This window comes from Cornus florida, unplaced genomic scaffold (genome assembly GCF_030987335.1).
Source record: "Cornus florida cultivar Cherokee Brave unplaced genomic scaffold, ASM3098733v1 CherokeeBrave_3.0.0_Hap2_Chr10, whole genome shotgun sequence".
Lineage (NCBI taxonomy): Eukaryota > Viridiplantae > Streptophyta > Magnoliopsida > Cornales > Cornaceae > Cornus > Cornus florida.
In genome coordinates, this window is record NW_026775580.1 from 90,285,861 (window position 1) to 90,357,949 (window position 72,089).

General features: G+C 34.3%; 5 protein-coding genes across 5 annotated transcripts; 4 read left to right on the forward strand and 1 right to left on the reverse strand.

The window, feature by feature from the left end:
- The first annotated feature begins 12,284 nt into the window (after positions 1 to 12,284).
- Positions 12,285 to 12,965, forward strand: LOC132278114 (uncharacterized). The gene is made up of 2 exons (XM_059779934.1): positions 12,285 to 12,597; positions 12,688 to 12,965. The coding sequence occupies exons 1-2, from the start codon at positions 12,285 to 12,287 to the stop codon at positions 12,963 to 12,965; spliced, it is 591 nt and encodes a 196-aa protein (XP_059635917.1).
- A 3,240-nt stretch (positions 12,966 to 16,205) lies between these two features.
- Positions 16,206 to 21,958, forward strand: LOC132278115 (uncharacterized). The gene is made up of 7 exons (XM_059779935.1): positions 16,206 to 16,457; positions 17,180 to 17,248; positions 18,610 to 19,515; positions 19,617 to 19,747; positions 20,876 to 21,224; positions 21,615 to 21,841; positions 21,901 to 21,958. The coding sequence occupies exons 1-7, from the start codon at positions 16,206 to 16,208 to the stop codon at positions 21,956 to 21,958; spliced, it is 1,992 nt and encodes a 663-aa protein (XP_059635918.1).
- A 42-nt stretch (positions 21,959 to 22,000) lies between these two features.
- On the reverse strand, positions 22,001 to 22,241 carry LOC132280086 (uncharacterized). The gene is given in 2 exon segments (XM_059782204.1): positions 22,001 to 22,117; positions 22,119 to 22,241. Coding segments are annotated over 2 exon segments (240 nt in total).
- A 1,832-nt stretch (positions 22,242 to 24,073) lies between these two features.
- Positions 24,074 to 31,261, forward strand: LOC132280087 (uncharacterized). The gene is made up of 11 exons (XM_059782205.1): positions 24,074 to 24,149; positions 24,352 to 24,428; positions 25,623 to 25,684; positions 26,028 to 26,160; positions 26,340 to 26,595; positions 27,033 to 27,137; positions 27,242 to 27,370; positions 28,491 to 28,540; positions 28,626 to 28,723; positions 28,898 to 29,182; positions 30,562 to 31,261. The coding sequence occupies exons 3-11, from the start codon at positions 25,625 to 25,627 to the stop codon at positions 31,078 to 31,080; spliced, it is 1,635 nt and encodes a 544-aa protein (XP_059638188.1). The 5' UTR covers positions 24,074 to 24,149; positions 24,352 to 24,428; positions 25,623 to 25,624; the 3' UTR covers positions 31,081 to 31,261.
- Positions 31,262 to 36,479: 5,218 nt separating this feature from the next.
- On the forward strand, positions 36,480 to 37,754 carry LOC132280088 (dehydration-responsive element-binding protein 3-like). The gene has a single exon (XM_059782206.1). The coding sequence runs from the start codon at positions 36,753 to 36,755 to the stop codon at positions 37,479 to 37,481; it is 729 nt and encodes a 242-aa protein (XP_059638189.1). The 5' UTR covers positions 36,480 to 36,752; the 3' UTR covers positions 37,482 to 37,754.
- The last annotated feature ends 34,335 nt before the right edge of the window (positions 37,755 to 72,089 follow it).

Here is a 72,089-nt window from a genome sequence, read left to right on the forward strand (position 1 = left end):
GAAATGGCAATTGCTATTTCTGACCGGCTCCTATTTTGCTCCCATGTCTCTAAGGCAACAGAGAGAGAGAAGAGAACGGCGGCAACAGACGGCGACCAGCGACAGAGAGAGAGAAGAGAACGGCTGTTATTTCTCGATCAAACCTCACTACCAGCATCCCGATCAAAGCTCGACTCAACCCTGCCCTCCTCTCTCCCCTATACCACACACTCTCTCCTCAAACCATAGAGAACTCGCCTACACCATAGCCACTCCTCCGTCGCTTTGAAACTCTAGAAGAAAGCAACAGGTATGAAACCTATATATTTCCAGATTTCTCTCTCTGTGCATATGTTTTGTGTTGATTTAATTTTCATGTGTGTGTATATGTATTTTGCAGTCTTCAATTCAATTTTAGTGTTGATTTGTTAATTGGCTTCCTTTAGGTATTCTTTCTGTGATTTTCCAATTGGATCTTTGTAACACCCCCACATTTTCCACGCATAAGTTGATCAGGCTTATACACGAAAAACGAGGGATATCAAAAACAATTGGCAATATACAAGCATGGAATACAAAATGATGGAAATAAAAGAATTTAGACAGGAAAGAAACATTAAATAATACAACATCCATCCATCCTTTATTTGATACAGTACTTCATTACAACTTGGAAATCCTACATCAGGGATCCCTAAATATAACCCTGAGAGTTCAACGTCAAAAGTAAATAAAAACTGAAACTGAAGTACTACATAAAACTTCTACCCTGCACTGGATCGTAGGAGTAGATGAGTTCGGATGATGGTCCCACACTGCTAACCTCAGCCTTGAAACGGATACTGACCGTATCCTGAAATAACAACAATGGTGGGTCAACCCCACGAGCAAGTCCTCTCTACTATGACCCAAATCAGAGAATCAAATAAATTAATCATTATGAATCGGATGAGTGCTATATCTGTATACATCCTACGGGAACTATCCGATGTATAACATGACCTCAACCAGAATAGACGGTGATCACTTAGACTCACACTAGGTGGTCAAGTGTCGCCTTTCCCTACCCGGGAAATCAGCTATTATACATGGTGTACGGTACTGACAACACAGACTATAACGAACTACACAGTGATAACACCTCGCAAAGTACTGATGAATATACTGAGCATATAAATTAGGCAACACATGCCAACAATATTAATAAATGTACCGAGAATGTCAATTTAGGCAACACATGCCAATAATATTAATAAATATACCGAGTATGTCAATTAGGCAACACATGCCAATAATATTAAACCACATACCCCGACAGCCACACATCTGTCTATCGCAACGAATGCATAAGGTATAAATGAGTCTAAACTTATTAGTCAGCTCACATGGTTCTATATGGCAACACATCCATATAATATAAATGCGACATAATAAACAGTCCATTTATTCCCTGAAATGCACACAGCATAATAATCATGGTTTATATACGATTAACAGTATAAATATTCCATAATATATAATGGGTTATTTATATGAAGAAAACCAAGCACTAATTAATTTAACATTAATGGTTATTACAGTTTAATAAAATAATACCATTAATAGTCGTTAAATCAATTACATATGTTTACTAGCGATTCGCACTTTAACTGATACAATTAATATTTAGAAATATTAATCGGACATTTATAATAATTAACGAGAAATAAAATAATAATATAATGTCCCGTTAATTCCAAAAATGCCAACCCGAGGCCCCAAAATGTATAGTGAAGGTCCTGGTAATGACAAAACAGTCCCTAGGGGTATTCTGGACTTTTCCAGCAGCCGTAGAGGCCCTTCACGCGCCCCCACGCGCCTCCCAGAGTTCCCCACACGCGCCGCCAAGCTTTCCCACTCTCCCACGCGCCTCCACGCGCGTCTGGCGTCAGCCACGCGCGCACACGCGCTCCCACGCGCGTTTGGAGAGTCCCACGCGCGCGCACGCGCTGCCACGCGCGCGTTGATGGCTTCCTGCTGACGTGGCGTTCTCCGGTTGGTTGGCTGCATCATCCTTCCTACATGCGCGCCACACCGGATCATCTCACCCTATCTTCCCTCCATCCAACGCCCACAGATCCGGGTGTACCGCGGTATCATGGACCGCGATGCACCGGATCAATCAGACTCCACTAATGGCCAAGATGCGCGCGTACACCCTCCTATGGTGCGCCGCGTTGCACCGGATCACTCCGGTCGTCTCCCCCGCTGCCGGCGACCGGAAAACTCGCCGGAAGGTCGCCGGAAATTGCAGAAAATGCCCGGAAAAATCTAGAAAATTCTAGAAAAATCCCTAAAGTCTTATTTAATTATTTTTAGCCATTATTAATTTCATAGGACATTAAATAAATATATACCATCCTATATAATTAAAATTCCATTAATTTGAATAAAATAAAATTAAAATTTATTCACCTCTAAACCTTGGCTCTATGCATAAAACTAAACTAAACAATTAATTTATTAATTCAAAGGGGAAAAGTAGATAATAACTTGCCTTTTTGGATTTAAAATAAATCCGCCGGTCTGCGCGTAGTCGGGTAAAATTGCCTACACCGGTCCAAGCTTCTTTCTCTTTCTCTTTTCCTTTCACTCTTATAAAATAGCTCTCTAGAATTTATACTTTGCTTCTAACTCCCTTTTATTTTTTTCTAAGGCAAGCTAGTTAATTTATACACAAAATATATAATATAAATATTACAAATATCTAATTTATAATAACTTCTCACCCATTTCTCATATTCCTACCTATATGGCTTTAATTCCAACCATAACCATTGATGCAATCCTATCCTAATCTCTAATTTCATCATGACTTTGGTTTAATACTATTATTATTATTATAATAAATATTATTATTATTATTACTAATATTATTATTAATAAACTTTTATAATTATTATTATTATATTATTATTATTATTATTATTATTAAACTAATATAATTATTATTATTACAAAATAATACATTATATCATCATAATACTATATAACACAAATATAATACTTTAATTAACTAATAATGATTAATATAAGCATAACCAACAAATAAAATTATTATTAATAATACATGCATAATTAAATGAATAAATTTACTATTTTAACATACACAATCACTTTACATGCACAATTAAATGAACATAATATAATAATGTAGTATGCACAAATAAATAAAATTAATTAACCTAACACAAAATTAATTTAAATACATTCTTTAAAATTACGGGGTATTACATTCTCCCCCCCTAATAAAGGAATTTCGTCCCCGAAATTCACTACATACCTGTAGTAAAAAGTTCTGGATACTTGGCACGGATAATATCTTCCCGTTCCCAAGTAGACTCTGTAGCACTATGATGACTCCACTGTACACGTACTAATGGAATAGTCTTCGTGCGCAGTATCTGATTCCTACGATCGAGAATACAGTAAGGTTGTTCCAAATAGGTTGCATCAGGTTGCAACTCAATCTCACCCACATCAATGTGTTGATATCGATCTTCGTCCCGTAGAAATTTTCGCAGCATAGATACATGAAAAACATTATGTACCCTATGAAGATTATCTGGTAGAGCCAGACGATAAGCTACTGCCCCAATCCGATCTGTAATCATAAAAGGACCCACAAAACGAGGCGATAACTTACCCTTTGACCCAAACCGCATTACTCCCTTCATAGGAGAAACCTTAAGCAAAACCTGATCACCAACCTTAAACTCCAAAGCACGAGTTCGACGGTCAGCATAACTTTTCTGTCTGCTTTGAGCTGTACGCATCCGATCCCTAATGATAGCGATCTTTTCTGACGTGTCCTTAATAAATTCAGGACCCAGAAAGTTATTCTCACCAACTCCAAGCCAACAGACAGGAGACCTACACGGTCTGCCGTACAAAGCCTCAAATGGTGCCATACCAATAGTTTTCTGATAACTATTGTTATAAGCAAACTCTGAAAGCGGCAAATATTCCTCCCAATTGCCCTTAAAATCAAGAACACATGCCCGCAACATGTCTTCTAAAATCTGATTAACTCGCTCAGTCTGTCCATCTGTTTGAGGATGATAAGCAGTGCTAAGATATAGTTCTGTACCCAAAGCCTGCTGAAAGCTCCTCCAAAATCCTGATACAAACTTCGGATCTCTATCTGATACGATGGACAATGGTACACCGTGAAGTTTCACCATCTCTGCAATATACAGCTTAGCATACTGTTCTGACGTAAAGTTTGAACGAACAGGCAGAAAGTGAGCGGACTTGGTCAATCTATCAACAATGACCCAAATAGAGTTGTGATTATGCTGTGAAGTAGGTAATCCCTCTATAAAGTCCATGGAAATACTTTCCCATTTCCACTCTGGTATGGGAAGTGGCTGTAACGATCCTGGCGGTCTCTGATGATCAATCTTAATCATCTGACAGGTGCTACATTTAGAGACAAAGATAGCTATATCTCTTTTCATGCCGGCCCACCAAAACTGGCGTTTCATGTCCTGATACATCTTGTCTCCCCCTGGATGTACAGAGAACTGAGAAGTGTGTGTCTCTCTCATCACAACATTTCTCAAATTATCAGCTGAAGGCACAATTAAACGTCCCTTGTACCTCAATCCTCCATCAGTCCCTATAGAATAAAAAGGAACATCTCCGGAGGCTAACTCCGAAACCCGATCAATACACTGTTGATCTGAGAGTTGCGCTTCAATGACCTGATGAATGATAGAAGGAGTTACTACCACACATGCCATAAAAGCGTCTGCTAACTCATCAACCGTCTTCAAAGCATCCCACTCTGTTGTAAACAAAGCTGAAAGGCTGACATAGGGTCGGCGGCTGAGTGCGTCTGCTACAACATTCGCTTTCCCTGGATGATACTGAATAGAGAAGTGATAGTCTTTCACGAATTCCAACCATCTGCGCTGTCTCATATTCAGTTCCCTCTGTGTGAACAAATACTGTAGACTCTTATGATCGCTAAACAATCGAAAAGTCTCCCCCAAAAGATAATGTCTCCAAATACGCAAGGCAAAAACCACTGCGGCGAGCTCTAGGTCGTGAGTCGGGTAATTAAGCTCATGAGGCTTAAGCTTCCTAGACCCATAAGAAACTGGTCGCTCTTCTTGCATCAACACACAACCCAAACCCTTCAGAGAAGCGTCGGTAAATACTAAATACTCGATTCCACTCTGAGGTGTGGCTAAGACAGGTGCAGAAGTTAACTTACTCTTTAATTCAGCAAAAGCAGTCTGACAAGAATCATCCCATACAAATGGTACATTCTTCTTAGTCAGATGAGTAAGTGGACCCGCAATTTTGGAAAATCCCTGGATGAACCGGCGATAATACCCCGCTAATCCCAGAAAACTGCGAATCTCTGTCGGTGAGGTAGGCTGTCCCCACTCCATAACGGCCGCAACCTTGGCTGGATCTACTGCTAATCCTTCTTCTGACACTACATGTCCCAGAAATTTGACCTCTTTCTGCCAAAATTCACACTTCTCAAACTTCGCAAACAACTGATGTTCTCGAAGTGTCTGCAATACTGTGCGTAAATGTCTGGCATGGTCCTTCTCCGACTTAGAGTAAACCAGAATATCATCAATGAAAACAATGACAAACTGATCTAAGTATTCTCTGAATACTCTATTCATCAAGTCCATAAAGACAGCTGGAGCGTTCGTTAAACCGAAAGGCATAACACGAAACTCATAAGATCCGTACCTCGTGAGAAATGCTGTCTTTGGAACATCTTGTTCTCTGACTCGTAGCTGATGATAACCAGACCTCAAATCGATCTTTGAGAAGTAAGTAGCTCCCTTCAACTGATCAAACAGGTCATCAATTCTGGGCAACGGGTACTTGTTGCGAATAGTGACCTTGTTCAGTTCTCTGTAATCAATACAAAGACGAAGAGATCCATCCTTCTTCTTTACAAACAGTACTGGTGCTCCCCATGGTGAAGTACTCCTGCGAATAAATCCCTGGCTGAGCAACTGTTGAATTTGATCTTTCAACTCTCGCATCTCCACTGGTGCCATTCGGTACGGCGCCTTAGCAATAGGCGTAGTGCCTGGAGCTAAATCAATAACGAAGTCTATCTCTCGACTCGGTGGCAAGCCTGGAATTTCCTGGAATACATCCTGGAATTCCTGTACTACCGGGATGCTGTCAAGAGATACCACAGTCGCTTCCTGTGAGTCCTCCTCAAGAACGAAAAAATAAGTGCTAGGCCCTCTATCAGGTTGTGGTACAACAAGAAGATACATCTCCTGTCCTGGTATGGAAAATACAATAGACTTTTCGTAACAGTTAACCTGAGCATGGTACTGAGATAACCAGTCCATCCCAAGTATAACATCATACGAATGCATATCTAACACTAACAAATTTGCAAGAAATCGAAGCCGGCCCATATCTATAAGGATATCACCGCTATACTCTCGTAAAATTGCGCCAACTCCCAATGGTGTATAAATATTAAGAGGTTGGTCACATAACTGAGTCGTCATACCAGATAAGATAACAAAAGATCTAGACACAAAAGAATGTGATGCACCAGTGTCAAACAGTATACGAGCAGTTCTACCATGTATAGTTTCTGCACTTCGGTACAGATTACCATCCGAAGATGACGCTCGCTCTCCTGTTTCCACTGATATGCTAACAAGACATCTGTGGACCCCGCAAATGTCGGTGGATTTCCCCGGATGAACGAGTGACGAACTTTGTCCCATGACATTGGCTGTGCCACTGGTTCAGGAACAGGTACTATCGGAGGAGGTTGTTGGTTTCGTAGAGCAGATGCTACTCCTGCTGCCACAGCTCGTGCAATGATGTCAGCAACTTGAGGAGAAAATTCCTGATTCTCATTTTGAGTTGGGGAAATACTGCGATGACGGTTCGCATTCCTTGTCCCACGCCGAGACATCCTTCTTTTAAATTCAGAAAAATCTAACGTCAGTACATTATAATGGACCGACTAAAAGAATACAAAGAACCCTAATACTTAGGCTCTAATTATCAGAATACACAACGCGGAAGTATAGTAATCACAGATCCCTAAGACACTCGAACCTGGAATGCTCTGATACCAACTGTAACACCCCCACATTTTCCACGCATAAGTTGATCAGGCTTATACACGAAAAACGAGGGATATCAAAAACAATTGGCAATATACAAGCATGGAATACAAAATGATGGAAATAAAAGAATTTAGACAGGAAAGAAACATTAAATAATACAACATCCATCCATCCTTTATTTGATACAGTACTTCATTACAACTTGGAAATCCTACATCAGGGATCCCTAAATATAACCCTGAGAGTTCAACGTCAAAAGTAAATAAAAACTGAAACTGAAGTACTACATAAAACTTCTACCCTGCACTGGATCGTAGGAGTAGATGAGTTCGGATGATGGTCCCACACTGCTAACCTCAGCCTTGAAACGGATACTGACCGTATCCTGAAATAACAACAATGGTGGGTCAACCCCACGAGCAAGTCCTCTCTACTATGACCCAAATCAGAGAATCAAATAAATTAATCATTATGAATCGGATGAGTGCTATATCTGTATACATCCTACGGGAACTATCCGATGTATAACATGACCTCAACCAGAATAGACGGTGATCACTTAGACTCACACTAGGTGGTCAAGTGTCGCCTTTCCCTACCCGGGAAATCAGCTATTATACATGGTGTACGGTACTGACAACACAGACTATAACGAACTACACAGTGATAACACCTCGCAAAGTACTGATGAATATACTGAGCATATAAATTAGGCAACACATGCCAACAATATTAATAAATGTACCGAGAATGTCAATTTAGGCAACACATGCCAATAATATTAATAAATATACCGAGTATGTCAATTAGGCAACACATGCCAATAATATTAAACCACATACCCCGACAGCCACACATCTGTCTATCGCAACGAATGCATAAGGTATAAATGAGTCTAAACTTATTAGTCAGCTCACATGGTTCTATATGGCAACACATCCATATAATATAAATGCGACATAATAAACAGTCCATTTATTCCCTGAAATGCACACAGCATAATAATCATGGTTTATATACGATTAACAGTATAAATATTCCATAATATATAATGGGTTATTTATATGAAGAAAACCAAGCACTAATTAATTTAACATTAATGGTTATTACAGTTTAATAAAATAATACCATTAATAGTCGTTAAATCAATTACATATGTTTACTAGCGATTCGCACTTTAACTGATACAATTAATATTTAGAAATATTAATCGGACATTTATAATAATTAACGAGAAATAAAATAATAATATAATGTCCCGTTAATTCCAAAAATGCCAACCCGAGGCCCCAAAATGTATAGTGAAGGTCCTGGTAATGACAAAACAGTCCCTAGGGGTATTCTGGACTTTTCCAGCAGCCGTAGAGGCCCTTCACGCGCCCCCACGCGCCTCCCAGAGTTCCCCACACGCGCCGCCAAGCTTTCCCACTCTCCCACGCGCCTCCACGCGCGTCTGGCGTCAGCCACGCGCGCACACGCGCTCCCACGCGCGTTTGGAGAGTCCCACGCGCGCGCACGCGCTGCCACGCGCGCGTTGATGGCTTCCTGCTGACGTGGCGTTCTCCGGTTGGTTGGCTGCATCATCCTTCCTACATGCGCGCCACACCGGATCATCTCACCCTATCTTCCCTCCATCCAACGCCCACAGATCCGGGTGTACCGCGGTATCATGGACCGCGATGCACCGGATCAATCAGACTCCACTAATGGCCAAGATGCGCGCGTACACCCTCCTATGGTGCGCCGCGTTGCACCGGATCACTCCGGTCGTCTCCCCCGCTGCCGGCGACCGGAAAACTCGCCGGAAGGTCGCCGGAAATTGCAGAAAATGCCCGGAAAAATCTAGAAAATTCTAGAAAAATCCCTAAAGTCTTATTTAATTATTTTTAGCCATTATTAATTTCATAGGACATTAAATAAATATATACCATCCTATATAATTAAAATTCCATTAATTTGAATAAAATAAAATTAAAATTTATTCACCTCTAAACCTTGGCTCTATGCATAAAACTAAACTAAACAATTAATTTATTAATTCAAAGGGGAAAAGTAGATAATAACTTGCCTTTTTGGATTTAAAATAAATCCGCCGGTCTGCGCGTAGTCGGGTAAAATTGCCTACACCGGTCCAAGCTTCTTTCTCTTTCTCTTTTCCTTTCACTCTTATAAAATAGCTCTCTAGAATTTATACTTTGCTTCTAACTCCCTTTTATTTTTTTCTAAGGCAAGCTAGTTAATTTATACACAAAATATATAATATAAATATTACAAATATCTAATTTATAATAACTTCTCACCCATTTCTCATATTCCTACCTATATGGCTTTAATTCCAACCATAACCATTGATGCAATCCTATCCTAATCTCTAATTTCATCATGACTTTGGTTTAATACTATTATTATTATTATAATAAATATTATTATTATTATTACTAATATTATTATTAATAAACTTTTATAATTATTATTATTATATTATTATTATTATTATTATTATTAAACTAATATAATTATTATTATTACAAAATAATACATTATATCATCATAATACTATATAACACAAATATAATACTTTAATTAACTAATAATGATTAATATAAGCATAACCAACAAATAAAATTATTATTAATAATACATGCATAATTAAATGAATAAATTTACTATTTTAACATACACAATCACTTTACATGCACAATTAAATGAACATAATATAATAATGTAGTATGCACAAATAAATAAAATTAATTAACCTAACACAAAATTAATTTAAATACATTCTTTAAAATTACGGGGTATTACAATCTTGATTCTTAATGATCTGTTTTACAAGTATGTTTAATGGGTAATTGCTAATTTAAGCTCCAGCCTCCTAATATGAAGTGAATTTTGAATTAATTTCCATTATGTGTATTAATACAAAGTTCTGCTAGCTGTTGACAATTTCTGAAACTTCATACATCTTTTTTTTTCCCCATCAAATAAATGGAATTTTTTATTATCACAGTTAATTTTAAGATTTAGTAGTTTAATTTTGGTCCTTAGTCTCTCACTCATCCCTGAGATGTATACCTCTATCTGTTTCTGTCTCTGTACACACACATGGCTGATTTATTGTTTCATCTTTGGTTGTGTTGTTAATGCTGCTCTGTTAATGAATTGGGTCTGTATTTTCTCTTCCTCTCTCATCCTCAATTCCACCTAGGATGCGTAATCTACCTCTCCAGATGCATCAGTATGTTCTAATAATAACATAAAAAAATTGATTTTTTTTATTTATATGCACTACATGAACTGGCATGGGCAATCCTGTCATATTAGAATACATAGATGCTTCTTTTCTGAAATAGCATTTTGCATGAAATGCACCATTGGAGCAGAATTGCTAAAATATAGCATTTTGACACTGTAGCATCTGTCAAAATATAGATTTTGCATGTGAAAATAGCTTTTAGCATTGGAGATGCTCTTATGATGTTAAGGCGATTTTTTTATTTTTTATTATTGTGTTTTCTAATGACTTTTCATATTGGAACCACAAACGTGAACATAATTCAAAATATATATATGGTGATATTCATGCTACAACATACTCCACTTTATCAGTAACATAAAATAACAAAAAGGCCCTTTTATGTTTTAATAGGATTTTATTTTCTTGTTTCCATCTTTATCTTCACCTCTTTGTAGCAACCCTATGCAACCTTTTTTTTTTTTTTTTTTTTCGTCCTGCTTAGTAGTAATTTCGGATTCTTCCTTAACTCTTTATCTTTTTAAAATTTAAGATTAGAAATTTAGGTTCTTTTTTCGGAAAATATTTTACTTTTTTTATTTTTTAGGTGTTTGTTGAAGGTGTAAGTCGTGGTTGAGGCTAAGTCCATCAAATAGGGGCATGTAAAACTATTTATCAAAAATTAATGGGTAAGTTATTTTTATTAAATTTTAATATTTTTTTGTTTGTATAATATTTACGATAACCAAACACCAAAAAATTAAAAAATATTTTACATCCAAATAAACAGAGTCTAATGTAAAATCAACTTTATTTTTATTCATATGATTTGTTAATATTTTTTCAATTGTTAATACTTATACGAAAGACAAATACGAAGTCACCAATCACATAAAAATAAAAAGATTCGAGTTTGTTATGAAATTGGCATCATCCCCATAAAATAAAATAAAATAAAATAAAAAAACTATCAGTCTTAAAACTTTGAGAGAAAAATAAATTGATTTGTTTGGATTGACAATAACATTTGATCAATGGTTGTATCTACATGGAAAATCTTCCATTTGAAATCAAAGGATATAAATCTCTTTGTTTGGCCTTTAGCCTCGCGTTTTTTTCTTTGTTTTCCATTTTCTGATTAATAAAGTTTATTTACCCAAAAAAAAAAAAAGGAAATTTGAAAACAATGTTAGGGTTTGGTGAAAAATAGAAAATGCGAGGAGTTATGAAAGAAAGGAAGCTTTAGGGTGAGAAATTGAAAGAATGATTTTTTAGGAAAAAGAGAGATATAGTCTAAGGGCATCTCCGATGGACTCTCCGAATTCAGGCTCTCCAAATTTGCCACATCAGCATTTTCCCATAACCACGTCAACATTTCCCTTAGCCACATCAGTGTTTTAGAATCTCCAAATTTTGGCTATCAGATGTACTCCAATGGTGTATTTTCGCTCTCCAAAAATATTAATATTTTAATATTTTTAAAATTTAAAATAAAATTTATTTTTTAACTTTTCCTAACGGCTATATTTTTCATGTTATATAAACAACTATTTGTTCATCCTATCATTATTACATTCATCTCAACTTATTCTAACAAAATATCAATTTACATCTCTTTCAATCTCAAAATTCCAATGGCTTCCTCATCACGATTTTTTCCTTTGTTAGGCTCTAATTCTTCATCATCTTCTTTATCATCCTCTTCATCAGATAACGTTATTGACTCGATGATTCAACGTAATCAAGACGTCTTTCGTGAGATTTTGAATTCAATGAAGCCAGAGATAGTAGAGCAAGTTTTTAAACCACGTAAGAGGCAATAAATTCATCGTGATCGAGAGAGAAGTCACCGTCAACTAATGAAAGACTACTTTGATGAGAATTGCATATATCAACCGGAGTACTTTCACAGACGATTCAGGATGCGACGAGAACTATTTCTTTGTATAATGAATGATGTTAAAGCTTATGACAACTCCTTTATCCAAAAAAGGGATGCAACAGGTCGTTTGGGGTTGTCTTCTATACAAAAGATGACAATTGCAATATGCAAACTCGTATATGGTTGTGCAGTCGATCATTGTGACAAGTATATTAAAATCGGTGAGAGTACTACTATTAAAGCCCTGATGACATTTTGTAAGGCTGTTATTGGTGTGTATGGGGAAGAGTACATGCGCCCACCCAACGAAGCTAACATAGCACGACTACTTCACGAAGGGGAGGAGAGAGGATTCCCGGGTATGCTTGGTTCTATCGACTGTATGCACTTGGAGTGGAAGAATTGTTTGGTGGTATGACATGGCACGTACAAAGGACACTCTCATACGCCTACGCTCATATTGGAGGCAGTTACCTCAAAAGATTTGTGGATCTGGCATGCATTCTTTGGAATGCCTGGTTCAAACAATGATATTAATGTGCCGGATTATTCTCCGGTATTCTACAGTATCGTTACTGGCCAAATTCTTCCGGTCAATTTCATTGTGAATGGCCATTACCATACAATGGGGTATTACTTATCTAATGGTATATACCCTAAGTGGGCAAATTTTTTTGCTCAGAGACAGGAGCCTGTAGGAATGATGTGGAACGAGCTTTTGGGATCTTGCAGAACAAGTGGGCAATAACGCACGGACCGATGTATTTTTGGGATAAAGGGGACTTATGTCTTATAATGAAAACGTGCATCATCCTTCACAACATTATCATTGAAAATGAGCGCCATGCCAATGTTGGAAGATAGACTCCGCCACCGGAGGAGACAATCTCGATTCCCACTTTAATTCAAAATCTATCAGTCTTAGCGGCACACATCTACTCTCGCCAAGTCCAAATTCGCAATAAAGAGACAAATATGCGGTTAAAGAAAGATTTAATTGAAAATTTATGGAACCGCTTTAGTGAAGCACGTGTTTAATTTATGTTTTATTATTTTATTTTTAAATTGTTATGAAGTTTATGTAATGCAATATTTATTGTGTAATGTTTTATTTTGAAATAAATAATTAAATTGTTTGTTGATTAAATTATTTAGCCAATATGTATGACATCTTAATTAATATAATTTTATTTATTAATTTATAGTGAAAACAAAGACATATTTTTTTGTAATAAAAAAATCATATTTGAACTAAACAACGAAAGGTTTTTTTTTTTTTTTTTAATATGTATATAATTATTTTTTAAAATTTTTTTTTTCAAAAAATAGGTTTTTGTGTTAAGGCACTGTTTGGGTCAGCCAAAAAGTGCCTAAAACAGCTATATGTTAGTAGGAATATTTAAAAAGCAATTTAAAAAAAAAAAAAAAAACGCTTTTATCTATTTTTTTTTAAAACTTTTTTTCCCCAAAAAAACTCTTAAGGCATTGTTTGTATCAGCCAAACAGTGCCTTAACGGCTCTTTGATTCAATTATTTTGAGGAAAAAAAAAAAACAGACCAAAATCAGCCAAAAAACTGATTTTTTCCTCTTTTTTTTTTTCAGCCAAACATGCCTTACCAAACACTATTCTGGGCTAAAACACTGTTTTGGCCATAAATTAAAAAAGAAAAAGAAAATTGACGCGGCCCGCATGGCAGGCCCGCAAATCGCCAACCCAATCTTGGTTTTTGGCGACCGGGAACAAGAGCCTCTTTATGGGACTCACTTTTCCCATATGTCATTGGAGCATTGCATCTTCAAAAATTGGGCCACTTTTGCCAAAAAAGTGACTGAAGGAGTTGCTCTAAAAAAGTTTGATTAGGATTTATTTTGTCATTTTAATTTAATAAAATAATGAATGGAGTTTTATAATACATTTTTGGAGTGCAAATATCACCCCTTTTCAGAATTTAAATCCTCAAATAAAAATATTTAATGCTAGAACCTATAAATAATCATATTTAAATGTGGTTAATTTCATTTACACCCTATCAAGTTTAGTCAAATATCTCATTAAAATAACTTTAAAAATTACTATCATTTAGGTCCAATTTTGTTTTTCGGTCACTAACGCGATTAAAAACTTGTGAAAAGTCATTTTTACCCTTATTTTTTAAATTTAGTTTAATTCAAAATATCAACAAAATTAAAAGACATAATTGCCCTTATTTGTTTTTCTCTCTAAAATTCACTCTCCCCCTCTGTAGTCCGTAGATTTGATGATAATAATAATAATAATAATATATTAAGTATAGATTGATAACAAAGTTGCGGGTTAAGAGGTGGAAGTGGTGCTTCGCCGGAGAAGAGAGGTTCGCCGGTGAGCGGTGATTGAGGTGTGGTGGTGGTGATGGATTTGAACTTTGAACAATTGATTTACAAACTCTCTCTCTCTCTCTCTCTCTCTCTCTCTCTCTCTATATATATATATATATATATATATATATATCTCCTCTCCAAATATATACACATATATGGGTCTCTCCTTCTTAAAGACTTCAACTTTGCTATTGTTACACTTATCATCTGCAAGGTAATTATGCACTTGGTGGAGATTAAATTTGGGAATTAATTGCACAAGTTATTTAGGGCACAGACAACCCCGCTGTAATTGTGCACTTGGTGGAGATAAAATTTGATTCCAGTCCTTGGCTTATGAAGCCAAGCTCACTTCACAGACCTGACCTCTCTTCTCTCAATCAAAGAAGTCTCACTGAAAGTTATTTTGTAATCAAAGCACTATATCTATCATATTCATATACATGATATAGAGAATAGTATCTATATATATATATATATATATAAGCTTTGATCTATATACATATACACATTACTGTATATTTATATTCATATATAAATATATAATTGTAAATTTGTAAAGTATGTAGGGTTATTTTAGTCTTTTCAGATTTTTTTAAGGTTTGAGAACTCTTCTGACAAAGTCAAATGGTATTTAAGTCATTTTATATAACATCAAAGTTCTGAAAGACGAAACAAACGTTTGCAGGTTGAGTGATAGTTATTTTCAAAAATTATTTCAATGTGACATTTGGCTAAATCTGAGGATGTGTCGGTAAAATTAACTAGATATAGTTTGAAAAATATATTAGGACAAATTTATTAAAACCTCCAATACTATCAAAAAATGATCATAAAACCCTAACGAGTTTTAAAAATCCCAAACAAACATAACAACGTTAATAATTGCTTTGCCAAATTGACTTTTGTGACAAAAATACCTTTGGTGTCACATGTGCCAAATAAGTGATATATATATTTAAATGTGTTATTTCGAAAATACCCGACCATAATTGTACTTATTTTTTGCACGTAAGCTGCCTTACTTAATTGTATTTATTTTTGGCACGTGTCCTTGTATTTTTGATACATTGCTAATTATAAAAAATGGATTATTCCTAAAAAATGGGATAATGGAGGTCAAAGCACAAATTCATGGAGTCCAAATCAATTCTTCCAACTTTACTAATTCACCACCTTCCGTTTCCCCACTGTCAACTATCATCACCGTTCTACCTTGCTCGTCGATTGGGTCTCAATCGCTGGCATCGATCTCAATTCAGTCTTTTCTCGGTCCGATGTCGGTTGTCGAAGTCTTAGGCTCTGATCGCCGGCATTCTGTTTTCCTCTGTCGGTTTAGTTCTTGCGCACCGGAGTTCTCTCTATTTCTCTAGACCGCCGACCACCAACCGCCGGCGGCGAGACCCATTATTGTTTCGACTCCGGCGGTTCCTTTTCTTGATTCGCCACTGACTATTCTCTCTCTCAAACCTCCTCTTTCTCTCTTGATTGAGTCGATTCAGAGGGGATTGTCTCTACATTTGTGATTGGCCTGGTTGTGTGCACACTGAAGAGAAGCAAAATTATATGTTTTTTAGGGGAATTTTCAAACGAGCCGGTGGATAACCGGAACTAGTATGCACGTTATTCATGTGTGTGGATCAGTTGATCTTGAAACTGCGTCGTGAGGAGGAGGAAAATGCATGGGGAGAGAGTGTAGGATTTTGGGGAGTCTCGATTTGGAAAGAAAATTGGATTTTGGAGGAGAGAGAAGAGGTGACGAAGGATTTGGGGGGAGTCATAGAAGGAGGAGGTGGTGGATTGGTCGGCGACGGTGGCGGGGTCGTTGGAGAAGGAGGAGGGAGTGATGTGGGTGACGCGGCCGAGGAGGAAGCCATCCACGTCACCTGGAGAGGAAAAGATATGTTGGATTAAAGAGGCTAACGTGGGGCCCAATATTTATATCTTCTGTAATGTAAGGTTATCCATGGTTGCCGTGCTAGAGAGAGAGAGGAGTGAAATTTGTGCAGGCTAATTGTAATTTCAAAAATATGATTTTTGTACTAAAGATAATATTGTAATTTTAAAAATATAATTTTTTGATTTTTTAAATAAAAAGTAATATAATAAGAGTAATTTAGTCATTTTACATAGCTTTAACACTGGTTGGAGTTTTATGATCATTTTTTGATAGTATTGGAGGTTTTGAAAAATTTGTTCAATATATTAAATAAGAAAAGTGATAGGTCTTTCGACTTCAATTGTTGACTCATTCTCCGAATACAACTTGATTGGGAATGAATTGAAAAGAAAGAAATATTTACGAGATTATGTTTTAAGAGTTTCAATGTAATCTAACTAAGTTGTATTTAAAAGATAATAACATATTATTTTTTATTAAATAATTAATAATTTATCAGAAGACTTCATAGTTATTGTACTGAGTGAACCGTGATAGTGCGTTACTCCGTATTTAAAATGGTCTTCGGGTTTGGCCCTTTGGGATGCATGTTGTCGGTGGAGTCACACCAAACTAAGCATGAGCTTCTTCATAGACGATCCAAAACATTAGTATAAAGTCTTGCTGGAACCTATATTCTGACACAATAATTGCTGTTTTTTAGATATGCGTGAGACACAGTGGCAGTACAGTGAATTCCTCGAGTTTCAGGGGTATTCGACGAGGACAATCAGTAAACGACGACGTGTAGCACCTTACGACTACGACGCAGGGTGGTGGTTCTCTTGTCCTTTCCTCTTCGGAGCAGAATAGCAACAGTGAAACAGACATATATTGAAGAAGCCTTTGGCATTCAAACACAGAAATTAATTAAATTAAGTAAACAATTATTTTCTATATTTTAGTAATACAGTACTCCTTTTATTTATATTATTCGAATTAAAAATCCGATTGGTATGAGATTTTCTTATTTATTTAAGAAAAATGAAAATAAATTAATCTTGTATCATTCCAATATCAAATCATTTCATTTTTTGTTACTGAATCTGAAAATGATGGAGTGCTTAGAACTCACCCAGTTCCAGTAATTGATAGTTCATCCTTGCATCTGCTTCATCTTGTTTCTGCAAGGTAGCTTTTGCTCACTCTCTCTCTCTCTCTCTCTATATATATATAATTTACAGAGAAATGTATGTATTTATATATGCGTATAAGCCTCAATTTTGTTGTGAAGAAGATTTGGATCATCTAGAATTTTCTGTATCTTAAAATTGTTGTGATTTGGAATGGTTTTGTTAGTTTGAAGATCAAGAATAGTAGGCTGTGCTTCAATTAAGTACCGATTCAGTAAGTTTTGTTTCACCAATTGAAGATTAAGCTGTTGTAAAAATTACCTTTCATTTTTTGTATTTTCATTTTCTTTTCTGTACATAATATTGCTCATAGCATGTTTCTCTCTATATATACACACACACATGCACAGGCTTTTATAAGTCAATAATCACACACTGAAATACATCTGGAGTGATCGGATGCTTCTCTGTTTCCACTATCACTTCTTATGTAGTTGAATTAGGGTTCTTTAAGCTGAAATTTGGTGTTGAGTGCTAAATCCAAGTATCATCTGCTTAGCACTACAAGTACTCTTTCTTTGAATTTTTGCTCTAAAAACCAAATAAACAACTACCAAACACAATTGCAATTGCATACTGTACCTAATGAGAACACTTTATGATGTTCTCTCTTGAATTTGGGGAGCTTGAACTGACCTCAGAACCGATGCCTCAGTTTGTTTTTAGTTTAAAATGTCTCCGCAAGAATTTTTGTTACTTTTGCATGCTTATTTTACTAAATTAAGTGCTTGCTTGGGTTCATTTAATCACATCTTTTAAATTTTCTTCCTAATTATACAGGATTGAACAAAGTGGAAGAATTTCTATTTCTTTAACCGTCTACTAAATTCTGCAATACATGGTTGGTTAATGCAATTCTAGTATGGACTACTCAATTCAATTTCAAAAGCTATGTCAAATCGAGAAAAGGAGATGGCTTTTTGTGTTGGCTTTGGTGGCTATGACTCACTTTTTGTGTCAGTCGCTATTGATTCCATATGAAAATGCTCTTCTGTCTCTATTGCCTGAAGTTCAGCTTCCAAACAGTGGGAAGGGGAACTTTTTATTTAGACCTGTTAATTCTGTGATGGTTAGTAAGTCTGTTCTTGTTAATGCTCCGGGGTTGACCGATACTAATCTGTTTGTTGGTACGGGTAAAGAGGCTGAAAATTCTAATGTGGCTGGAGAAATAGGGAATGATGATGAATCAATAGAGAATGATCTTCCACTAGATGAAGAAATCCTTGAAGCTGATCCCGAACATGTTGAAGATGAGAATTTAGACAATGGAGAAATCCTTGAAGCTGATCCCGAACATGTTGAAGATGAGAGTTTAGACAATGATCTTCCATCTGTAATATCTATAGCTATGGATGAAAGTTTTGCACAGGAGAATGCCAAAAATGGGAAGCATAGTTCTACATCATTGGAAAAGGATCATAAAACTAGGCATGCTTTTTATGTGCAGTCAATCGTTGAGCCACGCGATGCAGCTTCGACAGACAATATTCTAGAAGCAGACACAAGTATGATGCAAGATAAAGTTTTGGCCATTGGCACTGGCACAGATTCCCCTCTTGTTGGATCTCTCCCAGTAGATTCCTCAATTAACGACACATTTCTGAAAAAACCTGTGTCTGATTTAAGCACCCCTATTAGTTCCAAGGCACCAAACAAATCTACAGTTGGAGAACATATAAAGCTACATCTGAAGGATGAAAGTCACATGCTGTTGCAAAGTGATCTTGCTAATTCAAACAATGATTCTGCAATGCTGAATAATCGTGTGAAGAAGGAGATGAGGTGTAATATGCCACCAAAATCAATCACATCAATATATGACATGGAACGTTTATTAGTTCGGCATCGTGCTTCTTCACGTGCAATGGTATGAATACTTTTGTAAGAAATAAATAAATCTCTCTATGTGCTTGAACTGTGTGTTTTTTGTAAGGAAACTATTTTAACCATTTTTGAGTTGGAATGCAGAGACCGCGATGGTCCTCAGTACGTGATCAGGAAATTTTATCTGCAAAGTTACAGATTCAGAGCACTTCTATTTCAAAGAATGATAGAGAAATTTATGCTCCTCTCTTTCGAAATGTTTCCATGTTTAAAAGGTTAGCCTATTTCAGTTTTAAAGGAGTATAATTCATTTTGAAAGTAGTAATCATTCACAGGCTTCTGCATTCAAGAAGGTTTTTACTATTGTTAACTATTTTTGAGCTTTCTGCTTTGGTTTGATGAATTAGTGTGATAATAACGTCTTTTACGCCATTAATGAGAAGAAAAGGAACAAAAAATTAGAAGTATAAACAGAAGGAGAAACATTTTTTAACTGCTAAACTGACATATAAGCCTTAGATCAGTTGTTGGTGTATCATGATTTTCAGATCCTTGTGTGTTCTTGATCAAATTTTGTTTGGGAAACACTTACTTTGACTTCAATAATCTGATTTCAGATCTTGGTGTGTCAACTTAGATACAAATAGTTTTGTCATGCTTGATTCGTTTCTGTTTGTCATATAATTTATTGCACTGAAGATGCATGTATTACACATATATGCAGTGACACTTTTCAGAGGTCTTGTGAACTATGAATGATCATCAGGAACCAGGAAATTCTCCAAATGTATATTCCAGCCTTTCAACAGTCGGCTTACTTGTGCCTCGGAAAACATCTGTGTGTTATTGACTTACTGCAACTCATCTAAGTAATGTTTCTCTAGTTATATGTTTGAATATTGGGTATGATATGGATGTCAAACTTTCCTGATCCATTGATATTGGTACGTTAGCATATATAATTTACTCTTGCCATTGTCCTTTTGATTTCAATTATTCTGGCATCATCTCATGAAGTCATTTCACTCGGGGCATCAGACTCTTATTGATATGCATGTTAGTAGTTAAGCTGTGGATCTGAATGTTTTTGTTAAAAAAAAAAAAAAAAAAAAAAAAAAAAAAGGTTATAAATTCAATGCAATCAGTAATGGACATTGATGTGAATATTTTGCTACTTTTATATTCAGCGTAAAGAACAAACATACATTTCCTGCAACAGATTGTTTCGTCGTCGTGTTTCCCTTTCAGATTAAGTAATGTTATTAAGCTGATGTTATTTCAATCTATGCTTTTATATATGCACCTAGAAATGTGTTACAGCAATTTGAACAATTACTTCTAGTAGTGTTTCTCCTTTGGTGAAGGAGTTTCATCTTTAACTTCCATTTTGGTTGCATTAACAGGAGCTATAAACTCATGGAACGCATTCTCAAGGTATACATCTACAAGGAAGGAGAAAAACCAATCTTTCATCAGCCAATGCTCAAGGGCTTATATGCATCTGAAGGATGGTTTATGAAACTGATGGAGGGAAACAAACGTTTTGTTGTTAAAGACCCTCGGAAGGCACACCTGTTCTATATGCCATTTAGTTCACGAAGTCTACAGTACACTCTGTATGTACGTAATTCTCACAATCGGACAAACCTACGCCAATATTTGAAGAACTACACGGACAAGATTTCAGCAAAATATCCCTTCTTTAATAGAACCGGTGGAGCAGATCATTTTCTTGTTGCATGCCATGACTGGGTATGCTTCCAAATAACATTTATTTCTTTGGCCTTTACTTGAATTATAATGAAGCATATCATTATGTTAAGGTATTCAAATGTTTTATTAGTTCAGTTGCATGTTACTTCATCCCGAGTCTCATGATGTTACGCCATGACAATACACTATAATGTGACTGAAGTTACTTGAGAGTCAATTTAGTGTAGCAGGGAAAATGTAGTAATTCGTTTTCTAAACTCCGGTTAAAATGTCTAAATAACACCCTTGTAAGGTAACAAGTCCCCTTCATATTTCTGCTAAAGACTGGAAATTTGCTGCCTTCTCCACACTTTAAAGTTAGTTTCCTACGAGTGCATAAATCGGAATACAGTTTTGGCATGTCTATTCTGATGCATTGGATTGTTGTAGGCTCCATACGAGACAAGACACCATATGGAAAGGTGCATGAAAGCCCTCTGCAATGCTGATGTAACTGCAGGCTTCAAAATAGGGAGGGATGTGTCCCTTCCAGAAACCTACGTCCGTTCTGCAAGAAATCCTCTTCGAGATCTTGGAGGAAAACCACCTTCTGAACGACATATTCTTGCCTTCTATGCTGGCAACATGCATGGATATTTACGTCCAATCTTGCTCAAGTACTGGGAGAACAAAGACCCTGACATGAAGATTTTCGGTCCTATGCCTCCCGGTGTAGCAAGCAAGATGAATTACATCCACCACATGAAGAGCAGCAAGTACTGCCTCTGCCCTAAGGGTTATGAGGTCAACAGCCCACGGGTGGTTGAAGCCATATTTTATGAGTGTGTTCCTGTGATCATCTCTGACAATTTTGTGCCACCGTTTTTTGACGTCTTGGATTGGGGGGCATTTTCAATAATTATGGCGGAGAAAGATATTCCCAACTTGAAAGACATTCTCCTTTCGGTATCAGAAAAGAAGTATCTTGAGATGCAACTGGCAGTGAGGAAGGTTCAGCAGCACTTTCTCTGGCATGCCAAACCCATGAAGTATGATCTCTTTCACATGACCCTCCATTCAATTTGGTACAATAGAGTTTTCCAGATAAAACTTAGATAAGAATGTAGATCGATGATATACATTGAAGAGAACAATGTGAAAGTGTGGAAGTTGATCGAGACAGAAATTCACAACTTTGAAGAGGTTGAGTGTCCGAGTCCTACTAGGGTTAAATCTTGTGGGGGTGTGCGTTTGCTTAAACTTTTGAGTCTATCGTGGTTGGAATGCCTATTGTAAAGAGTTCTCTGTACATGTACCTTGTATTTCTCTTTCTTTTGAAGGAATGTAAGGTCTTTCTCTTGTTTAAAATGGAAAATTTGTGATGTTACTTAACTAGTCAGCAAGGCTCAGAATGTCAAAATGGTTTTATTTTCTCTTCAGGCTTTCAAGTTGCAACTAAAATTTGAATGAGTTTATCACGAGGAAGAGCCCACACTCTTTTCCCATTGGATGCATGTCCATGGTGTCAATCTTATCTGATTCAATGGAGACAAATGTCGTGTCAGCATTATTATGTTTTTTTTATTTATTTTTTGTATGTAAGTATACTCACACGCATACTATATCAAGACTTGCACCCTCAACTTTGTTTCTTTCTTTTTCTTTTGCCAAGGTGAATATATGGCACTCAAATCAAGATTTTGGCAGGGTCCAGTCCCTTCCAACCAAAGTTAAATAGCTAAATCAGTAAATTTTCGCTGGTAAGCGGTTCTGATATTAACTGAAATTTTAAAAAATTGTACAAAAATCTAAGTTGTCTTTATACATTTTTAAAAATAATTTTTTATTCAACTGCTCACTTCCCACTTTGAAGGAGGAGAGGTCATTGGGCTAATCCCCCAATGCTAACAATTTTTTGTTTTCTTAATTCTTAATCAAACATAAAATTATACTCTGATCCAGTTATTATTCAGTTCAAAATTGGGTTAGTTTGGTTTTAGACATTGAGGACAAAAACAAAAAAACAGTAGATAAGGCAAAACAAAACCAACATTCTGGGTTCCGGGGTTTGGTTGTGTTGGTAAGATGTTGGCCCGGACATTCAAAAGTCCAAAGTTCAAGCTTAACTACCTTCATTATTATCTTCAACTTAACTTGTTGTTTATAATGTAGAACCAGAGTCAGCAACTCAAGATTTACCTGGTAGGTTCCCGTCAGGAGAGAAAAAAAAAAAAAATTCTGGAAAATCCTTGAACTTTTTTCTTTTTTCACTGACAAAAGCTTGAACGTCTCATTGATGAAATATAACGAAAAGGCTTGAGTGTCTCATTTTAAGCATTGATAATAGCAACGAAAACTTGAAAGTCATACCTATGATCTATGTTCTCTTGTAGTACACACAACACAAAATTATCCAAGGTCCCAAACATGCCACGTGTTCCTTTTCAGCAAGTAAAGCAATCCATGCAATCTAATGACGCAGTTCTATTGACAGCTTTAGTGGGTCCCACTAACCACAATCTGCTGACTGTCCAAGCATTCATCACTAAAGCAACGCGTGTACTTCTAAAGCTCCAACCTTGTGTCGGTTTTACCCAGCACCATTCACTGCTTTTAGGGCTCAATTTCTGGTTTTCACTGAATCTATAGACTTTAGTGTGTCAGTTAAATTACTCCTTTTCTAAAAAAAAATAGTAAATTTTCAAATCTTCTTTTAACTTTAGTTTTTTTTCCTCTGCTTCTTTAACCAATTTAATTGTTTTACCTTTCAAAAAAAAAAAAAGAGCTGAAAAAAATATATATATACTTCAATTTATAGCCAATTCTTGGAGGGCTTTTTCAAAAGATTGCAAATTTCGAAAACCCATTTGTTTAATTTTGTATTTGTCGAAATGGGCTGAGGTGGGCCAGAGTAACAGGTATAGATAACGATCATGATCAATTGGTTCGTCCAGATCGGTTTCATTTGCTCCATTCCCATTCGATGTACATCTTTTTCATTCAGTTGCTAGTTAGTATTTGAAAATATGTGTATATATAAATATTTATAATACAAATAATAATATTTACACATTTCATACTTTATGGGAATGGGCGTATGCAGATTTTCCTTTATTCTTCTTCTATAAAATCTGGGTTTGCTTTGATTCCGAAGTACTACAATTTTTTTTTTCTTTTGGTTTTGCAGATTTCAGTATCCCTTTTCTTGTTGGACTTCTATTCTGCAATTTCTATTTGGTCTCTGCAATCTGGGCGTTTGTTTAGGTACTTTCTTCTTCGGAATTATTTGTTTTTTTCTTTCTGAATCAATTTGGTGAAAGAATAGTTTTAAATTGTTATGTTTTTTTGGAATATTGATTTCGTTTCTTATCTGGGAATCTGGTATTGTGCTTTGATTTGAAATTCTATTTGGAATGTGGAAATGGAAGTGGTTTTCTTGGTATCAAATCATGAGATGGTGTTGTTTTTGCTTGTGAAAATCCCCCAGCCTTGAAGTTAGGTTTTGAGGATTTTTAAATACCAAAATTCTCCTGGATTGAACTTGTATAAATTTCTAAAGATTGAATTTCAGCATACCGTTGAAATTCTTTCTAAAATTCCGTTTCTTCGTTAACAAGGATATTGTTTTTTTTTTAACAAAAAAGGATATTGTTTTTTCTTTGATTGATAAAATAAATCAAGCTATTGAGTTATTTCTCTTTTATTTTAATGTTTAATTTTGTTTTTCTTAGAATATAAGTGTGGTTGTTCTTGAATTAGGTTTTATAATGGAGGAACGCATGTAGACGTATGTAGATATTTATACAGTTGTGATCCTACTCAAAATTTTAATTTATACACGCAGGAATGCTTTGAACGGTATCTTATAGAAAATTTAGAATTATATTATCTTATTCCATTCTAATTTTTTTGGTATCTTATAGAAAGTTTGGAATTAGATTATAGTATCCCATTCTAATTTATCTGTTTTTGTGACGGCCTAAACATCCCTCTATATTTAAAATCCCTCTATATGTGACGGCTCTAGAAGGAAAGAATTGCACTTGTAGTGGCTCTCGCCCGTTACTATACTCGTTTGGGTCACTCTCAGCGTATTGCTTACAACTCACTCTTTCAAAGTCACCCTATATAAGCCTCATGTCTACTCTGCACAACATTGTACATAAATGTCCGGTATATTTACACTGTACAAAACTCTCTACTCCTTTAGAATATTCTCTCTACCACATCCTACAAATTCTCCAACATTCTTCAATATTTTAGAATCTCTTTCCAACACTCAACAATCTTTTGGAAGACTCTAAAACCTAACTTTACTGTACAGAGTCCTTCTCAGCGCTTGTTGCCTGCGTGGCGTAGCCTCCATGTTGGGCATGACATGTTGCTTTTTTAAGTTCAAGTCTTTTTTCTTTTATTTATTTATTTTTTTTAATTGATAAAATTGTTACATTTTTTCAGACATGGAAGGATTAATGGCAAACTTGTACATGAATGATGAAATTTCTGTTGTCAATTCAACAGTGAGTATTAGATATTATATATGTACATATCTCATTGCAAATTTTGAGTTTTCTTTTGATGATTTCAATCATGCTATCTTAAATTTCACTTTTTGTCATTCAAGTAACATCAAGTTGAAAAAGTTAGGGTCATGAGGGTCTTAAATTCAAAGGGATGAGTATTCGCTGTGAAACTTTCTTTTTTGATAAGTCACTTTATGTAATACATTACGCCCCATCCCCAACAAAAAAAAAAAAAAAAGAAAAAGAAAAAAAGAGAGAGAATAAAGAAAATTTTATATTTAGTAATTTCAGTTTAATTTGAAAGCTTGGTTTTACAGGCCTAATGTAGGCCTCTTATCAGGTCTGCTGTGATTCTGTGAGGGATGGAAGTATTCTTTCTAAATATCATGCTTTTTGCTCATCAGTGGATGACATTTTTACCCGTCTCTTGACATTGACTTCTTATATAAGCCATCGATTCATCCACTTCATTGGTGAGTTCTTTTTGCAATTTTAATGTTACTAATGCTGTGGGTGATATTTATATATACATCAATAATTATGAAAATGTTAATGTGTCTATTCAAGTGGCTTCTATAGCCATCCACTGAAATTCATTTGCAATTAATATTTTGGAATGTAATGGCTGCATTTGGGCTCAATATTACTGCAGAGGATCTTGTCTATAAAGATGCCAATAGTTGCTTTGAAGAAGTGGCCGTTTCCTCTGGACATTATCCGAGATCTTCAAGTTGCAGCAATTGTAGATTTGTCTCTGATGGTTGTTCGTCTTCTTCGGGTCCTTATAATAGCCATGGACTCCCTGAAAGAAGAGCATCAGGTCTTAAGAAAAAATTACCTGCAAATTCAAGATATGAAATTGTAGAAAAGAATTACAGATACCGGGGTGTTTCCTTCATTTTTAAAGGGTATCAATACCTCTTCCATTGATCTTCTCTGTTTTGCTAAGTTATGATGACTGCAATGCTTACATTGACATGATTCCAGCTTTGATACTTGCGGCTTATTTATGTCTGAAATCTTTGTAGTATGCCAGTAATTATATTCTTAAATAACTTGAATTATGGATAAGCTTCTGACTTTTTTGTTCTTTTTTTATTATATCTTGTTCAATTAATCAACCTTGTGTCAATCATTTGGGTCTCAAATGTGTAACCGATGAACATACAGTAGTGAATACTGAATAATGTAATGGTTATGCGGTGTTGCAGCTCTCTTATACTTCTTATAATTTGAAATTTCTATACACATGTATGTTGATTGGAAACTTGGCATATATCCTATTTACTATTCTATTAGTCATTATTATCTTAATTTATTTTGCAGTTGGTTGATATGCTTGTAGGTTGATGCTCCCATTATTTGGTCTTAGACTTGCTTGGAGGCTGGGATTGGCTTCTTGGAGATTCTCATTCTGCTATGTAAGATATGCACAAGTCCAAGTTCGTAGGTAAAGGAATGCTTTTAAAAAATAGATCTTATAGGCTCTAAGCTTTTATGTGTATCACTTGGTTTGACTTCTCATTACATTGATACTCGTTTTGGCCAATTCAGTGTTATATCCCGAGTGCAGAAAACTTTGAATGGGTCTTCTAATGATATTGGATGGCTGCAACATACTCCAGGAATGGCTCCCGTGGAGGATGGTTCAGCTCGATTTCTGGATCTGCTACAAGGCATAAGGTGTCAGATTTAAATTGATCCATTATGATTTCCGATTGAATTATGTGATTTATCGTGTTGGTTATGATCATGATGTGGGTTTTTTTTTTTCCTGGAATTATTTGAACTTTTATGGAGCTACTGAAGTCTTCCTTCAAAGTGAACTTAGTACTGATCAATTTATTTTATTCTCGTCAATTGTTGGAAATTTATGCAGATGAGTTTAGTTCTGTGGCAAGATGTCATGGAACAGTTATTCAACCAGAGATGGTGAAAATTTGTCTTCTGTTGATGTTAGTCAGTGGTGTTTTGAATGAACTTTAGGAAAAAAAAAAAAAAAAAAAAACTCATCATAATATGAGAAACCTTGAAAATGGACAGCAGATGTATTCTAATTGCATGTGCATTAGGACAATTTGAGCTCTACACTCCATTAGTCTGGCACTCTGAGAAACCTAAGATTCTATTTCAGTGACATCGGCTTCTTTTTGGATTAGCGTGCCATTGAAGAAAAGTAAGTGGTCCAAAAATTGGCCTCTTAAGTTAGATAGTTGGAATAAGTAATGCTTTAGTTTGAAGTTTTAGACTATAAATCTCATGCATTATGTTATACGGACTCAAAAACAAGTTTTAGGTGTGGGTTTATGTCTACGTGTTGGATTTATCAAAATTCCGTACCGAGGAAAACTGGGGACGCAGTTAAATATTATATTTTTAATATGTATCTTTGATTTTCTAGGATCAAATGGTGTTCTTCTGTAACATATAGCATTTAAAACGGATACTTCATTAATTTTGAAATAATAACGTAACACAAGGATTATAATATTCGAGTTCTACCTTCAGAAAAGCGAGTTTTTTTTTTATTTTTTAATAGGGGAAGGGGAGGGGGAGCGGTGGTGAAGGAAGGAGCATTGCTAGAGACTTTATTCAAGTGCATGCATTATTGGATAACATAATCATTTTCAAATTTGTTCTAGTAGAATCTAAAAAATCTATTGTCAGTTCTGATCTATGTGAATGCTAAGCACTTGAGTATTGTTCCTTTTTAAAAGTTGTTTACATAATGAAATCCCTTATTCGCAGTCATCAATTTATAGCATGTATGTATCTGAGTATTTTGCTAATATTTGCTTGTCAGGAATGGAGAGCACACACTCCCCAATTCATTTGTCTATCTTCTCATTCCAGGTATAAAAGTTTCAGTTCCGACTCCTGACATTTGAGTTTTTTTCCTTTTGCCCACTTACACGTTATCTTTGCTGTCATTTTCTAGGTCTATTTAGCAATCATGGGCCCTTGTATTTCGTGAGCACTAAGAGATTTTTCTCAAAAATGGGTCTAGCTTGCCATATTGCAAAAATCCACAGCGAGGTATAAAGAAAATTTTCTTCATGATTCTAGACAAATTTTTTACAGGGAACAACAAAAGTTAATTCCTACCCGAGAATATTAAGCGTGTTTGTGATTTTTCTTCAAATATGATTATTTTCTTTCCTTTACAATTGTCATATTATCTTTTCTTGAATCCTAGTACTTTGTGTGAAGGCATCTGTGGAGCACAATGCGTTGGAACTGAAGCATTACATCGAGGAGCTATTTTGGGGATCTGGCAAACGTGTGATGCTGCTAGGGCACAGCAAGGGTGGGGTGGATGCTGCTGCTGCGTTGTCAATTTATTGGTGTGACTTGAAAGACAAAGTTGCTGGACTGGCACTGGTGCAGAGCCCATATGGTGGCACACCTTTAGCTTCTGATATTCTTCGTGAAGGGCAGATTGCTGACAAGGAAACCCGGAGAATCATGGAACTGTTGATATGCAGGCTAATTAAGGTAGTGCCCTCCTTTGCCTAAGGTCTAGAATCAGTTTTTATGGGTTGTTTTAGTTTTGGGCAAGTTGCAATATGCACATAGGGTATCTGACAGCTCCTGTAGATTAAAGGAAATCACTTGAATTTAATTTGGATATGCAAAAATTTCAAGGACAGCACAAGGAGAACTAATTTTGACATTGGAAAGTTATAATCAAAATATTTTCTGTGCCAATCTTACTTAAACCGGCATCGACATTAATAACAAAAAGATGCTTTATATATATAGTTATATATATTTTTTATATAGGTTTCAAAAAGCTATTAGACTACTAATGCTCATATATCATACTGCAATCGCGACCACGCATGCCTCTGGGGCCTATAAGGTCACCTCATGGAACTCAAGTATCATCTTTTTGAACGGCATGGTCTTCTAATGTGTGAATGACCCTATGCATGTTTCTTGTTGAATGTCGAGGCTGGTTTCCTACTTTTATGACCCACTCATCTTGTCAGGAACCACTAATATATCACCCAACAAATATTATGAATTCACTTTGAGTCGATGATCAAGTATTGTACTTATCAAAAAAAATATATCATTGGTTATCTTTCTTATTAAACTATCTATAACTTGGAAAGCTGAGTATTTAATTTTTTATGGATCCTCAATTATAAAGACACAACTGGAGTGCACACAAAACATTGAGAAGGTGCAAGGGAAACCTGTAAGGATTGTTGGAAGGTGCAAGGGAAAGCTTTTGGCAGTTTTTACTGTTTTTGAATCTTTGAAGGAAGAAGTTTCACCAATTCTTATTTGGTGTTTTTCATGTTTCATTATATGTTAATGTTTGGTATAATATAGTTTACTATTTGTTTTGCTACTTCCTTTGAGTTTTGGTTTCATACATCTTTTTCTAATGCTTCCTAATCTTTTTGCCAGAATTTCTCGATTGGTTTCCCTCTAGGATTTTTTTTTATATGATTCCATGTCTTGCTGATTCAGCATCCCATATAATTTCTGGGCTTCCTTTCTTGCTTTCCCTTTCTATACTGTTTTGTGACCTGGTTCCTGCTTTTGGAACTGTATTTATTTCAGTATAGATTTTTTTTTTTTTTTGGTATGAAAAGAGTAATAACATCCCAACTTTATCGGATTCACTGATTCTATTTTTTTTTTGGTCATGTAAGCGAGCATGCACACACGTACCCCAATGGGGACTTGAACCTTCAACCTTCCATAGGGAAGTAGAAGAGATTTTACTTGAGTTAAAAGCTTTAATCAATTCTACCATTTTCTTCTTTCCCAACCCACCAAACCACCCCCCCCTTCTCTCCTCCCTCTTTTCTTTTTTTCTTTGGGTTCTCATTAATGTTGTTTAAGAAATTGAACTGTAGGGTGATATACGAGCATTGGAAGATCTCACATATGAGAAACGGAAGGAATTCATAATGAAGCACAGGCTCCCCCAGGACATTCCCATTATCTCATTCCACTCTGAAGCGAGTGTGGCACCAGGTGTCCTTGCCACAATGTCCCATATAGCACATGCAGAACTTCCCTGGCTCCCCTTTCCCAGATTTGGTGGTGACGAGTCCGAAGAAGCCGTCCAGGCAGGGCGTAAGGTGCCTGTGGTAATTCCTGTTTCTGCAGTCATGGCTGTGTGCGCACTCCACCTGCAATTAAGGTATGGTGAGAAGAGTGATGGACTGGTGACATGTCGCGATGCTGAAGTGCCCGGCTCAGTCATCGTGAGACCGGATGCAAAACTCGACCATTCTTGGATGGTTTACTCCTCATGGAAGAAGGATCCCAGTCAACCTGATGCCTGTGAAATGTGTGAGGCTTTATTGACTCTGCTTGTGGAGCTTGGGAATGTGAAGCAAGAAGAAAGGGACAGGGTGGGGTCATGGTAACATTTTCCAAAAATGTTCTGTTAAATTCTGTTTTGCAAACCACTATTGAGAAAAAAATGAATTGGCAACTAATTGTTGCTACATGTATTTGTCATTCCATGTATTTGTTGCATTGGATTGTCACAGTTTATAAAATATTTTTATCTAATGATTAAATGGGTATTTCTCTATTCATTCAAAATGTGATCATTGTGCAAGTTTTGTGTTGCTTGAATGGTTGGATAGCACCCCGTGTCTGGGAGTTAACCACCAACTCCTGTTATTCTTGCCCTAAAAAAAAAAAAAAAATGGTGATTGTGAATTGCTCGTGTTCCTCACTCAACCAAACATTCCCATGACAGCATTTTCTTTCTTTTCTTCCTCATCGCTCTCTCTGGTCCAAGCTTTTCCCAATTGAAATAACACATTTTAGAACAACACATGTTATTAATTCTGAAATACAGTTACAACTTACAACGCTACCATGGTGATTGATGGTCAAGATGGGTGGCCATGGAATTGATGAGCACCAACTTGGTACGAAAATTATACGGATGGTCCGATTGTAGAAGGTGGGCCGGAGTGGAGATTTAAATTATCAATGCAGACAACTAACTTTTTATACGTACAATTCAGCTTATTGTGGAGGTACTCTTAAATTCATACGGAAAAACGTATCACTATATATCACAGTGTGATTCATACTACCATCATGCATGTGCTGGGAAAAAATCTATTGGTTAAATTTTGACTACATTTATCCAGACTTTTAACTATTTTATATAATACCTCATTCATCAAGAAGGCATAGTACTATGTGGTTTGTGTGTGTGTGTGTGTGAAAACGGATCCTTAACCATAAATCCATAGAATCAGTAATGAACTAATAATAACCTTACCTTTTGTGCCTCTGTATGATTCATTGGGGGACCAAACGAGTAATGTGATATAATAATAATTAAATAAATGTTTAATTCTCAGAAAATGGATCGACTCATAGTACGAGCACTTTCAACAAAAATTAAATAGATGTTTAATTATCAAAAAAATCTAGCAACTCATGGTACCAGTAGCTTCAACAAACCATCAAACAGCTGCACATTTTAAAGGCATGAAACAGGGACTTGCATTGCATTGCATCATCTGCCGTATTGGGAAAGTCCTTATTGAAGAGGTCCAGTACACCCATCAATGGTGGTTATTAATTAGATCACACAATCATTCTCAATGGGTGTCGTTTTCACACTTCAAGCGCGCTGTCACTTTCATACTCCTTAGCCGCTCTTGCTCCCATTCTCACTATTTTTAACTTAATCTTATGATTTTCGTGCTCCCGCTCTCGAATTCGCTCTCGCTCCCCCTCTTTGTGACTTAGAAACTTATTACTACCATCCAGTGAGACGCCATCACTTAGTGATATCAATCATCAGCCATTGATTTGTGTATCGGATCTCTTCGTATTAAACAGACGTCTCGATTCACCCACTGTTGCTTTGAGAATATACATTTATATATATATTTCTCAAGTCTCTTGATTATTTTGCAATATTGCAATGCAATGCGATCTTGAAATTTAAGTTTAATGTATGTGTGTATAATGTTTGTAAGGGGTGAAATTTAGTTTGAGAAGTTGAATGCTCCCAACTATGCCGCTAATGTCTTTGGTTTGCGTTTTGTTTTTAACTCGAAACAAAATAAGTATTTTGTTGTAAAGTGTTTTGAATAGTAATCGGAAACATTTTTGGTAACGTTCATTTGTTGTTAGATTTTTGAAAACAAAAATATGAAAACATATTTGGTGAAAAAAGTGTTGCTAGTTTGAAAACTATAATGATTAGTTTAAAAATGTCATTTAAGAGCTTTTTATAAATTAAAAAAAAAAAATTAATTATGGCTACAGTATTCGTTGTTATAGTGTTAAAATATGTAAAAATACCAAATTATTATTTCAATTTTTCGCCACTATTCACAAAACATTTTTTTTCCTACCAAATATGTTTTCTTCACTATTTACTGCTACAATACCCGACAAAAATAAAAATACCAACAAACATGCCCTAAGTAATGCCCCGTAAGAAAGAAACTCTAGGCTGGAAAAATATTTTAAGAGTAAGAATATTTTTAATTTTCTTTTTTTATTATATATACGGGTGTTAAAATTGTTAAGTTAATTAACTTTAAAAAGTTTTCAAATTTTTTACTCTTTTTTTAAGTCGGCAAAAAAAATATACTCACACATTCACTTGTCCGTGTGGGGATTTGAACAGGTGAGGATTTTACCTCTGACCTTCCTTTGGAAAGTAAGGGTCTGATACTATTAGGCCACTGATATGTTGATGAACAGATGAGGATTAGAGAAGTACTACTAAACTATTGCCTTTAATTCCTTACAAATAGCTTTGGCCTTAAATTTTTATTTGTGTGTGTGTGTATATATATATATAAATTTCCCTTCTTAAAATAAACTATTTTTTTCTCGAAAGTTCTCTAATTTTTTTTTTTTTTTCCTTTTCCTTTCTTTTCCTTCTTCCTTTTTTATTTATTTATTTATTATACTTCTTAAAATTCTTCTTTTTGTTGGTTATGTAGAATGTGTCGAGTGTATAACTTTCTTTTCTCTTCTTATTCTCTTTTATTTATCTTGTTCTTACTTTTCTCTTCTTATTCTTTTTATTTCTCTTCTTCTTATTTAAATTTATTAATGTAATTGTATGAAACTCAATGGGTGTAATAACTTTCAAAATACAAACAGCTCCCAAATTAAAATCCTCACTCCGCTCTAATTCTAACAATAGTGGACATGCTTTCAAAAATAGGACGGAATACGTTCACTGTGCTTTGAAGGGACCATATCCATATGTAATTTTATTTTGCAACCTTAAGAATAATAACCATAAATAGAATCCTGATAAAAATTGAGAGGCCACGTGTGATTTTCCTAAGCAAACTCACCAGTGTTAACCATCACATACAAAAAAAAACTTGGGGCCCTATGCCCTGTGTTACGTGAAAATGGAGTTAAAGGATGAGGAAAGTGGAAGAACTCACGGGTATACAATGAACAAAGTCGGATAAAAACTTTAATAAAAAATACTATAGTATTCATTGTTCTCTCAATTATTTATGAAACTTACAAGATAACTACTAACTTGGCCATTAATGGGAGGAACTGAACTAGCTAGTAATAGTAAAACCCTAATGACAACCCTTTCCCACTTTTGGTAAGGACCACTTAGTTACAACTGTGTCATTGAATTCTATATTTTACCAATGGATATTATTTTCGTGGTTTTGCTTTTATAAAAATTTGTAACATCTCATCTCCCGGAGATCTAATACCGATTAAATGAGAAGATTAGTTGCAATAAAGGATAAAAGATAGAGGAAGAACTTTCAAAAATCAAACAAGATGAAATTACTAAGAACGATTTTAAAAAGTTATATTTAATAGGTGAAATGACATGTGATGTAAAAAATTTTAGAAAAAAAATTCACATAACCGATCCTATTTATATGAAATTAAGGCAAGATTTATCATGCTAAATTAGAGGTCTGGAATAATATTAATGTAACTCAAAAACTTAAAATATGCAGTAGTGTAGAAATGCAATGGTGTATTCATCTTATAGGAAAACATTTAGAATTCATAACTTCACACATTGATAGAACTTAAAATATATTTTCTTTGGGTTGGACTATTGATGAAGGCTCGGTTTCAGCTGTTCTTTTGCCAGGGGCCAGATCAATTAAAGCCCCGTGTTATATATATAATTAATGAAGCATGGTTTACATTACAAACCCTATTTCGCTCCCATGCTGTCACATTTAAAAATATATATATATATAGTTGAAAAGAGTAAATCTATGAACATATTTGAAAATTCCAGATTTGGGAAGTATGGTAAGTGGGGGAAGTTAAGAGGATGGGTGCACGGAGAATTGTTTCGTCAATGCAGCATCTTGATAGGGGTAATTTGGTCTTTTTTGTTAGAATGATATTTATATTATGTAGACGTTAGAGAAATTTAACTTCATCAGCTTGTTAAGATATGGTTACGTCATTAATGTGTAAAATTATTTACACAGCCTTTTTACACAGCCATATCAGCATATTTACTTTATCGTCCCTCTTTCTCGTTCCATTAACGAATCAACCCTATATTAAGTAGGTTTGTAAAAATTATGTTGGGGTTCAGATATGACAATGGTGAAATATAAAACAACAGCTGTATCTAAAAAGAAATAATTCAAAATTCTTGTGTAAATCTATTATTACACATCATATTTACAAAAAAATAAAAAAATAAATAAAAATAATTCCTATTAAGCTCTAAAGTTTTCTTATTTTATCATTAAAAAAATCATACATTTACCAAAACAACAAAAAATTCATCACTCGTTATATATTCCTTACGAAAGAATGAAATAAATTATTTTTTTCCATCTTTTTGTTGGGTTGTATTAAAAAAAAAAAAAAAAAAAAGAGAGAATAAGTTCATAATTTATTATATTTTTTACGAGAGAAGGAAAAATAAAATTTTAAATTATTTTTACCATAATGTGTTTATATTTAATATTGTATTTCATAGAAGATAGTAACTTGTATAATTTAGGATGGTCTATAATTTTAAACATCAATAATAGTCCACTTATTATTATTTTTTTTGGATGGATAAAAATTTGTAAAAAATAAATAATGTTATATTCTTCTATTATCCTTTCTTTCTTTACATCATCTGTACAAACAAATAAAATTTGTTTCATCCTTCTCATTTTCTTTTCATACATCTTTTATCTTCGTACAAAACAATGCATCTTTATAAAAATATAAAATTATGTAATTGTTATTAAAAAATATTCCAACCCTCCCACAATTCCAAAAATCACCATACATTCGTGAGGGTATTTAATTATAAATTATTGTAATTAATAAATTATCTTGTGTGAATAATTATAAGATGATTTTTAAAAATTATTAATTGATTTAAAGTAGTAGAAAATCTACATAATTCTTAAAGATATCAAATTTATTCCAAAAAAAAACAAAAACACTAAACTTGTGTTGAGTTGTACAACAAAAAAAGCCTGCGTCATTAAACACCATGAAAATGCCATGTGTCTCGGACAGCTGTGACTTTCAAAACCCTCCACTCTACTCTCTCTCTCTCTCTTCTATCCGTTTGTGTCCCTGTACCAATGCGTCATTAAGAAGTATACAAGTAATGTCTAAGACCGCGTTTGGATAAATCCCAAAAACCGGGTTAAACACCGGTTCTTGTTTCAAGCTGTTTGGTACGTAGAACAACACTACTTGTACGGCGCGTTCAATCAAGGGTCCGTCCCGAGTGATTTAGAGAACAAGGCCTTTTCCGGGCTTTACAAAACCGATGTTACCTCCGCAGTTTGACAAAGAAGCTCATAACTTTTCATTGGGCTGGCCCACCCCTCTCTCTCTCTCAACTCTTTCTCTCTCTATATTTGTGTATATAAACACATATTACACACGCACATCTCACACACTATATATATATATATAATACACAGCCGAATCATTCATAAACCCTCCTCTCTGATCTTCTATTTTCTCCCTATTCAACACTTCTTTCCTTTTCTACTCATCTGATACTTCTCTCTCTAGACAAGAATAACTGAGCAGACTCATCAACAACTGAGTTCAGATCACACCATTAACAATGGGTGATCCACCGGAGACCGAGTCTAGTACCAACTCGTTCTCGCCACCACCACCAAACTCACCGTCTTCATCATCTGGGTTATCTCAATCCAACCAAAACCTAGACCCAAAAGAGCCCGAATCAGCGGACCCGAATCAGAAAAGGAGCAAGAGGGGGAGAGAGAGCAAACACAGTGTATACAGAGGGGTCCGAATGCGCGCATGGGGCAAATGGGTTTCCGAGATCCGCGAGCCCAGAAAGAAGTCACGGATCTGGCTCGGAACTTTCGCCACCCCGGAAATGGCGGCCCGGGCCCACGACGTGGCGGCCCTGTCCATCAAAGGCACCTCAGCGATTCTCAACTTCCCGGAACTCGCCGAGTTGCTTCCACGGCCCGCCTCGTGCTCTCCACGTGACGTCCAAGCCGCAGCCGCCAAGGCGGCGTCAATGGAGCATCTCAACCCTCCTCCACCACCACCGTCGTCTCCGCCGTCAACGACGTCGTCGTCGTTTATGTCGGAACTTTCGACACCGAATGAACTGGGCGAGATAGTTGAGTTACCGAGTCTGGGATCGGGTTACGACTCGGCAGAGTCGAGGAACGATTTTGTGTTTGTTGACTCGTTGGAGGGATGGGTATATCCGCCGTGGTTGCACAGTGGTGAGGATATTGTTCATCATTTTACTGATGAAATGTCAATATCAGAGACTGCCATTTCAAGCAGTTTTGAGGCTTTCTTGTGGTAGTGTCGTTTTTTTTTTTTTTTTTTTTTTTTTTTTTTTTTTTTTTTGCAGAAAATCGTGTGTTAGGGTTTTTTTTTTTTTTTTTTTTTTTTTTTTCTAATTTGTTTCTAGTAATCAGTTTTTGTTTTGATATCGGAAAATATTTTAACTTTTTCTTTGAAGGACTAAATTAAATACTTTTCTTACTGTTCAAGTTCTGAGTTGGTCCGTATTTAAAGTGCTCAAGATGGGTCATTTTTTACTTTTTGCATAATGATCATCGTATTAAAGTAAAAAGGGGTTACTTCTATCTTTCTCTTTTCAATGACCATTAAACTCGCCTAAAGCAAATCTCTCTCTCTCAAATATATATATATATATATTCTCAATGTCTAATCTTTTGAAATATTTAAATAAACACTGAAGACATTAAAGCTCTTTTATGTTAATTTAGGTTAGCTTTTGAGTTCCAACTAGGGCTCCGAATTTGAAGATCACATTCCTAAACGTTTAGCTAAATCTAGAATTTTAAAAAATATTAATTTGATTTACATCCCGTAGAATAGGGCTGCCTAGCTAGCCTTGGATGGTCTATACATATTACTTTTTCAGTTTGAAAGAATCTACGGAGTAAAGTATTAAGTGGATTGTAAGATAAGAAAAACACAGTACGACTGTGTGTGACTCTGTAAGCAACTCCACAGCGTCCATTATGTAATACCACAAAAAGTAGTGTCCAATTTTGTGTACACACACATATTTACATATTGTACACATATTTACGTATTTTTACTTTTAATTTGGAGCATTATGTAATAGCACAAAGTAGTGTCCAATTTTGTGTATACACATATTTATACTTTTAATTTGGAGATTATGTGAGTTGCACAGTGATACCAAATCGGCCGGTTCAGTTTTGGAGCTTTTAATATTGGTACTCACCTACATGTCATTATGTTACAGTCGTAGATCAAACTTATATTAATCTCACGTGAGACAACATAATTTTTTTTTTCTTTTATATCATTAAAAGAGAAATAGATATAAAACAAGCATGCGTCACTGGATTCTTCTAATGAATGAAGTGGCATATGTTGATCCACTTTGTGAGAGGATTTGTGGTAACAATGGCATAATCTGAATCAATTTGTGATTTTGACACATACCCCCAAAAAGAAAAGAAGAAGAAGAGACAAGGATAAGAAAATTAAAAGTGAAAACTACTTTTACTTTGACATGTCTTCCAATTCCTTTAAATTTGGAAAACGTTTTCAGTGAACATTTGATACGTACGCATTTATTTCATACGCGCGCGTGTACAAACATATTTGTTATTATTTTTTTTTTTTATTTTTGATAGTTTTGATTTAGTATTTTTTTTTTTTTTTAGAATAATGTATCGGTCTCACAATACACCACTATGTAAGTCAGAAGTGCGATTCGAAAGAGAAATTTAAGTACTTAACTATCAGATCCCTTGTCAAGGCCGTTATGTCCTAGAGACTAATTTTAACTTAGATTACTCAAACATTAGTATTCATAATAATAGAGTCGCTTTCTAATATTTTTTTCTGATCCTATAATATTCCAGTGACTCTAAACATATTCTAAACATATTCTTTCCTAATGTTTATGAAATTATAAATACAAGCGCGATAAACTGATTTATCTTGTCTCCAATGATTGCATTCGAATATTAAAAAGCTTAAAGTTTATTGTTGAAAACTATATAGAAATAGACATTTTGAAACTTGACAAACAACTCAAAATCACAATAATATATGATTATGATATTGTGGGGTTGCTGAATTTATATAGTGAGTCACCATGTAGGGTCTATGTTTTGGCTGGTGATGGAGGTTTAATATAAACCCTATTTAAAATGGAATTATGATTAAGAGAGAGAGAGAGACCATATTTAAAATGGTCCCATGAATGAATTAATCATGCATTTATATTTTTAATAAACTTTGGCCACATATAGAGTGTCATCGAGATTAAATATTCAACTTAATATTGTGATACTCGGTACATATAATAATGCAAGATGAACAAAAAGGGCTTGAGCACCACCTACCTTCCAACTTAACTCACCAAATAATTCAATTATTTGGCTATCATTTAACAATATGAAATAAATATACATTACTAGTAATTATGTTTAAGGTAGGACCAAATTTGTAAAATAATTCTAGGAAATGCCAAATATATATATATATATATGTATATATATATATTCTTTTCTCCTCTTATCTATGTTTTAAAATTTTGATATGTTTTAAAATTTTGACATAGCATTTGAGAGTTAAAATGCAAATGGATTCAAATAAAAGTAGAACAGTAACATCAAAATATTATATATATATATATATATATATATATATATATGCAAATGCTTCATTTATTTGAAACTCTGTCAAAGGTTCAACCTCACCAACTTCGTGGCATATATTAACAAAATCTAGCCTTCTAAAATTGTAGTCTTTTAAAATTATTTTCTGACTTCAAAACCAAAAAATAATTGAGAAAGAAGATGCGGATAACTAGACAACCATAAGCGGTGATGATTGTCTCGTCTGTAATATATATATATATATATATATAGGAAAGTTGTAAGTCAAACTTTGATGACCCCATCACACAGCTGTGAGATGTGATGAAAGCAAATTAAAGACCCCACTTCTTTTCTTTAATATTTTTGTCATCTTATTAATTTTTTTTATTATTTATGATTTTTCTGTTCCTATTATTAAGTAATTTAAATTGTACGGACTCGATTTTTATTGTCACCGGAAAAGGCCAATTGACAGCAACTTGGCACTGAAACAAGGTCACACATTGAATATTTTGTTATATGGTTGGAAATTTGGAAACCTTAATTAATATTGCATCATATTTGTTCATAATATTTTCACTTCTTGAGGAATAAAACAATATTTATTTTTAAAGGAGTAATAATTGATGAAGAATTATTTTATTTGTGAAGACTTCTAAGGATATTAAAACAAGAAAGAAAAAAGTAAAACAATAATATACAATTATTATTATTATTTTTTTTTTTTTTTTTTTGTGAAATTTTATGTGCATGTGTATGTAGGTTAGAAAAGTCTTTTACTTCAATTTAAAATTTAACAATTATAAAAATCCACTATATATGTGTCTAAAGAATACATCCTTAATGCATAAGGTTTGCGTGAATTCTTATATCCATAACACATAAGGTTAGCATATATATATATATATATGGGGGCTAATGGCGAAATTTGAAAAAAAAAAAAAAAGGAATTAAGGAAGGGAAAAAAAGGTTAATTACGACAATTTAGAAAAGAAAAAAAAAAGGAAATAAAGAAAGAAAGGAAGGAAAAAAATAGCTAGTGGCGACAATTAAAATAAAAAAGAAAGAAATAAAGGAAGGAAGGAAAAAGTTTAAGGCTAGTTGTTTATATCTATATATATATATATATATATACATATATACACACACACACATATACCTATATGGATTGAAGAAGGAGATGTAAGATAAGTAATGAAAAAGGCTTTAGATGTTAGTTTTGTTTTTAAAAGATGTTATATTTGAAAATAGAAAAAAAAATAATTAATAAATAGTTAAAAAGTCAGATGAAGAATGTATTCGACAAATTTAATATAAATTTTTGAAAAGGTAAATATATATTTCTTAATATGGTAAAATAATCTATATATATATATATATATATATATAAATGATGGTGTCTTACTCATTAATCACTTAATATTAAAGTATTAAAAGAACATATTGAACATTGAAAACGCACAAAAAAAAAAAAAAAAAAAAAAAAAAAAAAAAAAAAAAAAAAAGGACAAAACAAAACAACCTACGTTTTTATTGAGTTAGGGTATACCACGAACGCTTAATATCTTCTCCTCTAAAAATATATTTGTTATTAGCAAATGATTAGGCAAATACTTTTGTAACCTAGTGATTCTAGTTTCTAACTTCTAATTAAATAAATAACAAATGACGAGCGTGATAAGTTATCTCATTAATTACATATTATAATATAAGACATCACGGCATTAATCATGTGATAATTACTTATAGTCCTCGTTTTGACACTAACTTCGATGCAAACCCCAAGGAATATGTTGATTCTTAGTCACGTATTAGCATATAGTTGACCCTTTAATTACTAATTAATGGGATTCCATGGCACATGCTTCTCCGTAATCGTTGCACGTGCTCTGATTGACCAAGTTGGACTTCATTGATAAAATGATTACTCAAATGGATTAAGAAAAAAATTTGAAAAGCCGGTCCAGTGTTCATTTTTTAATTGTAATTGTTAAAAGTCAAATTATTCTAATGTTTCATATAATAATTCAAAATTGTCTTTCACAAATTTTGTATTTTAGTATAAAAAAAACCTCAAACACGACATCAGATATATGAATCTATTTGAGAGGATACAAACATAAGAAATTTTAAATCAAAACAATAAATATTACTTAAATTCACTAATAAAATATCTAATTTACTTAAATACTCTCAAGTTGTTATGATAAATGATTATAGTAATCATCTCTATCTGTGAGAGATAGATGAACTAAGGTAATATGAGAATTTCAATTTATTCAGTACAACATCACCAAAATCCGTCATTAAATTGCATTGACCATAACAAAAGGAAGCATCAGTAAAATTCGTCATTGACTTGTGTTGACCATAATAAAAAGAAGGTTTGTGTAGATTAGTTTCATTTTAAAAAAAGATCCGAGTAATTTTCCAAACCATATGTAAAATAAAATAAAATCATGACCCAATGGCGCTTACATATTCTATTTCTTAACGTCTAATCTCATACCATTAATATATAAATGAAACCCAAAACTTGAAAAAAAAAAAAGAAAAAAAGAAAAGAAAAAAAGAAAAAGGAAAAGGAAAAGAAAAAAAAGAAAAGAAAAAGAAATCCAAAACATTATTTATAACTTCTTAATTAATTTTCTTTATCTTTGGTCAGTATGGGAATGCACGAGGGAATAAAATAATTTGTATATATGCAATGTTATTATATATATATATATACATATATACAATATGTGGTTCTTGATACATCCATTGAAGGTTGTTGGAATGATATTGAATATATATAATGGAAACCCGTAAAGCCCTAGAGGCCTGAGAAGTGGTGTTTTGAAAGGGAATTTTTATAGAAGGGTCACCAGTCCCTCGATTCCTTTGGGAGTCGATTGGACTTGTATTGATGCAATGGACTTTGTACTGATGCAATGTCTGGGCCCTCCCTAGCTTTTTCAAATTAATATCTTTGGTTAGGTTTGTCTGTCTCTCCACTTCACACGTCTCACCAGTTATATGGGGAAAAACTATTAGGGTGTACCACCAACCATCATCCAAATGGGCAAGTCGCTTGTGCATGCATGTGTGTGCGTGTAAAGGTAATTCATACTTTTTTTTTTTTTTTTTTGTGGGTACAGAGGTCGAGGTCTATTTTTATAGACTCAGAGAGGCAACATGAGATTTTATATTACTTACCGTGCGTGTAAAGGTAATTCATACTTTTATTTTATTTATTTATTTTTTTTTTTGTGGGGGGGGGGGGGGAGGGAGGGGTACAGAGGTCTATTCTTATAGACTCAGAGAGGCAACATGAGATTTTATATTACTTACCATATTTTTTTTATAACCACTCCAACAAACTATTTCAGTTTTAACTTGCACAATTCTAATAAAATCTTGGTGCGTTTTACACATTTTGAAATTTGCTTTTAAGTTATATTTTAGGCACAAGTGCACATTAAGCGGAATACTCTAGTGTTGTTCCAAAAAATAAAATAAAAAACTGAAAGATGCAACTTTCGAAAACTATACTCCGACTTGTTTGGCTATTGCCTTTACTTTGTGTTTTTTGCTTTTATTATTATATTGTAGCAAAGTAAAAGCACAAAGTATGTTTAGTAATATTTGTTATTATTTGAATAGTACCGTAGTATTTCTAAAATTGAGGCCAAAATCGAAAGTATCAAAATGATATTTTTGCTTGCTTATGCACTGTAGCAAAAAAAAAAAAAAAAAAAAAAAAAAAAAAAAAAAAGAAGAAGAAGAAGAAGAAGAAGAAGAAGAAATTCTAAATTAATATTTTTAATTAACTATTCAATTTTTCAAACTTGCAACACTTTTTACCAAACATGTTTTGTAACAAATTTACGTTACTAAACAAATTTCGAAATAGTGTTAAATACTCTCTAAAACGATAACATTATTTTTACTTTGAGTAAATTCAAAGCAAAAACATAAAGTAACAGTGGTTATTATACGGACCCTTAGTGTAGCGCTTTTGTTTTTGCAATAACTCCATTATGCCAAGTGAAGAGGCGGCTTCTTTAGCATTGTTAGATGGCTGGTTTGGAAACTCAGTCCCTTAACTCTTTGTTTTCTATCAGCCTATGTCTTTTATCTTGTAACAAAATATATTCACGAGAACCCATTTACATCTTACGTCCATGTGCCAAATTGCTACACATACATTCAACATTCTAAAATACCTTCCCCCTATGCCATATATATATGACTGAAACTTCAACGACATTCAGGCATTTTAAATGGGATGCCTACCTTATGCCATTTTATCATTTCCCATGTCCTTTTCTGTAAGGGTTTCAATCACTTATGAGACCATTGCCATCCAACAATAAAGAGAATGTCTTCTAATTGTGTAAACACGGTCTTAAAATTCTTGGACATCTAAAATACATAAAACTAAAAATATGACAGTCTCTCAAACGGATAAATTCTCTCCTCAAGTAACCATGTGGTCTTTTCATGAAACGATATTCTAAAAATTGATCTCTTGAAAATCTCTGAATAAGCAATTAGCCTTTAGTTACGACTACAAATGTCTGCAGTGTGTGTCACTGTGTGTGTATGAGAGAGAGTGTATATATACAGCCATATATATATATCTAGGCTGTTATTTTTGAGAACCTTAGTCACATAATCAATTGTTTATATCATTAAACGATGAAATATGTCTCACTCAGTAGATTTTAAATTAGAGAACAACATTTTTATATAATTTTGATGTGTGTTCTAGAATCACTATACACATGCATGTTATGTTAGTTGTACCAATTTGAGGTACAACATTGACGTATCAAACGAATAGAGGTGATCAAATTCATCAAATTAATGTGGAACAATTAATAAAGCTCCTCAACAGCCTTCTTTTAATTCTCAACAGTTCATACCTCACGTTTCAGTCCCATTAAGGACATGGGACCTTACTTATAACATTTCATAGGGATAGTCACCCTTTGATTTTTTATTTATTTATTTATTTATTTAAATGTGTACTAAATTTTATTCATTGGCTAGTTTGTGACTAAGGTCCTCAAGGACTTCAAGTTTCATGTTTCACTCAAATCAGCATAAACCAGCAGTCCTTTTAGTGGACTTAAGGGTTCACATAATACGAATAATATGACCCCACCATGATAGAAATAAGTACTTCAAAGTTCAAACCCAGTACATATATGATATATGAAGCACATGGCAGTGGCACATATGCTTCACTTCACAACACCTGTCTTGCTACGTTTTTTCAAAAATAACCACAAATTACATATTTAATGTCCTCCTCATATTGCCAACAAAAGGTAGGTTAAAGCAACTTTAATGGACTCTCAAATGAGCTCTAAATTTCAAAATATAAGAGGTAAGTAAAAAATGAGCTCTCAAATGGGCTCTCAAATGGACTTTCAAAATTTGAGATTTTCAAATCTCCTCTCAAATATATCAGATGCCAATTTTTTTTTGGCAGATCTCTTATTTCTCTAAACGATGGTGTTTCTCTTATTTCTCTATGGAATTACAATTTGAAATCATTACCCAGTCGCATCTCTCTCTTTCTCTCCTTGTTTGTTGCAATATAGAGAGAAAAGTTCCGGGAAAATCGTCCGAGAAAATGTCTGAACCAGAGAAAGAAAATCAAACTTCCACTCCCAAGTCAAAGGAACTGACACCACCATAATCGATGACGAAGAGAGGGTTATTGATGGACCTCGATCTCGATCTTGATGGTTCCTAGCCGTTAGATCAGATCTTCGTCTCCTCCAATCCTACATCGTTGTTCTTTCTCACGTCTTCCATACAACCTTGCCACCTCTGTGGGCCTTTAACCACGATAATCTCGCTTTAAACTCCATGTCGATGCTCTCCGGAGGTCTTTGTTTGACGGACTATCCTAATAAGATTCGTCTTAAGTGTTAGCTGTGATTTACTAGTTTTCATTCAGTTTATTCCAAGACTCAGTTGTTTTTTTTTTTTTTTTAGGCAAAGACAACACAGAAGAAACCAAAACAAAAGAACCAAACTACGAAACAACATCAGCAACAACCAACAGAATGACTGAAGGAGGTAAAGAAGAGGAAAACAGATCCGACAACATCCCAGGCCGTGAAAGAATTGCCAACTCATGAGCCACCCTATTACCCTGGCGCCGAACATGAGTCAAAATAGCAGACGAAAAAACCCGCAGGTCTCGAGAAATGTCAAAACAGATACAAACAATATCCAAAGGACATGTCTCCCGACGCGTTACCTATTCACAACCACTAAAGCATCTGATTCAAACCATAAGTAAGAAAAACCCAAACGCATAGCGCAGAAGACAGCTCGTTGACACACCAACGCCTCAACCTCCAAAGCTGAAGAAGCCGAAAAGGGACGAAAAATAACTGCTTGAAGCACTACCTTTCGAAAATCACGAAAAACAGCTCCACCACCCCCCTGTAGAGAGTGCCGACAAAAAGAAGCATCAAAATTGCACTTAACAATTCCAGAAGGAGGAGGATGCCATAAATCCACCAAATTTATAACCGAATCAGCCTGCACAGAAGAATGGAGGGACCGAGCATCATGAAATTCCCAAAAAGTAGCCACAGCCTTCTTAACCACAACTTCAGGCCGCTATAAAAATCCCTCAAAGACCAACCGATTCCTAGCTTTCCAAATACCCCAAACACAAAAAGAAATCAAACAAAGAGCATCCGCAAAATTCGAAGAGAGAATAGCCTTTTGCAGCAAAAATTTCCAGGCAACCCAAAAAGAAGGAAATGAATGAGCTGAGAAATCAAGAGGCAGTGGGGATAGCTTCCACACCTGAAGGGAGTGAGGGCAAGAAAGCATGAGATGCACAACCGATTCTTCTTGTAAGCCACAACAAGGACAAAGAGGTGATACCACACACCCGCGGTCTAGCAAAGCTACCCGAACCGGTACGGCATGCAGATAACAGCGCCAAAGAAAATGTTGCACCTTAGATAGAGTACGACACCGCCAAATCGAAGACCACAAACAAGGAGGAAAAGAAGCACCTGCAAAATTAGACATGGAGATGGCCAATTTATAAGCAGACTTCACAGAAAATCTACCCAACCTCTCTGGACGCCAAATGACCTCATCTTGTTTATCCCACCTACTAATGTGAACTTTGAGAATTCCCTGCACTATAGTAGGAGGAAAAAACTGAGCCAAAACATCCACCTTCCACGAAGACGTAGCAGTATCAATCAACTCGGAGACAAAAGAAAAAGGAGGAGGACCCGAGGAAAGTGGCAGTTTATCCGGAAGCGTAAGGGCGCAATGATCTTTCCAAACATGCGTAGATGTACCATTGCCAATCAATGAGCAGACCCCCTAGCGTAACAAAGCCTGAGTAGACCATATACTACGCCATCCCCAGGAAGGATTGGATCCCAAAGAAGCATCCAAAAACGAAGCAGAAGGAAAATACTTGGCCTTAAATAGTTGATAAAGCAATCCAGTCTTCTTAACCTGAAAATGCCAAGCATGCTTTGCTAAAAGAGCTGAATTAAAAAGCCTCTAGATCCCGAAAGCCAAGACCACCCAAAGGCTTGCTCAGGTATAGAAGATCCCAGTGGAGCCAATGTATTGCCCGAAGCTTATCCTTATTACACCACCAAAAAAAACGAATATGCTTCATCAAATCGTGACAAAGTGTAGTAGGCAACCTAAAAGATGATAGAACATACGTAGGTAAAGCACTCAACACTGCTTTAATCAACACCTCCTTGCCACCCGTGGATAGAGATTTTGCTTTCCAAGAAGCTAACCTGTCCTGAATATTGGTCAGAAGAAATTGGAACACATCTCTTTTAAACCGTGCGATACCCCTCGGATCCGAGACACGGGTTGATCAGGCCCATGCCCAAACCCGAGGGAATATCAAACAATTAAAGTATTTTAAAGCGAACACAGATGACAAAATGAAATAATAAAGATAGAATAAAGCTGAAAGAAGTATTAATTATAAAACCTTCCATGTATAACTGAATAAGAAAACTCCAATCCTCCAAAACTTCAAGGTTACAACTTGGGAATCCACTGGTGGACCCCTAACCAAAAGTTCAACTGAAACTGAAAATTGAAAATAGATAATGCTAGAAACATCGAGAGAAGTCCTACGTAATCAAATGAATGTGAGACTGTCCTCGACAAGCACGATTAAGCTCTAAGGCTGGAACCGTCCTCTACCTGAAAAGAATAATAAAGGAGTGGGTCAGACCCACGAGCAAGTTCTAATCTAATTGCAATCTATACAGTGACCCGATACGCAGATACACCGTAGACACCTTACAATAACTATCTAGTCCATACATATAAATATATCCACACTAAGGGACATTGTGATACCCCTCGGATCCGAGACACGGGTTGATCAGGCCCAGACCCAAACCCGAGGGAAATATCAAACAATTAATATTTTAAAGCGAACACAGAATACAAATTGAATTAAAAAAATAAATTTTAAGCTGAAAGAAACTAAATATAAATCCTTTAAAATTAAATACTTAAAATCCCAGATAATAATAATCCAACTCCAAAACCTCCAAGGGTACAACTCGGGAATCCATCCTGTGGACCCCTAATAAGAAAACCAAACTGAACTGAAAACTAAAAGAAAAACCATAAAAATAGAGCTCCTACGTTGTCGGAAGAATGAGTGATCGCTTCTGCTTAACACGAACAAGCTCAAGCCTGGAACTGATGTACACCTGAAAAATAGGAGTGGGTCAGACCCACGAACAAGTTCTATCCTACTACAATCTAAGCAGAGACTCGATACGCATGTATACTCTAACCAACTCAACAATAACTATATAATTTGTATATATATATATATATATATCCACACTATGGACTCTCACTGGACTATGATACAGGTCTCAACCTGAGTAGAAGGTAACAAACAAAACGCACCTGAGTGGGCATGACTACCTAAGCCTAACAGGGTATACCTCAACCAGCATAACCAGTTACGCATCCTATTGCATATACGCTCCCTAACCGTTGACTCTGAGACTCAAGCTCAAGTCAGGGTACCATAATAATATATTTAAAATCCGTTCACATTCATCTATAAGAATTAAGTCGTTCAGCTTATTCAACCGCACAGACTTAAGTCGTTTAGCTTATTCAACCGCACAGATTTATACATAAGGAGGATTCTATTTTTGTGATCCATACCCTTATTCCAAAGTAAGTAGGACTTAGCAATTTGAGCTAATCCAAACCTAGTATGTCACCATCCCATACCGGTACATACAATCCAATCCATTCAACAGTTGATAGAATACAAAATCAATGTACATAGCAACTGAACCATAATAAGCATAAATAGAGATATAGACTAACATGCTTACTCCAGTAACTGATAGATCAAAATAATAAAACATAACAATTAATTCCATGATGAACACATATTAAATAGATAAGCATCATGTTCATCCCATAACTCCGTTACAAATTATCTTACTTGAGCATGCAGATAATTTATTCCTCTCGTCCATAAAACCATGACAAGTCTAATAACAAAAAAACCATATTTATTATCATGCTTGTCCATTATTAATAACAATATATTAATAAAATTTTCACTCACAGAGAATTAATAAATTAAAGTTCAGTAATTTTAAAATTCCTCTGTACTGAATTAAAACAACTTCCGCCGAGACTTACCAATGTTCAAGCTATAAACACCTACTGGTTTCTTAAGCATTAATCCACTCTTAAAAGTGTTAATTAGACTTAGAACATCTCAAAACACCCAAGTATAGCTTCCTACAGAATCTGAAAATCCCAAAATCTGAGTTCCGTAGCCAAACAGGTCGCAGAAAACATAAAATTGGAAGCCAAAAGAAAGAGCCTGCTCTTTGTAACTTTGAGCCGTCTCTTCTCTATTCTTCATCCTTTTCACCTCCGGTGTGTTTCTGTTGATCTGACTTCCATTCCTAAGGTACTTAGATGTTTAAACTAGGTTCCAAGTTAATCCATAATCCACCAAATTCTTTGTTCAATTACCAAAATCAATTAAAGTATGGATTTTGCAACAAGGATTTAATACGAGCAGTTTTTGCGTTCCCGGTCACCAACTGTTTTAACATATCAAACTTGCAAACTAAGTTAATTCCAGTAATTCCCAACATAGTATAGGACTTATTAAAATCGTTACTCATCAATTTCCATGAATTAAATAGAAATTTCGCAATGAAGAATTTAAAACAAACTTTAATCATCTTAAAAACACATTCAGTTTTTGTTAGCATCTAAAACATGCAATCCAGTTCAATTTTAATCCTTATTAAATCCTAGAATTGTATTAGTTGTGCAAAGAACACGAGCCTAAAGGAAAGAGATAGGACTAGAACTTGCCTGTGAGACTGGGTTCAGAAATCTCAGCGTCTTTCTCCTAAGTTTTCCCGGTGATCCTTTGGTTTTCCTTTTCTGTTCTCTCCCAAACTCCTCCAGACTTCTCTCTGTTCTCTTTATGTCGTGAATAGGGTTCTCAAACCCTAAACTGAACGTAATACTTACATTTATAGGTTTTTACAAGAAACCAAATTTTACTTCAAGCCCTAATCTGAATCCTAGCCGCCCCATAGACAACCCAAATTTACGTCGGCTTATCACTTAAATTAAACCTAAATAGAAGTAAAACCCCAACGATATTTTCATACTTAATAATTAATTAAACCATTTAATAATTACTTCAATTAAAGGAAACAATAAATTCCAATGTAACATAAAACAGAAAATAAAAACAATTTTATAATTAATTAATTCACAAAATCACCATTAAATAACAAGTCATCAATTATTGCAAATAAACACGCCAATCAACAATTTAAACAATTTAAAATTTAATTAAAACAATAAATTAAATACCAGGACTATCCTTTTGAAATTAGGGGTATTACAGACATTCACTGGTCTATAATAAGGGTCTCAACCTGAATAGAAGGTAACATGCGAATACGCACCCAAAGGTGGGCATGAGTACCTAGACCTAACAAGGTACACCCACTGCATATACGCACCCTAACCAACGAGTCTGAGACTCATGCTCAACTCGTGGTACCATAAACATATATATAAAGTCCGTCCAAATCCAGGGTATGTAGTTCAACTATTTATTAAACTGACATACAATAAACCAACTAATTAGTCACTCAACTTATTCAGTTGATATGACTGAACTACCATCCGTTAATCCAGGAAGCCACCCAACTTAGTTGTAGTTGATATGACTTAACCAAAATTAGGATTCAATATTTATAAATCCATTTCTTTAATCCGCTAGGTTAGGTTTAGGCGTTTTGAGCTAAACCGTCCCTAGTATGTCACCGTCCCATACCGGTGCATGCAATCCTCCATATCTAGGTAAATTACAATGTATACATAATGAACAAGTAATTTACAGTCCAAAACCACTATCTAAATAATTGCAGAAAAGTATTTAAAGTTTCAGCAATTTAAATCCAAGAATTAAACCATATAATTGCAGGAAACGGTTTAATAGTTTACACAACTAGCATCCAAAGCATGCATAGACCCAATCTAATATATCAATGACTCTATCATGCATTTAAAATAAATTCTATAATCCTATTATAGTCTAATAAGTTGCTAAATTAATCTAAGCAATTTATTTCGTCCCATCCGGTAACAGTGTACTAAGTTGTATGCTTTTATACTGTTTCATCATTTATCTTAGAGACTTAAACCATGCAACAACAAGTTTAATCACACTTAGAATCAAATATTTAGATCCTCTGTAAAGTCCCCACAATCCATTAGAAACATCCAAAAGCTCAAACAGTGCCCATAATACCAAACAGTGCCTTAGAAAACTAAAAAAAATAAAATTTAACGTAAATTGAAGAGAGAGCCTGCTCCAAATTTTGGGAGCAGGCTCTTTCAGCCTAGAGCCGGCTCTAGGAGTCCTTGGAGCCGGCTCTACTTGTATGGGAGCTGGCTCCCACATCCATGGAGCCGGCTCTCACCTCCTTTGAGAGCCTTCGTCCCCGTTCTGCTCCGTTTCAGTCCGTCTGCTCCCTCTCTGATCAATTCCTACCACTTTGTTGGGTTCTAAGACTAATCTTAGGAGTCTTAATTGAGTCTAGAAGCATCCCCAATGTTGTTTACAATAACTGGGACCAATTACAGAGGTTAGATTTAGCCATTAAACTAGCATGTTTACAGTACGAAATTTAAACTAACTTGCAACATCCAATCCATTCCAACTCCTCTGTTCCTCTTTACCCCTGAACCTAAAGATCTTATATCATCATAGTATCATCCCCATGATTTATTTACAGAGGTTAAAGGCAATTACAGAGACTAAAATTGCTTAACAACATAACATGCTTAAAACATAAAACTGATCAAGACTTGAAACAAGCTTGCACGCATTATACCAGAAACAAATTTAACACGTAAAGATCATCAATATATTATATAGTAAGCATGTAAGTTCCGATTTAATAATTAATTAAACCCTAGAGATTATCTAGGTGCACAGAACACAAGCCAGAGGGAAAGAGGAAGAGAAGAACTTGCCTGTGATTTCGATTATGAAATCCCAGCATCGTCTCTAAGTTTTTCGGCAATTCTGAACGCCGTCAAGCTTCCTACTACTCCGTCTCTAATCCTTAATCAACCTCCTTGGTCCTCTCTGTACAATTCCTCTTAAGCCTCGCTCTGTTTCCTTACAACTGCTCTCTATTTCTCTCTCTGTATCTTTGGTACGTGAATAGGGTTTTTCCAACCCTTAATACAGATTATAACCGTGTATTTATAGGTACACAAAAAAATAATAACCTAAGTCTACTTAAAACCCTAGACTGTAATTTAATTGGCCCATATAAAACCTAGGTTATAATACATAATAGATACCTGTATGCCGTCATTAAGAAAACTCTAATAAAAAAACATATTTAAATCCTTATTTATCTTCATTACATAATTAACTTATTCAAAATCAACAATTTACAAATAATTCAAATAAATTCAAATAATTCAAATAAACAAGCAACAAAACCATTTAAATAATTAAAAATACAAGTAAATACTTAATTAAAATACCAGAACTATCCTCTTAAAATTAGGGGTATTACAAACCGACCCAAAATAGTCGGCACTCCAAGATACCGACTATGAAAACCTTGCTGCTGCAAGCCTAAAGAATGAGTTAGAAAGCGCCAAGACTACAAAATGAAAAAAGGCAAACAAGACTTAGTTGATCTGATGATTAAATTTTTTTCAAGACTCAGTTGGATTTGATGATTTATTTATTTTTTTATTATTTTTTTTTTTTAGTAAAACAAGGCAAACAAGCTAAATAAAATACAAAGACTAACCCAAAAAAATATATATATACAAACTCCCTTATACACTATCTAGTGTACAAAACATACATACTAATAAATCAATGATCCAAACAAAGGACATCTGAAACACACTTCTTCAAGTCTTTCCTTGTCGTGACAACAAATGTTCAATAAGATCATTGCGGAGTGTGTGATGGATTGCAGAAGATCGAATCATACAATGACGAGTGAGGAACTCGGAAAACAAGGGTGTCGGCTCCCACGACACTTCAGAAAACAAGGGTGAATGCTATTGAAAAAAAAAAAGTTTGCATTGGAAATGCTATTGAAAAAAATGGTAGTTGAAAATGATAGTTGGGAATGGTAGTTGAAAAAGAATAGTTGTTGTGTCAAAAAATAGCATTTTGGATGAAATATACCATTGAAGCAGAATTGCTAAAATATAGTATTTTGACACTGTAGGTCCTATCAAAATATGGTTTTTACATGCAAAAATAGCATTTTGCATTGGAGATGCTCGGCTTATTGTTGTTGTTATTTTCTTACTTTTATTTAGGGTAAGGGCAGAAAACACTCTAATAATATATTTACAGTGCATATCACATTTCTTATATGTAAAAAATATTTTTAAAGTTTTAATTTGGCCCAAATAGGTCTCCCTGACAAATTTAAACCTTAAGTTGACTAAATTACTCTAAACCATTTTTGTAACGACCCACTACACTACATGGTATGATATTGTTTGCTTTGAGCCTGAGTCCGCACAGTTTTGCTCTTGAGCTTTACACCAAAAGGCCTCATACCAAATGGAGTGACATACATACATATAAGCACTTCACATTTCCCTTTCCCAGGCGATGTGGGATTGTGCACCCGTAACTCGCTCGTGTGATAGTCTATCAGTGTCTCGCACCCACCCACAGCATACCTGTGATACCCCTCGATTCTAGAACCACGGGTGATCAAGTCCGGGCACAGATCCGAAGGATACCAGACAATCAATATATAAACAAGCAGGAATAAAACTGAATTAAGAATAAAATAATGATATGCTGAAAAGAATTCTAATTGTAAAACCTCTAAAAATAAAAGTTTTAATATAAATTAACTTTCCAATCCGTACAACTCGGGAATCCAACTAGTGGACCCCTAATCTCAACTGATAAAACTTTACAGAATAAAATCCAAAACTAAAACCAGAAAGAAAAATCCTATTTAGTCGGAAAAGTGAATGACTGTATCTGCATCACCACGAACAAGCTCTAAACCTGTTATAGACGATCACCTGAAAAATAAGGGTGGGTCAGGCCCACATGCAAGTTCCATGCCACTACAATCCATACATAAACCCGATACGCAGATACATCCTAGATAGCTCAACAATAGCTAAGATAGTCCATATAGATATAAGTACACACTATAGGACGTTCACCAGCCCACATAATCCGTCTCAACCCGAGTAGAACAACCAAGGAAACATCATCAAGCCTGGTTATCAATCCTAGGCGATATACGCACCCTAACCATGATCAGGAGACTCAAGCTCGTATCACGGCACTTAAGTATATATTTAAATCTCTTCCTAATACAGAAAAGTAAAGCAACCATCCATTATGTCGTTCAACTGTTTTAGTTGACAGGACATGCATCCATGTAGGAGTTAACTGTTTGAGTTAATCCATTCCATATGTATGAAAGGGGTAGGACTTAGCTTTTTTTTTTTTATCTAATCCATCCCTAATATGTCACCGTCCCATACCGGTACATATAATACAAATGATCCATCAATGATGCGCACATGTTTGAACATCAAATCCATCCGGAAACTAACACAATAGAAATCAGATATTGATAAGATCCTATCATGCATCCAGTATATGTTTATAATCATAGATCCTCCTTTTAAATTGTTAAAATAAGAATCAACAATTTAAACCATCCATTTCCATGTAATTGACAGAACCAAAATTAAGATAGTTCAGCAATTATCCTCCATAACATAATATAATGAATATCAGAATTTTAAACTGCACATTATACTAGAATTCCAAATCAACTCATCCATACTAGTTCATTTTAAATGTTAAAATGATGACTAGCATTTACATCCTCCCAAATCCTTTACGGCATGCAAATCTATAATTAAATCTCACGGCATCTATGTAATTCCCCATTATAAATTTTGTGTCGGATATAATGACACTCCAAAGTTTAAGTACATCATATGAACTTTAAAAGTATTTTATACCAGTTTCATTTAATTTGCTAACACGAAACTAGCAACTCACCTTCCACTACTCCCGACAATATACAACTTATTAGATACGAGTACATGACGTCATAACCAACATCCCTGGAACTGAACTATGCTAAATATATCATTGATATAAATTCTAACAATAATTACAATGTCAGTCCAAATTAAGTTGTCAAAACAACTTAGCAAAACAAGCATTCCTCCTTCCTTGACAGTAGGCCTATTATAAGCTTATGTTTTATGACATGCATTTAGGTTTAGCACCTTAGCATAAACCAACTATTTGAAGGCTTTAACAAGTTAATTTTAATCATTTAAAACCCCCCATCACTTTCCAGTAATTACCTTTAAGCCCCTGAACTTCAGAAAAATTACAGAAAACACCCGTAGGGGTTTTTCCCCATGGGAGCCAGCTCCCCTTTATTGGAGCCGGCTCGCACCATTTAGGAGCCGGCTCTCATCCGTGAGAGCTCCTCTCTGCTTCACTGCTTCGTCTTTGCTTCCGGCAGAAGTTCCAACTGTCTGTCCTAAGTTTCTTAAGGATTTTTAAAGGTTTAATTTAAGCCCTAATACTCCTATAAACTCCCTTGATTCTATTGCCAATTGTTCTATAAAAATCCAAACAATTACAGGGCAGTTTATGCAGAAACACCCACCGTTCCAATTTCAAAAACGCAGAACGAATTACAGAAATACTCTAACCTGCATACAATCCATTTTAAAAGTTTAATTAACTTCCTAACCATCCTAGAAACTCTTTACATTCCATTCCAAATTAATTTACAGAGGTTTAACTCCAGCTCACAACAGTTTATACATACGAAGCAACTTCAGTTACAGGACGTGAAACAGTTATACACAGATTACAATTTAGTTTGTCATGCATACAAATCTGTTTTAAAGTTTACTTAACTTCTTAACCATCCTAGCAACTCCTCACATTCCATTATGAATTAATTTACAAGAGTTTAACACATAATCATCACCGTTTATGCAAAGAAACAAACTTCAGTTATTTCAATGGTTCCTCAATTATAGTCCGGCAAACATGCATCAATTATTAGTTTTAAAACTTTAATTAATCCCCTGGAGACTATTTAGAATGCACAGAACACAAGTTTATAGGAAGGAGATAGAATGAAACTTGCCTATGAGATTTTGAATTAAAACCTCTACGCCGTCTCTACGTTTCAGAAGATTGTTTTCCTCCTTTGATAAACCTTCTATTCCTCTGTTGCTTCTTGACTTACCCACGAGCAACTCCTCTGCTCGTCCTCTATCCTTCCTCCATTAGCCTCACAGATTCTCTCAAGAACCCTCTCTGTTTTCCTCTCAAAATACTATTCCGTGAATAGGGTTTTGTTTTTGTTTCTCCAACCCTAGCAGACCATACAGTTTTATATATATAGGCTATTATTTAACCTATGTTTAATTCAATTAAATTTACAAGTCGGCTACACCATGAATAAATGAAACCCTAACTTAAATTAAAATAACCCTAAAATATAAACCATATAAGCCATAAACAAGACACGTCAGTTAAAACCAATTAAATTAAAATAAATAAATAATTAATTTAAAACACCAATTCAATTAAACAATTAATTTAAAACCAATAAACAATTAAAATAAATCAATTAATCTAAAACAAATAATTCACACTTAATCAATTAAACAAACCAATTCACTATATAACAATTAAGAAAACAAAACACATAAGTCACATAATTAAAATATAAAAAAAAATGCAATAAAAATCAAAATTAAATCCCCATTTTATCCTTTTGAAAACTAGGGGTATTACAATACCCGCCCATAGAGTCATCACATTCCACCCCCCTTGCAGGCCCGACGTCCCCGTCGGCACACTTCCGGCTGGGTCAGGCTCTGATACCATTTGTAACGACCCACTCCACCACATGGTATGATATTGTCCGCTTTGAGCTTGAACCTGCACGGTTTTGCTCTTGAGCTTTACCCCAAAAGGCCTCATACCAATTGGAGTGCACACCTACATATAAACACTTCACCTTTCCCTTTTCCAGGCGATGTGGAATTGTGCACCCACAGCTCGCTAGTGTGATAGCCTGTCAGTATCTCGCACCCACCCACAGCACACCATGTGATGGAGTGGGTCGTTACTGTAATACCCCTAATTTCAAAAGGGATAAAAATGGAATTTAAATTTTATTTTTGTGCATGTTAAATTGATTTTTGTATCTATATGCTTATGTGTCCAATTGTTTGTTTATTTTAAATTCATTGTGTTATTTTTTTATTGTTTGTTTATTTTAATTAAGGGTGTAATTCTTTATTTGTTGGTTTATTTTAATTAATTGTTTTATTTATTTTATGTGTTTTAAGTGATTCGTTGCTTGCTTATTTCATTTAATTAATGAGTTTTATTAAATTAATTATTTATTAAGTATTTAATTTTTTGAACAGGGTAATTATGTAATTCCCATTAACTAGGGTTTTAGATACGTTTTAGTTAGGGTTTTTGGAGCCGTCTCGTAGGCATCTGATATGTAACTAAAGTGGGTTACTTAGTGGGCCGACGAAGTTAGGGCTCTGTGGATTAGGGTTTTAATTTTTGCAATTATAAATACCTCAGTATATGTTAAACCGGTTACATATGGTCGTAGCTTTTACACGGAAAAGTCTGCCAAATAGAGAGAGTTACAGAGGGAGTTTTGGTGAGAACAGAGCAGTTTGTGAGAATTTCGACTGGGGTTCCAACGTTTAACCTAGGGGAATGGAAGAACAGAAGTAATAGGAGGCTAAGCAGTATTTCAGTGTGGCCAAAACAGAGGAAAACAGACCAACAATTACAGAGGCAAGTTCTATCTTCCTCTTTCCCTTTGAGCCGTGTTCTGTGCACCTAGATATGCTCTAGGGTTTTAAGGAAATTAACAACTAAATCATTCATGTATGTTATACATCAAATTAATCATATGTATGCTTTGATTTATTTCTGTGATGATTTCTGCAATATCTGTTACAGTGCATGCAAGTTGGTACAGTTTTATGTCCTTTAAGCATGAGGGTTCTGGTCGTAGTTTTGTCTCTGTTTTTATTGCAACTACTGTAAACTACGTATGGAAAGACTACGGGAGTTATGTAAATCTCATAGGAGGGTTGCTATTAATATTTTAGATCTCTGTTGCTTTTAGCTTCGTTGTAATCTATGCAGGAGGTTTCAGTTTTTGCACAAGTTTACTTCTGTTAATTGATTTAAATTGCTATAATCAAACCTTGGGGATGCTATCAGGAGGGTATTAGATCCTTTAGATCAGTTTAAGAAACAAGCTGAGGGGTAGGAATTGATCGGAGAAGGAGCAGATTGACGGAAACGGAGCAGAGACTGAACTGGAGGCTCTCAAGAGGGAGAGAGCCGGCTTTAGAAAGTCAAGAGCCGGCTCCCCTTCAGCAAGAGCCGGCTCCTAGGGGATTGGAGCCGGCTCCAATAGGGGAAGAGCCGGCTCCTCCATTCCAAGAGCCGGCTCCAATTTGTTTTTACGTCCAGAAAGTGGTTTTAGGGCTCTGTTTGGTGTTTTGAGCACTGTTTGGGCTTCTGAGTGATTCTAATGAACTGTAGGGACTTAACAGAGGATCTAAGTAGTTAATTTTAAGTGTTATTAAACTTAATGTTGCATGGTTTAAGTCTTTAAGACAAAGGATGAAGCAGTGTAAAAATATACCACGGTGTATGCTACTAATAGAGAAAGGAACTAAATGGCTTGATTAAATTTTAGAAATTTAATAAGACTTCACGGGGGATTAAATAGTTAATCTTTGGGTGTTATTAAGACCCTAAATTAATTTAAGGTTAATTCTAAATTAACGGATCAAACTGTATAACACTTATGTACATTGTATACGGTTAGTGGATAGATGAAGTTTTAAATACTCAAGCTTATTTTTAGGCATTACAGTGGGATTTAATATATTTATAAAATGGTTTTAAATATATTATAGGGTCATTGATGTGTTAGATGTGATCTATGCAGGCTCTGGATGTTAGTTGTTGATTTATTAAATCATCTCCTGCAACTATATGGTTAATTGTTTGGATTTAAATTGCTGAAACACTTAAAAATCTTCTGTAATTATTTGGATATTGGTTTTGGATTTTAAATTATTGTACTATTATTTATAGCCTGTAATTTACATGGTTTTGGTTTTAAGTTGTTGAAATACTAAATACTATTCTGCAACGATGTGGATGGTTGGTTTTGGACTATAAATTACGTGCTTATTATTTATGCCTTGTAATTTACCTGGAATTATGTATTGGAACATAATTGCTGAATTCTTATACTTAATTCGGTCAATTATTTGGAATCATATATTGGATTATAATTGCTGAATTCTTATATTAAATTTGACCAATTATTTGGAATTATGTATTGGATTTTAATTGCTGAATTCTCACATTAAAATTCTGTCAATTATCTGGGTTTGGTTTTGCATTGTAAATTACTTGCTTATCATTTGAATGTTGTAATTTACATGGATATGGAGGATGGTATGCACCGGTATGGGACGGTGGCATACTAAGTATGGTTTAGCTCAAAATGCTAATTCCTACCTTATGGATTTTAATTGGTGAACAGTATGACTGGTTCTATCAATTATATGGACTTTGTGGATTGTATGCACCGGTATGGGACGGTGGCATACTAGGGACAGACTGATTTAAAATACTCAGTCCTACCTATTCTGGAATAAGGGAACGGGTTGTTAAATAAATCCTCCTTATATATATATAAGTCGGTACGGTTGAATACGCCGAATGACTTATTGGATTTCTTGTGAATGGTTAGGAACGGAGTTTAGATATATATGTTTATGGTACCACGAGTTGAGCTTGAGTCTCAAACTTATTGGTTAGGGTGCGTATAGGCAGTGAATGTGTAGCTGGTTATAGTAGGTTGGGTGTACCCTGTTAGGTCTAGGTACTCATGCCCACCTTTGGGTGCGTATTCGCATGTTGCCTTCTATTCAGGTTGAGATCCCTACTGTAATTCAGTGAATGTCCCATAGTGTGTATATATATATGTATGGACTAGATAGATATTGTGAGATATCTATGGTGTATCTGCGTATCGGGTCACTGTATGGATTGCAGTTAGATTAGAACTTGCTCGTGGGCCTGACCCACCCTTTTATCATTTTTTTTCAGGTGTTCGTCAGTTCTGGGCTGTAGAGCTTGATCGTGCTGAGCAGATACAGTTATTCACTCTATTGATGGCGTAGGATTTTATTTCATGTTAAGACTTGGGTTTTGTTCCAGTCTTTTGAGTACCATTGGATATTTTAGGGGTCCACTAGATGGATTCCCGAGTTGTATAAATTGGAGAACGATTTCCATTCGTGGTGGATCAGTTGTATCAAAATAGTTTTAATTATCAATGAAATTATTTATTCTGAGGTTTTCAATTATTGGATTATCATTCTAGGTTCTTTTCAGCAAAATTTTATTCATTCTTGTTTTCTATATTGTATTCTGTGTTCATTAAATTGCTAATTGTTTTGATATCCTCGGGTAATCGGGCGTGGGCCTGGCCAACCCGCATCCGGAAATCCGGGGGTATCACAGTTACACATTTTATAAAATATATAAAAATAAATAATTTTGTAAAATGATCAAAAAGGATACAATTAGAAAATGTCCCTCACGTGCAAAAAAACACCTCTAAAGTTTCAATATGGTGCAAATGAGTCTCTCTGACAAATTTAAACCTTAAATTGACTTAAATTACCCTTACTGAACTATTTTATAAAAAATATAAAAATAAATAATTTTATAAAATGACCGAAAATAACACTATTAGATGACGTCGACAATAAACAAGAAAAGATAAAAATATTTTAAAAAAATAAAAGTATAAAAGAAAAGTAAAGATAAAAATAGAAAATAAAAAACGAAAATAAAGTACAAACTAAAAAAAAACAAATTTACTACTCCAAACTTTAAAAACCAGTGCACACTAATATTGAGAATTTATTTTTTTATTTATTTTTAACAGTGTTGGTACGAAAAAATAAATAAATAAAGAAAAAAAATAAGCAAAAATTAGTAAATTAAAATCTCAAAAAATTCAAATCTTTATTCTATAAATTCTAAAAGTTTTTTAAAAAATTGTTTAGAAGATATATATAAAGAAAAAAGATTCAATATATATATATATATATATATATATATATATATATATATATATATAGGGTAATGTGCACATAACGCCCTTATTCTATTAGATTAGTAGCATATATACTCCCTTGTGCCTTTTCAGAAGAGTAAAAGGGTAAAACGGGTATTACACAATGTGAAAAGATTAGGGGTTTTTTTTGCACACTTTTTCAAATAGGGTAAAAGTGTTACGCGAAATATACTTTAGGGCGTTTTCTCCACCTGTAATACCCCTAAAATTAAAAAGGATATAATTGAGATTTTACTATTTATTTTAAGTGTTTTATGTGTTTAGGTTTAATTGATTAAATTATTTGTTCGTTCTTTATTTGATTTAATTGTTTAGTCTTTAATTAATTTAATTGTCATTTAGGTTGTTTTTGAATTGTTTTGTTGGTTAATTATTTTATGTAATTTAATTGTGGTTTTAATTAATTGGTTAATTATTTTTTTTTATTTTATTTAATTAAATAGGTTAAATTATTAGGGTTTTGTCTCTTTACTGTCACGTTTGAATAAAGCCGCCTTAGAGATGTAAGGAATTGTTGATTTCCGTCTCTACGATTAAAGTAGAATTAGGGTTAATATCTTTTCCTAAGCCTATAAATAAAATAATAAGGGTCTGCTTAGGGTTGTAAGCACAAACCTTATTCACGAATAGTGAAAATACAGAGAGTGAAACAGAGAGTTTAAGGGAAAAACTAAAGGAGAGGAAGGTAAGGTTTGAGCCAAAGATTGTAAGCCGGACTAAGGAGGAAGCTTGAAGGCTGTTTGAGGGTTAGAACCGGAGCAGAGGAATCCTTGACGGCGATCACGATCGCCGGAAAGTCTAGGAAGAAGACGACTTTGAAAGGTTTCAAACCGAAACTGAAAGGCAAGTTCTTTTCTTCCTCCTTCCCTTTGGCTTGTGTTCTGTGCACCTAGATAGTCTTTAGGGTTTAATTAATCAGGAACTGGAATTTACATGGTTAATATATGCTATATTGATGGCTGTTCGTTGTTGAAATTAAATCTGTTACAATTCGTGCAAGTCTGTTTAGTTTTGTTTTCTTAAAACATGTAAATTCTATTGGAATTTTAGTTACTGTATTTTCTTTTAACAACTGTAAACGAATGATTGTGATGTTACTGGGATTAGATAAGACTCCTAAGTTCAGTAGTGAAGAGGAACAAAGGGGATTGGAATGGAATTGATATTGCAAAATAGTTTCAGTTTTGTTCCTAAAGCATGTTTTGTTTCGGTAACAAATTTAGTTTTAATTTGATTTCAACTTCTGTAAACGAATCATGGGAATGTTACTAGGGTGTTATAAAACTCTTAAGATGAGTTTTAGAAATCAACAGAGTGGTAGGAATGGTCTAGAGACAGAGCAAACAGACTGAAATGAAGCAGAAACGGACTGAAGCTCTCAGAGGGGGAGGAATTCAGCTTTTCCATGAGTAGAGCCAGCTCTAGAAAGAGTAGAGCAGGCTCTACCTCAACAAGAGCAGGCTCTAAACTCCTCTGAGCCGGCTCTAGGCTGATTAGAGCCTGCTTTAATTTTCCAAGAGCAGGCTTTACCCAATTTCATGCGTACTGTGACTTTTTAAGCTACTTTTTGGGCACTTGGGGTTTCTAAACAGTTTTAAAACTTTAATGGGGTTTTTAAAACATTATTTTAACATGTAATCAAGGTCTTGAATTGCATAAAATACCCCTTGGTTTTAATAGAATTAAAAGTGCGCTAATTAACAAGTTTGCCTACGATTAACGGCTGGAAGGAAATAAATTGTCTAATTTTAATTTGACAATTTGGGGTGCTATAACATGATTCTAAATTAAATTTTAGATACATAAGGAAGTCTTTTAATTGACAAATTGGACTCATAGCATAGTTTATGGCTCGGTGCAAGAACAATAAAACAGTATACAAGTATGCAACCTAGCTTGCTTTTGACGGATAAAAAGAACTGAATTGCTATAAGTAATTTAGAATTAATTTTAGCAAATTCTTGGACAATATTGTGATTTTAAATTTTTTTTTAAATTGCACGATAGAGTTGTTGATTTACTAAAACTGATATGTTCATGCTCTGGATGCTAGTTGATAAACTGTTAAACAATACATGGGTTAACTCTTGGATTTAAATTGCTGAAACTTTAAATACGTTTCTGCAATTATTTGGATTTTGGTTTTGGATATTAAATTGCTGTACTATTTATCATAGTCTGTAATTTTTACATGGTTTTGGATTTTAATTGCTGGATTAATATATATTCTGTCAATTACATGGATATGGAGGATTGTATGTACCGGTATGAGACGGTGTCATACTAGGGATGGTTTAGCTCAAAACGTATAAACCTAACCTATTGGATTAAAGGAAAGGATTGTAAAATATTGAATCCTAATTTTGTTTAAGTCAGATCAACTGAGTAAGATGAGTGACCATTTGGATTTACTGTTGTTTGGAGTTAACTCATATCAACTGAATAAGTTGAGTGGTTAACTGATTATACGTCTTATGTCAGATCAACAAAGAAATTGAATGACATACTCTGGTTTGGACGGATTTTAAATATATGATTATGGTACCGCGAGATGAGCTTGAGTCTCAGACTCGTTGGTTAGGGTGCGTATATGCAGTGGATGCGTAGCTGGTTATGGTAGGTTGAGGTGTACTCTGTTAGGTCTAGGTACTCATGCCCACCTTTGGGCGTGTTTTTGCATGTTGCCTTCTATTCAGGTTGAGACCCCCTACATAGTCCAGTGAATGTCCCTTAGTGTGGATATTTATATATGTATGGACTAGATAGCTATTGCTGAGATATCTAGGGTGTATCTGCGTATCGGGTCACTGTCTGGATTGCAGTTAGGATAGAACTTGCATGTGGGCCTGACCCACTCTTATTTTTACAGGTGTTCGTCAGTTCCAGGCTTAGAGCTTGATCGTGCTGAGCAGATACAGTTATTCACTCCACCGACGACGTAGGAGTATTTTCTTCTCATTATGATCGCTGGTTTTCTTTGCAGTTGTTCATGTTCAGTATTGGAATATTTTTAGTAGGGGTTCACGAGATAGATTCCCGAGTTGTATTAGAAGTAAAGGAGAAGTTGGTGTATTCAAACTAGTTCTTGCATATAAAGTTTATTCGGAGGTTTTTTTCCATTAAAGGATTTTCATTTTAGTTCATTTCAGCAAAATTTTATTTATTCCTGTTTCCTATATTGTATTCTGTGTTCGTTAAATTGCTAATTGATTTGATATTCTTGGGTTATCGGGCGTGGGCCTGGCCAACCCGCATCCGAAAATCCGGACGTATCACACCACCCGTCCCTTTTATTTATGAATGATTATAGAATTAAGGGTAAAGTGTGAAAAACACCCCTCAATTATGTCTAAATTTGCAAATAACCCACTTGAATTATGTGTTGTGCATAAAACCCCCTAAACTATCAAATTTAAGTTGTAAAATACCCTCATTGTCTTACATATTTTTCATTAAATGACCATAATACTATTTCTTATTGAATTACACTTGATATATTTTTCTTATTAAAATAAATTATGAAAAAAATTTATACTAATTTGATGAAATTTTCTCCATTAAATTTGCAAAAGTTTCCCTTTAATTTTTTAAATTAATTATTTAAATAAGAACCTTAAATAGAAAATTTTGAAACAATTTAAGTAATTTCTTAATTTTCATGAATATAATGCATTAAAAAGAAGATATTTTTTATTTATGTAATTTATTAATTTTTCATGAATATTGTTTGGGAAATAAGATATTTTTTATACTAATTTTTTTAAAGTGAGTATAATAAGTTAATCATTTTAGAAAATGACAGCTACAAATTTATTTTATTTTTCATTTTTATAATCAATTGATACTAATTATAAAATTAAGCTAAATGGTATAATTAATATTTAAATAATAGAAAATATAATAAAAAGTAATTTAATAAGAAATGACAAATTTAATAACAAAAGGTAAAATAGTCTTTTGTGATGGGTTTGTCCTTAATTGCAACAAATCAATAGTTTAGAGGGGCAATCTTTAGTTCAAGAGGATTAGTTGCAAAAAGCTAATAATTCAGGGAGGTTGTTTTCATTTTACTCTAGAATTAATTGCCTAAAACCCTTCTTGACTTGTAGTGTATTTCACAGTAAACTTCCATTTTCACCGATGTTACTATCCCTAAAATACCTCCACCAAGTTGAGGAGGGTCTTATGCAATACGCCTGATTAAGACCTTCCTCGACTTGGTAAGGGTATTTTTTATAATAAGTCAAAAATTAACGTCAATCGATTCATTGGATAAGGGTATTTTTTATAATAAGTCAAAAATTAACCTCAATCGATTCATTGGATAAGGGTTTTTTTGACTAAAAAAAAAAAATTTAAAAAGGGCGATTTACTGCAAAATGCAATTCGCCTTTGATTATAAGTTTTACATTTGTCTACAAAAGATATAGTCCAAAAAAATATGTAACAAAATAAATTTCATTGCATATAATTTACCTTTTGTTTGTTTGTTGAATTTCATGCATATCCTTCTTAACTTTTTGGCATGAAAAGGATATACATATTGTAGTAACATGCACGTCATTTTCCAAGTACATTGTGGCAAATTGCAATCAAATACATTGTCCCAAAAGTTGTTGTGAATAATTAGATTAGTAGCATAATTTTCACACACTCACCATTGGATGACGAGCAGGACTGTTTGTGACGTAGAGTGTGTTTGAGTTAATACATTGTCCCTAAAAGTTGTCGATGTCGTAGATTGGTAGCATGATTTTCTTTTCTTTTGTTTGTTAAAAGTGGTAGCAAGATTTTCACACACCATTTGGTGAGTAGAACTGTTTGTCACGGATAGTCCATGGTCTTCTCAAATAATGTCGATTCAACTTTTTGCAAGTGGAAACACTTTTAATATCGAAAACAAAAGTGATCCAAAATGAACCCAATAACGATTTCTCGTTATTCTTGAATTTCACCATTAATAATATAGTCAATTTTAGTGAAATTAACACAGGATAGTGGTGAGATTCACCAAGTATTGGGAACGGCAAAAAATTGTAACTGTTACTGAAAAGAATTTTGATTTATCGTGAAAGGTATCGTTTATTAGGAGAAATATTCAATGATGTGAATTTTGAAGTGCTAAAAAAAAAAAAAAAAAATTTAACAGTGTCACCTGCTTATCAAAACAGGTGTTTTGCACTTTAAATTTCTCTCACTTTTTGATGGTGAAATTTATCACTTGATTGATAAAATTTCACCAGTGTCATTTCAGAGCAAACGTGTTGAAACATGTAATTGCATAATACAACCTAAAAAAAAGTTGTGGCATTGCCAATTTCACATATTGCTTTATAATTTACTTTACAGGTTGGATCTGCCTCCATGATTTTTCATTAAGTGACTATCAATATTGAAGAACTTCAATCGATGTCTCCCTTTCGTATTTTGTACGAGAGTTTGCCGCTTTTTCCATCAAAACTGCCTTTCTAACTCATACATGTGTGTGTGTGTGAATATATATATATATATATATATATGAGGTGATTTGAATAGGATATTACTTTTAGGCTATAGATCTCTTACCTTAAGTCAAGTCACATTAGTATTTATACTCTGTTGGGTGGGGAAAGGAAAAAAAAAAATTAATTATTTTTATCATTATATTTAATAATATTTATAATATTGTAATTTATAAAGGGTAATACAATAATTTAAAAATTGTATAACTTAAGATAGTATAATTTAAATTTTTTATAATATTCTATTTGTCTTCCCTCCTTTCTTAACCTTCCTCCTATTCTTATTTCTTTTTTGGTATCATTTCTACTTAATAAAGAAAATTCATTCATTCTTTTCTATTTCCTATCTGCACTTTTTCTTTTCTTTCTATCAAACACAGCATTAGACAGGAACAGAATCATGAAAATGATAAAAGAAAATGATAAAATTTGAGTTTTACAGAATTGCCTAAGAATAAAAACACGTGCAAAATAATAAAAAATTATAATTATTGACTTGAGTCATGTATGTGTCTCCAAAGTGGCCCAAATGTTTAAAAGTGGTCTTGAATTTGAGTTGATTGGACATATTGAGTAGAGGAGATGTACCCAAATCAAATGTGATTCACGAGATGATTTATCACAAATATGGTAATGTTCAATTTCTCTACTCAATCTTAAAAACGAATTCATCGTGTTCATGCAAAATAAATATTGTTAAGTAAAAGTTGTTTTACTTTTGATTTTTTTACTCTTAGATATCTATTTGTTTGTTTATTTATTATTGAAAGATGAAAATATATGTTCTTTCTGTTTCAAAAGAGTCATTTATTATAAGACATGAGTAATAATAATCAAAACACTTCAACTATTTTTTTCTTTTTTTTTTTCTTTTTATATAACCAAACAATAGTGGAAAAAAATATCTTACTTTCAATGAGGTGTCATCTTTGTAAACTTATTTTTTCCTACGAACAAATGTTAGTCAATAAGTCCGCAATGGGCATAATTCTTTCGTCATCATTACGTTAATCTCAGTTATTTTTTAATCTTTTAGAGGACTTATCCCACATTGGATACAAATAAAAATGGTCTTGACTTTAAATTTATAAGTAAAAATGGTTTTTACTTATAAAATTTATATATAGAAAAGAATGTACAAGACGAAGCCTAAAGGCAAAAGCCTCAAGTCATACAACAATCTGGCCAAGAGGCCCAACCTGTTTGTTGATATAATTGGCGTTATTGACTTATAGAACCTCATACTATACATGAAATTACCCACCATGAAAGTGGAATAAATAAAGTCCACAAGATGGTGTTCCCTATATATGTCATTTTTATATTTTAGCTCACTCCCAAGGGAATGTACGGTATAGATGGATTTCAACTTTTGGATCTTTTTGTCCAAGAAATTCTACCACATAAAGTTTGTGGTATTGAAAGTGTCCCCATGCCACCATTCCAAAATAGAAAGCGATCCTATGTTTAATAATGAATTGTAACAGACTAATATAATTAATTAATTAATTAATTAATTAATTAATTTATTTATTTATTTTTTTCACTAGGGTTTATTATGTTCATTTGATGAGTCATGATGCATCCTAAACACACAGTCACACACACTTGCGCACCGTCGCACCCACTCTTTAATTAATTGTCAATTGTATGACAAAGTTCAACCCAATCTTTATTTTTTCAGCCTTTCAGGTGTACTGGATTGTTCCACACCGGCCAGTGAAATCAAATTCCATCATATAAATCATAAAAACTAATAATTGTGTTCTTGACTCTACCTTTTACTTGCCCCCCCAAAAAAAAAAAGTTGTCTACCTTTTGAGCTAAGAGGTCGGCATATTAATTTTTGTTTTTTGATCTTTACAAATCATTTATTTATTAATTAGAGTCTGATTAGTATGGGTTTTGTTTTTGGTATTTTTGTTGGGTATTATAACAGTAACAGCGAAGTGATTGGTTTGTGTTTTGTTTTTGATATTTTTATTTTTGTTGAGCATTATAGCTGTAAACAGTGAAAAAAAATTTGCTTGGTAAAAATTATTTTATTTTGCACACTGTCGAAATGTTTCGTGAATAGTAACAAAAAATCGAAACACTAATTTGGTGTTCCGTACCGTGCAGTAGCATTTGATACTGCAGAGATGAATAGTAATTTTTTTTATAAAAAAAAAAACTCTTAAATGATATTTTTAAACTAAGCATTATATTTTTCAAACTTGCAATATTTTTTACCAAACGTGTTTTCATATTTTTGCTTCCAAAAATCTCGTAACAAAAGGATGTTACCAAATATGTTTCCGATTATTATTCAAAACATTCTATAACAAAACACTTATTTTGTTTCGAATTAAAACAAAATAGATACCAAAAAAGCCTTTAGTTCATCAATATAAACCATTTGTTTATTAATTAGAAATTTTTGGAACATCAACATAAACAATTTTTGGGGCTTCAAATAAATAATTTTGTTACACAAAACATTAAAGTTAGTACCACCAAAGATTTTTCTACTTCTTAAAGTGAAATATGAGAGTTAAAATTGTCATAACCTATCCCAATTTGCATAGATTTTATCTTCCTTGCACACTCTATGATATATATGTTGTCACAATTTTTTTCAAAAGGCGTCCACATAGTTATGGTCTGTTTAAAAGTTGCTTATTTTTATTATTATTATTTTTTTTTTGCGAATGTTGTATCATATCAAAGTGTAACATAAAACACGTTTACTTTCGTTATCGCTATTCAACTCATTATAATAAAAATATATTCATAGAGAGTATCACACAATAAGTGCAATTAAAAAAAAAATTTAATGTTAGTAAACCCTTGATTGGAAAGAATGAATCGAGTAGGAAACTTCACCAACTTTAACCATCAAGGCATGTATCATTTTATGAAGGGAACTAGAAATGCACACGTTACAATATCTCCGGCATATGATGACAGAAGGGAAGCGGCAGCACCGGCGGAGGGAGCGGTCAATGGTGGGTCCAGAACCAGTAAAAGTAGTGGTGGCTGGCCAAGAAGGAGAAGCAAGTGCTGACAATTAATGTGTATACTGATTGTCGGCACCTTCAGGTGAGGACACGTGCTTTGCGGATGAGCCTGTCAATGCTAGATTGCTTGCTTCCAATGTAGCACCAAAACACATGGATTGGTCAACACTCTCCTCTTTTTAGTGTTTTAAACACATTTTCAAGAATTGCAGCTGCTCAAAGAATAAATAAATAATAAAAATGGAATTGCAGCTGTCCAAAAGTTGAATAAATGAATTTGATGAAACTAAAAAGGCTTTTATTTGTCATTATCATGCTAAAAAGATGTATACATACGTGCCGGTGATCGACAATCTCGACTACGATTTGACGGTATATTGAAAATCAATGTAGTCAAATTATTCAAGAAATGTAGGCATATTTTTTTCAATTGTGAGTGTGACATGTGTTTACATAAAATCGAATTAGCGACAGTTGTAATTTTAATTGACAAATTGACTCGAATTTTTCAACAATTGATATACTAGTGATAATCGTGATTATGATTGACGGATAAATTGAATATTACTATAACTCAAAAAAAAAAAAAAAAAAAATTTGTCGGTGTACATACACTTGTGACCATGTCATGTCATCGCATAAAATATGCAACTTGTTAGAAATGTGTTTTAGTTGCCATAACTTCTTTTTAAGTATTCAAAGTAACCCTCATAGGTAGTCTGAGTGTTTCTGCCAAATTCAACCAATTAACTTCAGTAAAAGGAAAATCTTTCTGCCAAATTCAACCAATTAATGAAAGGAAAATCTTTACTAGTGAACAAAATGCTTATGCTATGATATTCATGCATGTATAAATATATGACCCACATATTACTTCATCCATGACAAAGAGATACCATGTGATAGAAAAAACTTAGTAATGTACAAATTGCTTATGCATATGTGACCCACATGGCATCAATAGATCTGGTAGATAAAGTGCATTTTGTCTGGACATGGAGGCAGAAAACTGTATTCAAAAACATCAATCATCTAACTTGTTGATTTGAACTATCATTGGGTGGGACAACACTAACTTAATCCAATTAGTTGTGAAGTAAAAGTGATGACCATTGTCGATAACAAAATCAAAATTTTAATCGTGGTTATAAAAAATGAGATGCCAAGTTTCTGAAAACCTGAACAATAGAGTTTGGTCTGACAACAGGACCACCAGTAGACCCGTTTTCCAATTAGAAACAACTCTTTTTGAATCAAAACGAGCTCATCAAAAATGTCAAATTAGTTCTTTCCTTAAACATTGGAGATTAGATGTCATGTATGCTAAAATCGCATTTAATCAAACTTTTTCAGAACACTGGGAAAGAATAGAAAATGTAAAGGGTGGTCAGGAACATGAAGATCATTGGTAAATCTCCCCATGGGACCAGGGTCGATGAGATCTTTTCAACTATTCTTAGGCTCATAATGCATTGCTAATCAAGATATGGCCACCACACCAAGGGTGAAGGGAGAATCTGGGGGACCCTCTAATGGACCAATATAAATGTTGCCGACCTATATATATATATATATATACATATGTATATATGTAGACACACAGTCACACACATATAAACGTGGTCAAATCGTGTGATGCTTATTGGGACCTGGGTATGGGTATGGGTATGGGTATGGGTATGGGTATGGGTCACAGTGACCGACGACAACAGCGGAAAGTGGGGCGGTGGAGTGCTGGCCTTGTGTTATGGAGCAGGGTGAGGTCCTCAGATTTGCGGCGTCTGTATAGTCTCACACACATTTTCTTCCCCAATTTTTAAATGTCCCTTCTCAGTATGTGCACGTGTTCAAGCTTTTTTAATGCCTAGTTTTCAAATGATCATTAATTTGAAAGAAAAGAAATATTCGTACCTTTTCTGATTCCCAAATCCAAATCATTTGAAATCTGACCTTTTTTTTTTTTT

Bases quoted from the DNA above. Each gene is read 5' to 3' on its own strand.
- LOC132278114 (XM_059779934.1), top strand. From the start codon at position 12,285: ATGAATGATGTTAAAGCTTATGACAACTCCTTTATCCAAAAAAGGGAT. The intron at 12,598-12,687 runs GTATGCACTTGG...TATTGGAGGCAG, and splicing joins TATGCTTGGTTCTATCGACT to TTACCTCAAAAGATTTGTGG.
- LOC132278115 (XM_059779935.1), top strand. From the start codon at position 16,206: ATGTGTGTGGATCAGTTGATCTTGAAACTGCGTCGTGAGGAGGAGGAA. The intron at 19,516-19,616 runs GTATGAATACTT...GTTGGAATGCAG, and splicing joins GTGCTTCTTCACGTGCAATG to AGACCGCGATGGTCCTCAGT. The intron at 21,225-21,614 runs GTATGCTTCCAA...GGATTGTTGTAG, and splicing joins TTGTTGCATGCCATGACTGG to GCTCCATACGAGACAAGACA.
- LOC132280087 (XM_059782205.1), top strand. From the start codon at position 25,625: ATGGAAGGATTAATGGCAAACTTGTACATGAATGATGAAATTTCTGTT. The intron at 25,685-26,027 runs GTGAGTATTAGA...GCCTCTTATCAG, and splicing joins TTTCTGTTGTCAATTCAACA to GTCTGCTGTGATTCTGTGAG. The intron at 27,371-28,490 runs GTGTCAGATTTA...TTTGCTTGTCAG, and splicing joins GATCTGCTACAAGGCATAAG to GAATGGAGAGCACACACTCC.
- LOC132280088 (XM_059782206.1), top strand. From the start codon at position 36,753: ATGGGTGATCCACCGGAGACCGAGTCTAGTACCAACTCGTTCTCGCCA.